Source organism: Pyrus communis, chromosome 7 (genome assembly GCF_041283825.1).
Source record: "Pyrus communis isolate YQ-2024b chromosome 7, ASM4128382v1, whole genome shotgun sequence".
NCBI classification, from domain to species: Eukaryota; Viridiplantae; Streptophyta; class Magnoliopsida; order Rosales; family Rosaceae; genus Pyrus; species Pyrus communis.
The window spans coordinates 26,020,041-26,074,724 of NC_142571.1; the positions used below are offsets into that span (position 1 = coordinate 26,020,041).

General features: G+C 36.4%; 6 protein-coding genes across 6 annotated transcripts in view; 3 read left to right on the plus strand and 3 right to left on the minus strand.

Moving 5' to 3' along the window:
- Nucleotides 1-7,540: 7,540 nt before the first annotated feature.
- Nucleotides 7,541-9,428, minus strand: LOC137734862 (alcohol acyltransferase 9-like). Its single transcript, XM_068474171.2, has one exon. It carries the CDS (start codon nucleotides 9,141-9,143, stop codon nucleotides 7,776-7,778), a length of 1,368 nt encoding a protein of 455 aa, XP_068330272.2. The 5' UTR covers nucleotides 9,144-9,428; the 3' UTR covers nucleotides 7,541-7,775.
- A 14,081-nt stretch (nucleotides 9,429-23,509) lies between these two features.
- LOC148695962 (protein ILITYHIA-like) lies at nucleotides 23,510-28,971 on the plus strand. The gene is made up of 9 exons (XM_088696925.1): nucleotides 23,510-23,680; nucleotides 23,889-24,056; nucleotides 24,145-24,321; nucleotides 24,452-24,574; nucleotides 24,720-24,890; nucleotides 27,489-27,812; nucleotides 27,926-28,043; nucleotides 28,451-28,520; nucleotides 28,624-28,971. Exons 2-5 carry the CDS (start codon nucleotides 23,985-23,987, stop codon nucleotides 24,753-24,755), a joined length of 408 nt encoding a protein of 135 aa, XP_088553051.1. The 5' UTR covers nucleotides 23,510-23,680; nucleotides 23,889-23,984; the 3' UTR covers nucleotides 24,756-24,890; nucleotides 27,489-27,812; nucleotides 27,926-28,043; nucleotides 28,451-28,520; nucleotides 28,624-28,971.
- Nucleotides 28,972-32,580: 3,609 nt separating this feature from the next.
- LOC137735436 (trihelix transcription factor ENAP2) lies at nucleotides 32,581-33,568 on the plus strand. The gene is given in 1 exon segment (XM_068474860.2): nucleotides 32,581-33,568. A coding segment is annotated over 1 exon segment (726 nt). The 5' UTR covers nucleotides 32,581-32,780; the 3' UTR covers nucleotides 33,507-33,568.
- Nucleotides 33,569-33,808: 240 nt separating this feature from the next.
- On the minus strand, nucleotides 33,809-34,564 carry LOC137735437 (LOB domain-containing protein 21-like). Its single transcript, XM_068474861.2, has one exon. The coding sequence runs from the start codon at nucleotides 34,511-34,513 to the stop codon at nucleotides 33,980-33,982; it is 534 nt and encodes a 177-aa protein (XP_068330962.2). The 5' UTR covers nucleotides 34,514-34,564; the 3' UTR covers nucleotides 33,809-33,979.
- An 11,910-nt stretch (nucleotides 34,565-46,474) lies between these two features.
- On the plus strand, nucleotides 46,475-48,538 carry LOC137733539 (U-box domain-containing protein 1-like). The gene has a single exon (XM_068472681.2). The coding sequence runs from the start codon at nucleotides 46,475-46,477 to the stop codon at nucleotides 48,536-48,538; it is 2,064 nt and encodes a 687-aa protein (XP_068328782.2).
- A 268-nt stretch (nucleotides 48,539-48,806) lies between these two features.
- LOC137734725 (UTP--glucose-1-phosphate uridylyltransferase 3, chloroplastic) overlaps nucleotides 48,807-54,684 on the minus strand; it is a 6,475-nt gene continuing 597 nt past the window's right edge. The window contains exons 1-17 of the mRNA XM_068473994.2: nucleotides 54,342-54,684; nucleotides 53,871-54,051; nucleotides 53,637-53,786; nucleotides 53,360-53,521; nucleotides 53,072-53,244; nucleotides 52,896-52,962; nucleotides 52,493-52,659; nucleotides 52,044-52,202; nucleotides 51,719-51,810; nucleotides 51,529-51,623; nucleotides 51,321-51,398; nucleotides 50,901-50,996; nucleotides 50,378-50,452; nucleotides 50,213-50,304; nucleotides 49,956-50,118; nucleotides 49,610-49,670; nucleotides 48,807-49,250 (exon numbers count right to left, since the gene is read on the minus strand). The exon at nucleotides 54,342-54,684 is cut by the window's right edge and continues 597 nt beyond it. Of these exons, the coding sequence (XP_068330095.2) occupies nucleotides 49,138-49,250; nucleotides 49,610-49,670; nucleotides 49,956-50,118; nucleotides 50,213-50,304; nucleotides 50,378-50,452; nucleotides 50,901-50,996; nucleotides 51,321-51,398; nucleotides 51,529-51,623; nucleotides 51,719-51,810; nucleotides 52,044-52,202; nucleotides 52,493-52,659; nucleotides 52,896-52,962; nucleotides 53,072-53,244; nucleotides 53,360-53,521; nucleotides 53,637-53,786; nucleotides 53,871-54,051; nucleotides 54,342-54,684 (2,267 nt within the window). The 3' untranslated portion in view covers nucleotides 48,807-49,137. The remainder of the gene's footprint in view (nucleotides 49,251-49,609; nucleotides 49,671-49,955; nucleotides 50,119-50,212; nucleotides 50,305-50,377; nucleotides 50,453-50,900; nucleotides 50,997-51,320; nucleotides 51,399-51,528; nucleotides 51,624-51,718; nucleotides 51,811-52,043; nucleotides 52,203-52,492; nucleotides 52,660-52,895; nucleotides 52,963-53,071; nucleotides 53,245-53,359; nucleotides 53,522-53,636; nucleotides 53,787-53,870; nucleotides 54,052-54,341) is intronic.

Sequence of the window (54,684 nt, forward strand, 5' to 3'; positions counted from 1 at the left end):
CAGCCTTGTCTTCAGGCTCTAGAATCTGAAAGCCGAGACGTGTTCCTTCCTTAGCGGCAATCACAAGATTAAGAAGCCAGCAACGCTCTTAACGCAACATCAACACATTTTACTCCCTGGACGAGCTCGGCCGTCGAGTTGGCATGCCCCGCACATAACCGAATGACGTAGTTAGCTCATTAGTTACTCGACCTGCACGCCACATTTGACTAAATAGTTTTTAGAGTCAACATGTACTAAAAAAAATAAAAAATTAATTCATAGATAAAGTTTCTCACCAAAAATGTAATGCGTCCACAATGTATAGTACAATGTTAGGTAAACAAACCAGAAAACCATTCAAACCAAACCACTTGATTTATAAACCCAAACAAAATCAAACGAAAGATTCTTTTGGTATGAAGTTTTTATTTTATTTACAGGGGTTTAACCCAACAAAATTGCTTACAATAAGATAGCATATGGTGTTTTTTTGTTTTTGTTTTTGAAATTGAAGGAGAGAGGAAGAGAGTAATAGAGAATGTGAGAGTGTAAAGTTTTTTTTTATTATTATTTTTTTAATTAGAGACATGTTAGGATTACACGTAGGTGAGACTTTGAAAAAAAAAAGCAAATTTTGGTTGTGTGAAATTACATTTCTGCCTCATATTTTTTATTCATGTTCTGTTTTAATTAGAAGGTTAAACTGATAATTTCATAGAATTTTGGTTGACAATGAGTGTTTTATTAATTAGTAGAGATAAAATAATACATAATACTAGTGGTATTATTTGAAAAATATTATGTATCTTACTATCTTATTAAACGTCTTGAAATTATGGGATTGAAAATTTGAGATTTGAGTTGAGTTATCAGATAAGTATTTGTGAAATTACGAGACTATAAATTGAAGTTATGAGCCATTTAATACTACAATCTGGTGATATTCTTTTTCACTTGTAAATAAGAGGTCTTAAATTTGATTCTCACTAAAAGTGAAGTTGAATCACCTTATCATGGCAAGCCATTGTAAAACTTAACCCCACTCCCCCACCCCGTAGTGTAGATACTATTGTCCAAAGAAAAAAAAGTTATGAAGTTGACAATTCGATTATGGTTTTTTTATATATGTTATTGTTTTTAATTTTTGCTGATATTCCTGACGGAGTAATCTCTTATCTCGGATCGGAGATGCTAACGAGGCGGGAATCGAAGTGGGAGACGCTGAAACTTACATTGGTAACGAGTGCACGTCAATAGCAAACCTATAGTGTTGGAGAGCATGTATAATTAGTTCTAAGGCATTATGGTTCGATTATAATTTGGGATTAAAAGAAATGGAAGTGACGCACGATTTATACTTAACGCAACCAACTGAACCACATCCATCCCTTATGCTATATCTTCGCTTGCAATGACTGCAAGATCAATACGTTTACTTTGATGACACAATTATCGAAAATGATCACTTCTTGATGTTAATTTAATGTGTGTTATTATTAGATGATTGTTGTGTTATCGTCGTCTCGTTATTTCTATCATATAATATAGGGTTATTTAGATATAGGCCCTTGAAATTCTTTTTTTTCAAATAAAAACCCACCTAAATTTAAATATTCAAATAAAACTCAAATTTTGAATAGACTGTCATGTAGACAAATATATGACCAACTATTACAATACATTTACAACTTATGCCACAAAATCCTAATTTGGTCAATAAATGTTATTACTCATCCTAATTATGATGTGCAATTAAATCCATATGAATATTTTACCTTTCTTGTATCATAAATATTGGCAACATATATAAATTAATTTACCAAATTTAAAAAAAAAAAAAACATATCTTGTATGCAAAAAAATAATATTGTTTGAATCATGTAATTACCTACGTACAAATTAATTTACCTACTTATAAAATATTATACTAATTTACCTGCATTTTGAATCATGTAATTGCCTAATACAAATATTATACTAATTTACCTACTTATTAATATTATACTAATTTACACATTTAAATTAATTTACCTATTCCAAAAAAAACAATTAGTGATATTAGATAATGTTCGAATGTTGTGGGTTTGTGCTTGTTGGCAATTAAATAAACTTTTAATCTAATGCACATAAATTATGTAGGTAAATTAGACCATTTTGGAAGTAAATTAGACCCTTTAAATTTTGGTTTGATGGAATAGGTAAATTAGACTATTTTGTAGGTAAAAACTGAGCGGAACATATAGCTTTTGTTTTATGTATTAGGAATTGGAGTATTAATCGAAGCTGTTTTATGTTTATTGTTGTGTTTGTAGGTAAATTAACTTATATATTTAATGCACAAAATTATGAAATTAGTACTATTATTTTTCAATCGGCACGTTATAACAATTTGAGAGTTAGTACATTGAACATACAATGAATGGCATGAATTATTTTGTAAAATATATAAAATTAATTAAATGGATATATGTGACAGCCCGTCCCAGACTTTTCGTACCGTAGAAGTGAAATGACGGTTTTGCCCCTAATGGATAATTGTTGTTTGTGTGGTTGTTTTGGGTTTTTGGTTGGTTGCATCCCAGCCACACATCCATCATCATCATCACCCCTCTCCCCTATTCCCTCTGCCCTGTCCCGAGCTCTCTCTCTCTTCCTTCCTATTCTTTTTGTACGGACGACACCCAAAACCATTGAAACCTTCACAGATCGAGGAAACAAATTACATATTCGTGCTCGTGAGGTCCTTAGGAGTTCAACCATACCCATTTCAGGTAAGGATACCTTCGTTTTCACGTCGAACTCGGGATCCCCCGATTTGGTCACTGTCCATGCACACGTTAATTCTTGTGTTTTTGGGAATTTCAAGCTTGTAGGAAGCTTGGTGAGGTCCTTAGGAGGCTCGGGGTGGTTCGTTTAAAGGTTTTGGACGTCGGGATCGTGAGTTACAAGTTTGGCCGGAGTTAGTGGTGTTTTCCCGGCGAGATTCCGTGGGTTTTAGTGCTTGAAAGTGGTATGGATTTGTTCCTCTTGTTGTAAGCTTTATTTTGGTACCAATTTTGTGAAATTTGGTTGAAAAACGAAGAAGATACAAAGTTTTAAAAATTTCCCGGTTTTACGGCGCCAGAGTTTGGCCGGAGAAGATGACGTAATATACCGTCAGTTTGGATGTAATATTCCTAACGGCGTTAACGGCATTAGTTAGATTTAACGGAATATTCCTGACGGCGTTAACTAACGCCGTCAGTGTGCCAGGCATGTGTCTGCGCGTGGGCGGCACGTGTGGCCGTGCCTTGGCCGACTCGTGGGGGCGCGTGCGGCGTCGGAAAATTTTTCTAAAAATATGGGGATGTTCATGAGGTTGAGTAGATCACGTTGGTGTATTCATACACCTCATTTGAGCTTTGTATGAGAAGTTATTTCGTAAGGTTGGTTATGTGCTTTAAAATTAATGTTTTTATAGTTGTTTCGCATATAGGTGAGACCTATCCCGAGGACGAGCGCGGTCACTCGAGGCAAGGGGTTACGACCTTTCTACATACCAGTGAGTGGGCTTTTGGTTTTCCGTATATACCTATATACTTATGTTTTTCCCAGAAAGTGAGATGAAACGTTTATACGTTTATATGTCATGCATTATGTTCGCTCATTTAATTATGCATTATTAGTCGCATATGTATATATGTTTGGTGCTGCGGACGCACAGGTAAGTGCCAGGTGAGTTGATTTATGTTTATGTTCAGTAGTGATTTGAGATGCATGGAGAGCTCATAACCTGCACCCCCGGTGTTAGTGCTCCCGCCCAGAGTTAGACACAGTCCTTCACGTGATGTTCACCTCCCGCACCACACGCTCATCTTGGATCCAAGTTAGGTGCACAGTCCTGTCGTACAGACCACTTTAGGTGGTTCCGACTCGTAGGTGACCCGCGATTATTCTCCCAGCCTTTACGTGATCGTAGCACTTGAGTGTACTTATTATACACCCAGTCCTGTCGTACAGACCACTTTAGGTGGTTCTGACTCGTGTGCAGGTATAGTTAGTGAGATGGAGATTTAAGCTCTATATTCAGCCGTACAGGTCACGTTAGGTGACTCCGGCTGACAGATTACATGACATTGTTTTGGCGTTACCTGAGTACTTGCATTTTATTTCGAGACATTTGGCATGACATATTTCTGAGCATGACTTATAACTATATATATATATATATATATGTATATTCTATTTTCTGGGAAGTATACAGGTTTTACGGCGAGGGGTTAGAACTTTGTTTATGAAATGGTTTTTGAAAAGCTTTGTTTTTGCCCACTCACGCTTTCTGTTTTGCGCCCCTCCAGGTTCTAGTTGGCTAGCACTTGTGGTGGCTCCCTAGAGGATTTTCCCGGCATATCTGACAGATTATCACCAGTGTAGGACCACCTTTGGGTGTGTTTATGTAGTGTTGTTTCTCCCGGACTGCATTAGGTCTTCGTGCTCTGAACTTTATTTTCACACTTACGCTTGCACATGTATGTTCTTACTTTGTGTAGAGCTGGTTTTTATTTATTCGTACTTTTATTATTATTTATTAGCTTCCGCACTGTGCACATGGTTACGTCACTTCTACATGACGGCCAGCATGCCCCGATCTCGGTCGGGGTGTGTCAATATACAAGTAATTGATCCAAAAATCTTATTCAAGTATTAATAGGGGTGGTTTAGGCATTCGAAAAATAGACAATTTGAAAAGTCAAACTTAATTAAAGAATTTGTTTAGTTAGAGGTTGGTCAATGAGATTTACTCAAGAAAACAAAAGGAAATAGGTTTTAGTATAGGAAAATATAGTTTCAAGGGGTAATATCAAATTTTCAGTATAATATAAATCTTATTATGAAAAATTATTTGTGTAACTAAAAGTGTTGTACGTCTGCTGGTATAAAGAAAGTGTGGAGAGAAATGTTGGTGAATGCTCACTTCTAGATGTTAATTTAAGGTGTGTTATTATTGGGTAATTTGTTACGTTATCATTGTCTCGTCATTTATATTATATAATGTAAATCTTAGTATAAAAAATTATTTGTGTAACTGGAAGTGGTGCACGTCTACTGGTATAAAGAAAGTGTGAAGAGAATTGTTGGTAAATACTCGATGAGGAAGATGACGATGATGACGTGGGAGACGGATTTGCATGCAGGAGTGACGTGTCTGAAGACCAGAGGAAGTGCAGAAAATGTTAGCAGCAGTAAGCATGTGGTGGCCAACTAACGCCTTGGAACTCCAAAAGGCAGTGGCAGCAGCAATTTCTGTCTTCTGATACGATGCCCTATCTCTCCGCAAAAACAACATATAATCAATATTTTATATAAATATTAGGTGACTTTTTTACCTTTGCTTGTTCTCCACTTCAGTCTGGACAACTCTTGGAATATTTGATCAGCATTTTTGTAAAGATGTGATATTCACACATCTTTTTTTTTTATTTCTCACATATCTTTCTAATTTTCAGTCGTCGGATTGAATGAATTAAAAAGGATTAATGGACAGAAATTAACAAAGAATATGTGAGAAGTAAAATAAGATATTTGGATAACACATTCTTTTTGTTGCTGTAAGCAACGCACGGAGGGGAGCTGTTCAAAATCCGAGCCACAACCTCTATCGCTCAACGCGATTTCTTATATTAATTTCAAAATTTTATCTTTTCCTTGTTGCAAGACAAATATGTACAAACAAAACAGGTAATCCATCGTCCATGAGATCTCACAGCAGCCATTGTGATCGTAGTTTAGTTTACCTAGTAAACAAACAGTTTATCATTTACGTACAAAGATTGAGTTATTCACACTGTATTTTATTGGTAAAAAAAAAAGGAAAGACACTGAACCTTGTACTTTTCTTTGATCATACTCATTGTAAAGGGATTGGAATTTTTGAACCAATTCAACACGATGCATTCAACACACATCCCAGGCCACGTACACTGAAACATGATCTAAAAGGCATCCATCCAAACAGATGAAATAAGCATTTTCTATAAGGTGTTGTCATTGTTTATAAAGATATATATAGGTATCATTTCTTAAAAATAAAATATGAAGTATAGAGGCACTTAAAAACCTTTTGCTTGTTTCAGCTTCACGGTTTGCACCTCTAGATAGAATGTTCGGAATCCAAAGTGTTAATTTTTGCTCCGACTGGAGGAGCTTATTGGGGTTTATATCTCATCTCTACCAACCAGCCTCAAAGTACACCCATGAGTATTTGGCATTCTCAGTCAGTGTCACAAATGTTGGTTACAGAATAATGGGAGAGAATGGGACTTATATGCCCTTTTACAGTCACGCTTAACTCCTAAGCTACGCTTAACTAACAAACACATGCTAATATACTTCTGACGTGGCATCTAAATATATGCTAAATAATGAGCCATTAGCCTTTTGTAATATTAGAAAGGGAAATGATGTTCTCGCACCCATTTTAGCCTCTCACTCATTCTTCTTTGTTTATACTATCGGGTTGAATAAATCAAATGAAAATAACCACCATAATTAAACAAATATGTGTAAAAGGCTAAAAAGGATGCGTGTTTATCATTTCTATGTTAGAAACCATCAACCCCATTTGAACGCACACAGAAAAAGACATCAACTCCAATCAGTTTTTCTCCTCCTGCGTGGATTATATGCGCATGAACTGACGCGATGAAATCTCGGCCTTCCACTTTCGGTTTTTTCAATCTTTGTTGCAATTTTTTTTTCCCAAACCACATCACAGCCACTCATTTTCATTTACAAGAGTGGAAGGCCAAAATTTTATCGCATCAGCTCATGCGCAGGAGAGAAAAACTGCTACTCCCATACTCTTAAGAACTGTGAAAAAGTTCAAATATGGGCTTTATTGCTAAAAAGAGTAGTAGTGAGCTGAGTTCTCATACTCATGCAAGGACAAGGCATTGGGCCTTGGAATTTAGAAGGATTGGAACGCAGAATTCGAATCAAACAAAAGCCCAAATAGGTTAAAGCTCACTCAATTCTATTTGTACTCTTGAGAAACGTTATAACACTGCCACTTCATCTGAGATAACAGATTGTGTTTGCTGCTTCTCATCCAACTTTGAATCGCATTTTTTTAATTAGAGTAGTTTAAAATAAAACATCTAACATGTTTCTCTTTTCTACATCTTTTAGCCTTTCGGTCTTTGCAAAAGCACCTTGCCTGACAAATTATTTAGGTGCCAATTTGATGAAAGAAGAAAACGCATTTAATTATTGTCGGTTTGATAACTATTTATTTTTTATTTTTTATGATATTTGATGTTCGTGATATAGGGGGAAGAAACAGAAGAAAACGAGGGATGAAGAAGTGCGAATGCATAATGGTAGAGAGATATATTGCAAGATTCAAAAAATGAAAACTAAAAACAAAAATCTATGTTCAATTCTTTTCACTTTCAAGATTTTGTTTTCATTCCTTCATCTTTATTTTAAGTTGTTTTCCTTATATACTTCCCACATGATCTCAAACACTAAAATAAAATGGAAATTATTATCAAAAAAGTCCTCCTCTATGTAGTCCAAATTCATACAACCATCTAAGCGAGTAATCTTTTATTTAAATATGTTGTTCAAAACTTCAACGTGTATGTTAATACCTTTAGCATCGACATGGATTGGATCCAACGGTTCTCATCGCAGATTACAATTTACCACTTTGATTGCATGCATTTCGGATTATACAAGTAAAAAAAAACTATACAAAGTCAACGGCAGTGAGGTGAGCAAAAGAAAGAGAGGGAATCGAGTTCTACTGGTCCTCATGAGTAAGGACTCTTGACCAGCATCTCGTACTTTTCAACTGCACTTGTGGGGACCGCCACCATCACCTTCACAGATTCCCCCCGATCATCATCACCACCGTCAGAATGTCCAGCTGGCAGAAACAGGCAGTACCTATCGCTGCATATGGGACCAACGTGCACCGGCTTCCCCATCCCAAAGTCAACCCTCTCCAGGCCCAGCCTCGACCACTGCGACACGATCAGCACCCCCACCGAGTCCGGACAAGCCCTTCCCCCCTCCCCGCTTACCGACTCCACCACCCTCCGCACGTGCTCCTCCCCCACCCTCTCCTTTGCGCGCTTCACCAGCTCCGCCGCGTGCCACAGACCCTTCTCCGCCAGTTCCCTCGCGCTGCATTGCGCGCACCCCAGCACGAACGCGTTCCCGTAGTATCCGTCGGGTAGACTCGGCCTGACTCGGTCACGTACGTTCACGCTGAATAAAATCTTTAGGGTTTGGTTTGGTGGGAGATTCAATGCTCGAGCCCAACTCCGCCATACGTGACCGGATAGGACCTCAAAGGATGTGTACGACGATGATGACTCGATACTGAGTCGACTCGTTGACGCAGCGAGTTTTTTAAGCTCAATTAAATATTTTTTATGGAATGTGATCGAGGTGGGGGTGAGTCTTTCGTTGGCGAACCGAGTCACGAAGCCGGAAACGTCCGGGACCTTGCTGTACTCGGGATGACTCGCCGCGTTGGTTACTCGATGATGACGTGGATTTAATGCAGGTTGTGGGTCCAGAAGGTGGCGATCCCATATGGGCTTGGGTTTGAACTCACTAGTGAACCCGCGCTTCCCGGTTGCCAGCTCGGCAAACGAGTTGAGAAATTCCGCGCTTCCGATCCCGTCGCAGACGCAGTGGTTGAATCCAACGCCAAGTGCCGCCGCTCCATCTTTAAGCCACGTTAGTTGGACAACGAGCGGCGGGGCCCCTTTAAGTACGTCGGCGACTTGGAGCGACAATAGCTTCCTCCACTCGGCGACGTAGCGCGGAGCACGCTCAAAATCAGAGACTGCGACATTGTAGGAGACAGCTTCGATGAAAACTGCACCCTGAGCCCGACAGACCACTTGAAGACTGGAGCCATCGGGCTTGGGGCGCACTCTGCCTGCTAGAGGGTAGTAAGGCACCAAAGCGTGAGCCAGTGCAGCCTTGACTCGCGACGCGGTCGAGGCCTGATTCAGTCCCGGGCAAGGAGTGTAGACCAAGAGGTACTCAATGGTGAAGCGGAGGAAGAGCTGCGAGTCGACGGCGGAGAGGTTGAGAACGCAAGTCGGGGTGGGATCGGAGGGCGTGACGACCACGGCCTCCTTTACACGGAGAGAGCTTCCCATATCCTCAAGTATAACAATCAAATAAATGAAGAATTTAATTAAACCGTGAGTTTTGTTTATTTTTGGTAATGTGAGGGGTAGAGGATTTAGGGCTTGTGGATTTGCTTTTTTCAGATGAGCAATGTATGAATATATAAGAGACAGAAAGGAATTTGGTGAATGTTTAAGCAACCCAGGGCCATGTGTGTGTTTGCTGTTTTGTTACTGTGAAAGATTTGCGCAAGATTCTCTGGGTATGCTTTACAAAAAAAAATGAATATAAAAACAAAAAACTATTGTTCCCTCAGACTGATAGCTCTCTCTCCTACTGAGGGACTGATAAAGATGACATTTTCCAACTAATCACTTAATCAAATACTTTAACAAGTGTAGTCAATGATTGAGAGACTTAAGTTTTTAAATTAAAATTTGTAAATTAAATAATCTGATTAGATTGTTATTTAAATATTAATTAACATATTTATTTTTTTATTGATGACATATTATTGAGTTTTAAAATTTGGTCTATTTAGAATTATCCCAATTTGTGTGATGGTATTATGAGAAATACTAAGAATACTCTTTTAAAAGTGGAACTCTTCATGGAATTCTATGTCACCTCATATTTTTTGTGTTTGTATGAAAATTAGCTTTAAATATGAGGTGATAGAGAATTTATAAAAAGTCTCACTTTAAAAGAATTTATTTAACCTTTCTCTAATATTATTAAACCCGTACAGATCGAATTGCAGAAGTATATCTCACCAATAGTACCAGACAGAAGTAGGTACAATAACAGTTGCGTCCGTGAACGACGTTACAAATGCTTTATTGGAAAATAGAGTTTTATGAGCTTTTTTTTGTGAAGAATCTCTAATTAAACTAATATACTTGAATTTGGTATTATTAGATTATTACTTGACTTAATATACATAAATCCTAACTAAAATCTTAATTATGATTAGGTTTAGATGAATTATGCGCACGTTTAGACATGTATTAGTTTGTGTGGTGTTCCGATTATTCGCTAATGTATGTTAGAATTTAGTTATAACAACTAGGTGTTTTAAATAATATTTTGGGAGGTGGAGGGAACTGATGGACGTGGAGACTGATATCTGTCTACTTCATGTCTGCGTTATCTTATGCAAAAAGATATTGATACAATCATATACCAATATTACGTAAAACCTGCTTTGTGTGGTTGGACATCAAGATGAAATCTGGCCTTTTGGGGACTTTTGGCTTTTGGGGTGGGGTCTATAATTATAAGGCAATTTTAGGATTATTTCTCTCATTCTCTTTATCATTTTATGGTGGATATGATTTCCAAAAGACAAAGTATTGTATCGAACATATTTTAGTGCGGGTGAAAACCATGCGAGACGGGCAAACTTGGCTAATACTTTAAGGATTGTATTCGAAAATAGATTAGTCGCGTAATACAATAATTTTATGTGTTAAATATAGTGAATTATTCAGTTATAACACATATTATGTCCCAAACTACACATTGTCAACTTTATCTATTATAATTATAATTATTTATTTTCCACATAAAAAAAAAAAATATATATATATATATATATATATATATTTGAATTTATTAACTTATCTGCCAACTAAAAGTGAGACAATGAGAAAGGTGCACATATTCTTTGTTCACTATGTATTAGTGTTTGTAGAATGAAAATGATTTGTTATTTATTCAGCCTTCAGGGTGTATTTTGGCTCATTTACCTCAAGTTTATAGTAATGCTCATCACTTTACTTATTATTATTGGGATGTGTTTAAACTTTGAGATTGTGAATCATTCATGGGGCATTTTTGCTGATTACCCTGAAGTGGTGGTATTACTCATTAGTCACCACTCTTAACTGGTGGTAATGCTCACCATTCTTAAGTGATGGTAATTATTATTATTGAATGAGTTTAAATTTTGAGATTTGTGTTTATCTACTACATAGGTCTCAAAATTTAAATGCATTCAGTAATAAATAGAATGATGAGCATCACACTCACATGAGGATTCCCATTTCAGTTTTAATTGGTTAGTAAATTGCTCAATTAAGTTGGAAAACAATACGGACGCTGCACATGCACAGGAATAATGTGTTTGTGTAGCTATCATTTCGTTCTTCAATTGTTTATGTAAAGCAAAGCTACTACATTTCAATATATATATATATATATATATATATATTTTTTTTTTTATAATACATTTCAATATATTTTAAACCTGGGATTTAAGTACTATTAAATGTAAACTAAGCATTAATTTAGAGGGCATCAATAGAAAGCATTGTGCCTATCACATATATAATTGACTTTCTTACCAGATTATAAGCATTCTAATTGACCAAAGTACTAAAAGTTCACATATATAATTGACTTTCTTACTAGATTACATCGAGTCTATTCTTACTCAACAGTCTACACATTATTACCGCAGATTTTCTTTTCTTTGTTTAGTTGGAGTAAATTTGAAACAAGATCACGGACTACTCTATGGAAAACAAATTGAAACGAAAAATGTGCCTTGAATTATTCTCTTGAAAAGCTAAATGAAGCTCACTGGCTAGAGCCTAGAATCTTATTTAGATACAATTCAAATATGTACTTAAGCTTTTTCTGTGTCATATATCTTCTGACATAGGCTTGCTTTAGAGGATGTTCTCCAAGTTTGATGAACCTTAAAGAAAGCGCCCTAATTCCTCGGGTTTCCCTTTTAGAAATTCGTCCTCAGATATGGACTACATGAAAAAAAGTTGATGAAGTCAGCTGTAGATTTGGCATTGATGCCAATGCATCTTATGTGGAGGATGCCGTTAGTTTTGTGCTCGTCTCCTCCGTTGGTCGATTGTCACTCTCCTTTTGGTTTAAATTGGTCATGCAGAACATATACTTGCTTGGATATGCACATAAAGTTGGAGACAGAAAGTTTATTTAGTCTCCCTTTAGAAACAGTCACCTACAAGCTAAATAGGGCTTAATTCATCGAGTATACGAACTCGAAACTTCATTTATTTAAATAGAAATAATTAAATGATCTCCTATTTTATGTATTATAAAAATACGATAAGATAAGAAAAAAAATCATAATTGAGTTGACAAGGAAATGAACATTATATGGTCACAAGTATTTTCCTTTTACAATATTATGAATTAGTACGGGCAGTGTGCTTATCCCATTGATGAGAGATGCCATGAGATGTCCACGGAAAGTCATATAGATTGAATAGGGAAATTTTAGGGGGACTATATTTCTGTACCAAGTTTATGTACTATCTGATGTGACAAGTGATATGTATATGCTATAATAATTAATAAATTTATCTCATTGAATGTTGATTTTATGCATCACTTATAGCATGTGATGTTCCCTAGCATTACTCATTAAAATTAAAATAAATTTCGAAGTTTAGGAAACTAAAGGAAGGAGGTAATGCATGCCTACCCCAGTAATTATTAGGATTCTATTTATAGGGACCAGAAGTTTATTTCTTTGAAAGTTAATTATGCTTCTATTATTGATTTCTTGCATTCTCTAAAATTGGTGCCTTGGCAGTTGATCAGGTGAAGTGGAAGAATTATTTGAATCGAATTTTCCAAGTTTATTTTCAGTCTTCTCATATTTATATGAAAGATAATCAAATTGTCGATGCCCTAGCAAATAATGACACCTCTTCTATTTCTCCTGATGTTATATGCCGAATTATCATCGACTTTATGTGGGTCTTTCAAGCTACAGTTTTTTTTATAGGTTTTTTATTTTTATTTTTTATAATTGTTATTTAGTTTGTTTGTTTTTATGGCTTTCTTTCGTTGTCATAATTAGGCTCGTGCTCTTTTTGATATATTGTATTTTTCTTTTTATTAATGAAATTATCACTTAATCACTTCCCATGATAGCAATGTTGGAGTGATACTTACTTTGTGATCTTAATTTTTTTTTAAAAAAAAGAGAAAAAGATTCCATATCTACAATTTGATTATTATGAACAGATGGTGGATGATCGGATCTTGTTTAAACAAATTCGTAATCTATTTCTGCCTTTTATTAGTGAATCCAATCTTATAAACAATTTGTGGAAATGCATCTAGCCATGTGGTCCATGTCATCTTGTTCAATAAAGTCATCAATATCATCCCTTCATGTGTTGATAAGAAGTGTCACATCCCGGCCCAGGGCGGATCACTTCCCGAGCCCGCTCCACCACCGTAGCACAATATTGTCTGCTTACCATTCCTTCACGGTTTTGTTTTTGGGAACTCACGAGCAACTTCCCAGTGGGTCACCCATCATGGGATTGCTCAAGCCCCCTTCTCGCTTAACTTCGGAGTTCCTACGGAACCCGAAGCCAGTGAGCTCCCAAAAGGCCTCGTGTTAGGTAGGGATGTGAATATACATTTAAGGATCACTCCCCTGGACGATGTGGGATGTCACAATCCACCCCCCTTAGGGGCCCGACGTCCTCGTCGGCACACCACGGCCAGGGTTAGGCTCTGATACCAAATTGTCACATCCCGGCCCGGGGCGGATCACTTCCCGGGCCGCTCCACCATCGTAGCACGATATTGTCCGCTTTGGGCTTACCGTTCCCTCACGGTTTTGTTTTTGGGAACTCACGAGCAACTTCCCAGTGGGTCACCCATCATGAGATTGCTCAAGCCCCCTTCTCGCTTAACTTCGAAGTTCCTACGGAACCCGAAGCCAGTGAGCTCCCAAAAGGCCTCGTGCTAGGTAGAGATGGGAATATACATTTAAGGATCACTCCCCTGGACGATGTGGGATGTCACAAGAAGGCCATCTACTTGAATCATATTTTGTTAATCACATGATATGATAATTAATGGTTCGATTTATTGTTTAAAACATTAAAGGTAGATCTATCCATCAATCGTAACACCATATAATTCACAAAATATAGTCTAAAAATATGACCTCCTAGCATTTCTCTATTACATAATGTGATTTCCATCTTATTTTTTAAGAATTGTATTATTGTTTGTGACCTGCCCTCTGACTTTCTTTTTTTCCCTGGTTCTATAAATATGTTTCCCATATGCTTTGACTTAAAAAAAAAATAATAATTATAATTTAACAACAAAATAAGTCTGCCCCCAAAGGATAATACTTGTGTTTTTTTTTTTTAATAAACTCATTCCCCACTTGCAAATAACTTATATTCACTGTAGAAATTTTATAATAAGAATAGTTTAATTTCTTAATTTTCATTTGAAGATCATCCATTCGAATCGGAGTTCGATTAGTCATCCAAATGTATTAATAAATGGATGGTTCATCATGAATATGTTACTCGATACTTACACTGTTGATTTTTTTATATATATACATTTGAATGACTAACAAACACCGATTCAAATTATTTTTTGTAGGAATGATCTTCAAATGAATCTTAAGAAATTGAACGGTTCCAATTATGAAATTTCTACGAGGAAGTTACATTATTCGCTAGTAGGAGAATGAGACCATCTCAAAAGGGATGCAAGTGTGACCCTTGAACAATAATTAAGGGTATTGAACCTAGCTAACTACTATAATTATATGTAGCAGTGAGATAATTGCTTACATAAACGAAAGGATAGGATCGTATGGATAGGTATATGAGTATAATTATAATTTTATAAAGACTTGTTGGCATGAACCCTTAATTATTTGTATGAATAATGATTCTTAAACATGATAAAAAATATATATATATATATATATATATATATATATTCATAAAGCAAGTATGAGATTGTGCGTATGTTTACCTTTTTATAAGACCAACTTTGCAATTAGAACTTATTCGTGAAAGTTAATCTTGTTTTGTTGCAATTGCATAACTACACGTATTCATAGATAGACAAATTTTCATAGTTTTGATTAAAACAACAAATTTTCATAGTTGAATGAGAATAGATCTCCTCGCACTTTATTGTTTCAAACCTAAAGATAAAATAAGTCAATGAAAATAATGGCCATAAATAAACATAATTTAGAATGCATCAGAACAGAAAAAAAGACAATGAGAATCATTTTCCTAGTTGGATTATATGTTTTGGCCTGGCTTTTAGCTAGTTCATTGAAGGACAAATTAATTTCTCATTCCGATGGTAAGAAAACAAAATTAGAAATATGCGGTATCGGGTCAGCTGTAAAATTGTTGGGTAGCTGGGTGTACTGTGTGTACAAGAAGTCATGCATGGCTGTGCTTGATACGATGATGACCATGACATTACCAAAGGAGCAAATGCGCCATGGTCAAATCATGACCTACCACCGACCTATTAATTTCTTCCTGAAAGATGCTCTGTGATCGCTTCGTGCCGTACTCTCTCAGACTGAAAGAGATGGGAGATGGGAGATGGGAGAGATGATAGGGAGAGAGAGGAATACGAATCCCTTCAGCTTAACTTTTATTTTACTTATTAGGTAAATTACACAAGTATAGGATAAAAGAACAGTGACAATATAAGAAAATTACATTCTTATTCGAATGAGTGGTTTAAAGTTGTTGTAACGCAAGGAGAGAGGAATTCTCAGGGCGAGTTTGAGCCTCAAAAGTGAGGAGGTGGGAGCGAAGATCAGGAAATTCCGGCAATGGGGAAAATTGAAAACAGCAATGACAAACATTGAATAATCAAACCCCAACATAATCCTAACCGGATTCGCCTATACTAACACATATATTAGCTAAAATATACAAGTATGAGGACTAGTAAAAGATAGTAGAGAAGAATTCTCTTTGACAATAGAAGACGATTGGATTCTTATTTGAATAACAGTTCAAATTTGTAGTACTGTTACATGCGTACCCAAATTAGGGTTTGGTTCTTTTTTTTCTTCAAAGGTTTGAAGTTTAGGATGTCCAAATTTACAAATCAATTCCAGTCATTAATGGCTACTCTTGCATTATTGAGCGGCTTAGTTTCATGATCTTTTCTTTTCTAACACAGTGAAACAGACTAGGAGCTTCAAGAATAAATTAAAGTGAAAAGATTAAGTTAGAAAAATAGGTCAAACTTTGTCCCTACGGGAAACAAAAAGATGCTGTCTGATATCTCCTCATATCCCTGTAAAAAGGGGAAAGGTTTAGACCGAGATAATAACTCCAACGCAAGTTCTCTACTTTTTGTTAGCTTCAATGGATATGCATGGATCTGCATGCAATGCATGCTTTTCACACGCATCGGAGAATTTCCTATAGGCATCGATCCTTTGTCCAGCTGGTTTGTGATTTAACCCTTCACTTCTTTTCACAAAAAAAGCCAGGCCAAGACAATCTGCTTAAAGGCGATTTTATTAGTTTGCATTAAGATTCTTTCTTTTTAGGGTTTCGTCGTGATACGGAACGTTTATTTTGGTTTGATTTAACTTGTGATTAAAGGCGCAGGTCAGTCATCATTTTCCACAGCAGTACCCTAAGAGCTGCGACTGGAAAATTGGAAATATATGTTGAGTCGGCATGGTCATAAATTAGTCGGCACTGACGGCAAAATCTTTGTCCATAGCTACGCTTGTGGTCATAAATCATAATGGTGGTGGGATATGGGTACTCTTTTGAAGTCAGTGCTCTGGATGACTTTTGTTTTGGCATGGAAAATTGTTGAAACAGTTTAATATTCGTTCGAAATAATATTAAACATCAGAGATCTCAATCACCATTTAACAAAGTTCGATCACAACGTTTTTCTGAATTTCTGTCTCACAATGTCAATGAGGTGAGTGGCTATAGACCGCACACATTAATTGCATGTTTGCTACCAACTAGCAATTTTGTTTCGGGAGTTTGTTAAGGTACGTCAATTCTCCAAGTGGGGCAATTTCAGACCACAACATGCAAGAGTCACAAACCATCATTAAGTGTTGTCGACGTTATGAATACTAGAATGTTACTGCATTTAATTTTGTATTAAGTATTCTATTAGCTCTAAGTAAATTATGTTTTCTCTAACTCTTTATAGGATTTTTTCTACGCTTTTGCCTTGAGCCTCTGTCTCATAATCGCATTTTCTAACCGGAGCATATATACACTAGTACAAAAACATGTTTGCACGACGCAGCAAATTTCGTCGCGTAAAGTATGTTTGCGTGACGCTAAACAGAAAATGTCGCGCAAACATACTTTGCACAACGACACTTTGCGCGACGAAGACTGGCGTTGCGCAAAATAGTTTTGCGCGACAAAGGTGCACCTACGTCGTGCAAAACAGCTTTGAGCGACACCAGTCTTCGTCGAGCAAGATTTTGGCACCAAACCAAGATGCTTTACGGCTTTTTTGCCAACTTTGTGCGACGCAGGTGCACCTACGTCGCGCAAAGTTATTTTGTGTGACGCAGGCATACCTACGTCGCGCAAAGTGTGTGTGTTTTTTTTTTATTTTTTTATTTTTACCCTTTTGCTTTTCTTTTGGGGTTCTTGCATTGCCTTTTTCTTTTGTGGTATCTACTTGTGTAAATGTTTTAAATTGACGATCGAATTAGTTCATTGTATTCATATTGGGTTAAAGAGTGTAGATGTAAAAAATCATCAAAATCAGAGTTAAAATAACCGTTAAATCGTGATTTTTCGTTTATAACTGTCGAAAAGGTTTGTCTCGTTACTTGATATCTAAATGTTTGTTTTTTGCGATTTTTAGCGTATGCGATCTCGAAACATATATAAACAAGTTTGACGGTTTGATTGTTGAAACTAGTTTTGTACAATGCATATCGCATCAAAACAATATATTCACTAACACTTGGAGTTTATTTATACTTTCATTAAATATAACATAAGATTTTGTGGTATCCAATAGTGTAAATATTGTAAATTGAAGATCGAATTAGTTCATTGTATTCATATAGGATCAAGGAGTGTAGCTGTAAAAAATCATCAAAATCGAAGTTAAAATTACCGGTAAATTGTGATTTTTCATTTATAACCATCGAAAAAGTTTGTCCCGTTACATAATCTCTGAATGTTTATTTTTTGCGATTTTTGGTGTATGCGATCTCGAAGCATATATAAACAAGTTTGACGGTCGGATCGTTGAAACTAGTTTTGTATAATGTGTATCGCATCAAAACAATAGATTCACTAAGACTTGGAGTTTACATATACTTTCATTAAGTATAACATAAGATTTTGTAGTATCCAATAGTGTAAATTGACGATCGAATTAGTTCATTGTATTCAAATAGGATCAAGGAGTGTAGCTGTAAAAAAACCATCAGAATTGGAGTTAAAACTACCGTTAAATCGTGATTTTTTGTTTATAATAGTCGAAAAGTTTTGTTCCGTTACTTGATCTTTGAATGTTTGTTTGTTGCAATTTTTGGTGTATGCGATCTCGAATTATGTACAAACAAGTTTGACAGTTGGATCGTCTAAACTAGTTTTGTACAATGCATATCCCATCAAAACAATAGATTCACTAACACTTGAAGTTTATTTATATCATTAAGTATAACATAAGATTTTGTGGTATCCACCAGTGTAAATGTTTTAAATCGATGATCGAATTAGTTCATAAGCAAAAAATAAAATAAAATAAACTTTGCACGACGTAGGTATTCATCACACAAAGCTGTTTTGCGCGACGCAGTTATACCTACATCGCGCAAAGTGTTTTTGTTTTGCTTTTTTTGTTTTTTTTTTTTTTTACTCTTTTGCTTTTCTTTTGGGGTTCTTGCATTGCCTTTTTCTTTTGTGGTATCCACTTGTGTAAATGTTTTAAATTGACAATCGAATTAGTTCATTGTATTCATATTGCATTAAGGACTGTAGCTGTAAAAAATCATCAAAATCGAAGTTTATTTATACTTTCATTAAGTATAACATAAGATTTTGGGGTATCCACTTGTGTAAATGTTTTAAATCGATGATCGAATTAGTTCATAAGCAAAAGGGTTAAAAAAAAAAATAATAAAATTTATCATAAATTAAAAAAAAAAAATTTACTTTTCTTTTGGGGTTTTTGCATTGCCTTTTTCTTTTGTGGTATCCACTTGTGTAAATGTTTTAAATTGACGATCGAATTAGTTCATTGTATTCATATAGGATCAAGGAGTGTAGTGGTAAAAAATCATCAAAATCAGAGTTAAAATAACCGTTAAATCGTGATTTTTCGTTTATAGCCGTTAGAAAGGTTTGTCCCGTTACTTGATATCTGAATGTTTATTTTTTGCGATTTTTGGCGTATGCGATCTCAAAGCATATACAAACAAGTTTGACGGTTAGATTGTTGAAACTAGTTTCGTGCAATGCGTTTCCCATCAAAACGATAAATTCATTAACACTTCGAGTTTATTTATACTTTCATTACGTATAACATAAGATTTTGTGGTATCCACTTGTGTAAATATTTTAAATTGATGATCGAATTAGTTCATTGTATTCAAATAGGATCAAGGAGTGTAGCTATAAAAAATCATCAAAATCAGAGTTAAAACTACTGTTAAATCATGATTTTTCGTTTATAACCGTCGAAAAGTTTTGTCCCGTTACTTGATCTCTGAATGTTTGTTTGTTGCAATTTTTGGCATATGCGATCTTGAATTATGTACAAACAAGTTTGACGGTTGGATCGTCTAAACTAGTTTCGTACAATGCATATCCCATCAAAACAATAGATTTACTAACACTAGGAGTTTATTTATACTTTCATTAAGTATAACATAAGATTTTGTGGTATCCACTTGTGTAAATTTTTTAAATCGATGGTCGAATTAGTTCATAAGCAAAAGGGTTTCAAAAAAAAAAAATAATAATAAATAAACACTTTGCACGACGTAGGTCTTCATCGCGCAAAGCTGTTTTGCGCGACACAGGCATACCTACGTCGTGCAAAGTGTTTTTCATTTTTTTTTGACCCTTTTGCTTTTCTTTTGGGGTTCGTATTGCCTTTTTCTTTTGGGTATCCACTTGTGTAAATGTTTTAAATTGACAATCAAATTAGTTCATGTTATTCATATTGGGTTAAGGAGTGTAGCTGTAAAAAATCATCAAAATCGGAGTTAAAATAACCGTTAAATCGTGATTTTTCGTTTATAACTGTCGAAAAGGTTTGTCCTGTTACTTGATATCTAAATGTTTGTTTTGCGATTTTTGGCGTATGCAATCTCGAAGCATATACAAACAAGTTTGACGGTTGGATCGTTGAAATTAGTTCTGTACAATGCGTATCCCATCAAAATAATAGATTCACTAAGACTTTGAGTTTATTTATACTTTCATTAAGTATAACATAAGATTTTGTAATATCCACTTGTGTAAATATTTTAAATTGACGATTGAATTAGTTCATTGTATTCATATAGGATAAAAAAGTGTAGCTGTAAAAAATCATCAAAATCGGAGTTAAAATAACCGCTAAATCGTGATTTTTCGTTTATTGCCATCGAAAATTTTTGTCCCGTTACTTGATATCTGAATTTTTATTTTTGGCGTATGCGATCTCGAAGCATATACAAACAAGTTTGATGGTTGGATCGTTGAAACTAGTTTCGTACAATGCGTATCCCATCAAAACTATAGATTCACTAAGACTTTGAGTTTATTTATACTTTCATTAAGTATAACATAAGATTTTGTGATATCCACCAAATGCAAAATATTTTAAATTGACGATCGAATTAGTTCATTGTATTCATATAGGATCAATGAGTGTAGCTGTAAAAAATCATCAAAATCGGAGTTAAAATAACCGTTAAATCGTGATTTTTCGTTTATTGCCGTCGAAAAGTTTTGTCCCGTTACTTGATATCTGAATGTTTATTTTTGGCGTATGCGATCTCCAAGCATATACAAACAAGTTTGACGGTTAAATTGTTGAAACTAGTTTCGTACCACAACATGCAACAATGACAAACAAGTTTGATGGTTGGATCGTTGAAATTAGGATCAACGAGTGTAGCTGTATCATCAAAATCGGAGTTAAAATAACCGTTAAATCGTGATTTTTCGTTTATTGCCGTCGAAAATGTTTGTCTCGTTACTTGATATCTGAATATTGTTTTTTGCGATTTTTGGCGTATGCGATCTCGAAGCATATACAAACAAGTTTGACGGTTGGATCATTAAATTAGTTCTGTACAATGCGTATCCCATCAAAACAATAGATTCACTACGACTTTGAGTTTATTTATACTTTCATTAAGAATAACATAAGATTTTGTGATATCCACTTGTGTAAATATTTTAAATTGACGTTCAAATTAGTTCATTGTATTCATATAGAATCAATGAGTGTAGCTATAAAAAATCATCAAAATCGGAGTTAAAATAACCGTTAAATCTTGATTTTTTGTTTGTTGCAGTCGAAAAGTTTTGTCTTGTTACTTGATATCTGAATGTTTGTTTTTTGAGATTTTTGGTGTATGCGATCTCGAAGCATATACAAACAAGTTTGACGGTTGGATCGTTGAAACTAGTTTCGTACAATGCGTATCCCATCAAAACAATAGATTCACTAAGACTTTGAGTTTATTTATACTTTCATTAAGTATAACATAAGATTTTGTGATATCCACTAGTGTAAATATTTTAAATTGACGATCGAATTAGTTCATTGTATTCATATAGGATCAAGGAGTGTAACTGTAAAAAATCAACAAAATCGGAGTTAAAATAACCGTTAAATCGTGATTTTTCGTTTATAGCCATAAAAAAGGTTTGTCCCATTACTTGATATCTGAATGTTTCTTTTTTGCGATTTTTGGCGTATGCGATCTCGAAATATATACAAACAAGTTTGACGGTTGGATCGCTGAAACTAGTTTCGTACAATGCGTATCCCATCAAAACGATAGATTCACTAACACTTAAGAGTTTATTTATACTTTCATTAAGTATAACATAAGATTTTGTGGTATCCACTTGTGCAACTATTTTAAATTGACGATTGAATTAGTTCATTGTATTGATATAAGATCCAGGAGCGTAGCTGTAAAAAAACCATAAAAATCGGAGTTAATACTACCGTTAAATCGTGCTTTTTCGTTTATAACTGTCGAAAAGTTTTATCTCGTTACTTGATCTCTGCATGTTTGTTTTTTGCGATTTCTGGCATATGCGATCTCGAAACATATACAAACAAGTTTGACGGTTGGATCTTTGACACTAGTTTGGTACAATGCTTTTCCCATCAAATTCAATGGTATATGTATTTACTAAGTAAATTTTAATTTATTTATTTTGTACTTATAACACTTAAGAAATTGAATGATATATATGTAAAAAAAAAATTATTGTGGGTTTTTGTTAGAAAATAAATTATTGTGGGGTTTATGTAAAAAAAATTTGAAATTGAAAGGAGTAAAGTTACATTTTCAATAATTTTTATAATAATTTAAAAAAAAAAAAATACCTTGCGCGATGACCACCTTAAGGCGTCGCACAAAACCACTTTGCGCGACGTCAAATTGTATACCTACGTTGTGGTAGTTGTGATAATTTTGGCGGTACAATAGTGAAAAATAGGCCTTTTTTTTTTCAATTTTCCGAGTTTGGCAACCTTGAACCCCATAGATCTCTCTCTTCCCTCTCGCTCTTTCTTTCCCGTAGACCTCTCTCTCCTTTTCGCAACCTTGAAACCCAAATCTTGAACCCATACCTGTCTTTCGTCTTCACAATCTCGAATCCAACCACCACCACTACTTAGTCGGTTGTTTCTCTCCCTCTCATTCTAAACGACGGGCAACCACGCGAATCTCGAAGCTGACGCGAATCAAGTCCCAAAATCAAGGTAAGGGTTTCTGATTTTCGATGGGTTTTTGTTATTTAGGGTTTAAGGTCAAATTGCATGTTGATTTCAGAGTACTTTATCGAAATCTCCAGATAAAATTAGATGTTGGTTCTGATTTGATAGGGTTTCGGATTAGTGAGGGTTTGAGGTTATGTGGGTTTCGAATTAGGGTGGGTGCAACCATGTTGGTTTCTGTTTGTTCCCAAAGTAGTATACAGTTGCAACATGGTGTGCTATGGTGTTAGTTTGATACACTTAAATCTGATAATAGTAATGTTGAGCGCTCTGGAGTAGCTCAAGGGTTGAGCAAGGTCAGGTTTAGTCTTGAAAATAAGAAATTATTTATTTATTTTTAAACTTCTATTGCATCTCATATTAATTGTTAATTTGTAGGGGTATGATATCCACACACCCAATTTTACTTCTCACGCACCCTTCTAATTTTTGACCGTCAGATCAGATGAATTAAAGAAGATCAACGTACAGAAATTAACAAGGGGTGTGTGAGAAGTAATTTGAGGTGTGTGGATAGCATACCCCAATTTGTAAACGGAAATTGAATTGCATGCTTGAAAAGCTGGGAACATGGTCATATGCATATCTGGTAACTTAAATGTATCTTTTTGTATATTGTACTTGGTAACTTAAATATACATTGATTTCCTTTCACTCCATTCCCACTAAGTTTAGATCAGCTTTCATTGATAATGTTAATAATTACAAGCCAATTATTTATGCTGTGAATTATAATGTCATAAGTTTAGATCAGAATGTTGAAGTCGCTACAGGCATTTGGATTGCCTTACATGACCCGGAAAAGGTTTGGTGTACCAATTATTTTTCTGAAGTGTAGTGTCTATACTTTGACTAATGGATAAGGGTCCCATCTTATGGTTTAAGATGGAGATTTATCTGTGTTTTAGACTTAGTTTACAGTTATAAACTTTTGTCCGTTGCTAATGTAATATATTCTATTGCCATGCAAATATGTTTCTAGTCTCATGTGTTTTCTTTATGCTTTTGTTCAGTCCGTTGCAGAAGCAGCAGAGGATTTATGGGATCGGTATGTGACTTTGGGACAGACTATTCAGGCCTTTTCCAAGCACTTTTGCATCTCAATTATAATGTCCTTTTTGCTGCTGCGGAGTGCGGAGGCATTGGCTGCTGCTTTGGATGAATGTCCCGATTCTATACAGGTTTGTCTGACTTTAACTATCAAACCTGCATTGACCTTGTTAAACCCGTCTCACAAGTAGTAATGTTACAATAATTATTGTTATGCAGGAGTCTCTTTCTACTTTATTTTCTCTGTATATCCGTGATGCTGGTTTGACTAAGGAGAATGTTGATACTGGTTGGCTGGGTCGACAAGGGGTAGCCTTGGCATTACATTCTTCTGCTGATGTACTCGGAACAAAAGACCTTCCTGTTGTTATGACATTTCTTATTTCAAAAGCACTGGTAAGATTTACATCCCCTTTGTTTCGAAAGCATGAAGTGTGCATTCAATTGGAAAGAGATATTGTATAGTCCTTGTCAGAAAGGAGAAGTGTTGACTTTAACCACGTTGTCAATGTTTCTCTATATGCAGGCTGATCCTAATGCCGATGTTAGGGGAAGAATGATCAATGCTGGTATTATGATTATTGATAAGCATGGCAGGGATAATGTTTCCTTGCTATTTCCCATCTTTGAGAACTACTTGAACAAAAAGGTAATCCTATTCTTTTCTCTGTACAAGGATGATGAACCAGCCTTGTTTTTTCCCATCAAGAAATTGTCTTATGACATTGTTTATGTTGATAGATACAATATTGACGTTAAGAGGAAAGCTAATCCTATTCTTTTCTCTGTACAAGGATGATGAACCAGCTCGTCTCGAGGCTTTTGGATAAACTGATGAAGAGTGACAAATATGGGGAACACCGTGGAGCTGCTTTCGGGCTTGCTGGAGTGGTCAAGGGATTCGGTATTTCTTGCTTGAAGAAATATGGGATTGTAGCTCAACTACAAGAAGGACTTGTAGATAGGTTGGATTTCTAACCCGGTTTAAGAAGTTGACGGGAATTTCTGTATATGTTGTTGGCAATTATATTTTGTGAGATTTATTATGTTTCTAAACGTAAGAATTCCAGAAAATACAGGTCAGGACTGATTAGTCATTAAATGATTGATCATTGTGTTGTTGGACTACACTTAAGCTAGTATAGTCTGTGGGGACAAATAATTGTTAATTCTGAGGTTGTGGAGTTTTCTTTCCTCTTCTCATTGGTTATAAATCTTATGTTGCAACTTGTTAAATTTTAGGTAGACGGGCCATGGGCCCACTCTAACAACACCGATACTGTCCCCACTTAACCACTTGTTCAATCCATCCGGTGTGGGGTTTTAATACAAAAGGTCTCGATATTAATTAGAGTGGGGTAATTCTATTTAAAGGGCTTGTTCTCAAGCCTTCTAGTCGATGTGGGACAGAGGAATTCTAACACTCCCCCGCACGTGAGACCCTATTTTATGGGTCACATGTGAAGTTCCATACATCAGCAACCACATGGAGCCAAGCCGGGGCTCACCCGTTCACGCGGGGCCAATGGGGACCCACCCATTCATGTGGCATCTTTTGGCCTACATGGAGCTAAATCGGGGCTCACCCGTTCACACGGGGTCAAGGGGGACTCACATGTTCACATGGATGTATGGTCATACCCAAGAGACAAGCATGAATAGGAAACATACCGATGTAGTGGATATCTCGTGCTAGACATGGCTTGTCAGAATCCCCACTGGGTTGCAGCAATGCAAGTTGAACTCACAGCTCTCGAAGACAACAAAACGTGGAGTTTTGTTCTTCTACTGCCCGGGCAACGACCCATTGGCTGCAAATGGGTTTTCAAGCTCAAGTACCACTCCGACAGAACTCTTGAACGCTACAAAGCGCGTCTCTTGGCCAAAGGCTTCACCCAACGTGAAGGTATCAACTACAAGGAGACCTTCGCACCAGTGGCCAAACTCATTACCATGCGTTGCTTATTGACTGTGGCTGCTGTCCGCAATTGGCCCTTACATCAAATGGACGTCCAAAATGCCTTTCTTCATGGCGAACTTCAAGAAGAGGTATACATGTTGCCCCCTCCGGGTTGTTGTCGACAGGGGGAGAATGTTGTGTGTCGACTCCACAAATCTTTGTATGGTCTTAAACAGGCGTCCAGAAGTTGGTTTCGAGAATTTTCTTCGGCAATCTGTGACATTGGTTTCTGCCAATCTAAGGTAGATTACTCTCTGTTCACTCAAGTCAAGGGTACTTCGCTCACTATTGTATTGTTATATGTTGATGATATGGTGATTACAGGCAACAACGAGACAGAAATCAAGAACCTAAAGGCTTTTCTTAGCAGTCGATTTCGAATTAAAGATCTTGGACTTTTGAAATATTTCCTTGGAGTTGAGGTCGCACGTTCGAAAGCTGGAGTCACAATATGCCAACGGAAATATACACTGGACATATTGGAGGAGGCTAGGTTACTTGGTGCTAAACCTATGAAAGTTCCAATGGAGGCCGATTTAATGCTTACACATGCAGGAAGCACTTCACTTCATGAACCTGCGAGGTATAGGCGCTTAATTGGAAAATTGATTTATTTGACCATCACAAGACCGGAAATAGCATACACTGTCAACACATTGAGTTAGTTTATGCAAGATCCACAACGACACCATCTTGATGCAACGTATCGACTTCTTCGATACCTTAAAGGAGCTCCTGGGCAAGGTTTGATGTTTTCTTCCCAAAGTGAATTACATTTAACTGGTTACTGTGACGCAGATTGGGCTCGTTGCCCCATTACACGTTGATCAGTGACTGGTTACTGTATTTTTCTTGGAAAGTCACTAGTGTCTTGGAAAAGCAAGAAACAAGTTACAGTAGCCTGTTCATCCGCGGAAGCGGAGTATCGGTCCATAGCTGTAGCCACTTGTGAATTAAGTTGGCTGAGATATTTATTGGAAGATTTGCATGTTAACCATCCTCAGCCGACAAGATTATTTTGTGACAACCAAGCCACCTTACACATAGCCGCAAATCCGGTGTATCTGAATGTACAAAGCATATTGAGATCGATTGCCACACAGTCCGAGAGCGAGTTCAAAAAGGAGAAATCAAAACTTCCTATGTTAGGATAGGGGAGCAGGTTGCAGACTTGTTTACCAAGCCATTACGTGCGCCTATTTTCCATGCACATCTAGGCAAGTTGGGTGTGATTGACATTCACACTCCAACTTGAGGGGGAGTGTTAAAGGAAAGAAAATCATGTGATCTGATTGAGAGTGATTATAGCTTCTGGAATTGTCAACTCTTGTGACAGAGTGATTGTAGGATGTAAATGTAATTAGCTTGATTATAGGTTCTGTTTACTTAGAATAGCTTCTCAGCTTTGTATAAAGGTCCTACCTTGTGTACCAATATGATTATCAATGCAATATACAAGTTCACAAATTAATGCAACTTCTAGAATAGAAGTGTCTTGCGACTCGAGTCATTTATTGTTGCAAGATCACTTGATCACTCAATGCTTCTGTTTCTTATGCATTTTATTGTTGCTATTCATTTTTGTATTTCCTTTCCATTACAGGAATTCAGCAAAATGTCGTGAAAGTGCTTTACTCGGATTTGAGTGTCTCTGTGAATCACTCGGAAGACTATTTGAGCCGAAAGTGATCGGTTATGTACAAAGAAGTTCTCTATATGGACTTAATATTCACCTGAACTCTCACTCTTACCGTCCTCCTATCATCTTTTTTGATGCAGGTATGTAATTAAAATGTTGCCACTACTGTTGGTTTCATTCTTTGATCAAGTTGTTGCAGTTCGTGAAGGTGCCGAGTGTGCAGCTCGTGCAATGATGTGTCAACTTAGTGCTCAAGGAATTAAACTGGTTCTTCCATCTCTTTTGAAGGTAATTACCTTATACCTTACCCATTTATTTATAAACTTGTTTGGAAGTTCCTTAATCATCAAGTTTGTCATTTTAGTCTCAGATAATGATGTATAAATACATTATTTTGATAGGGTCTTGAAGATAAAGCTTGGCGAACAAAGCAGTGTCCAACTGCTTGGGGCTATGGCCTATTGTGATCCTCAACAGCTGTCTCAGTGTCTCCCTAAGATTGTTCCAAAATTGACTGAGGTTTGACTTTATATGGAGTCATGGACATGAGTTTATGTAGCACTTTTAAAATATGCATATTGTTGTCTTATGCTTTAACAGACACACATCCTAAAGTACTTTGAGCTTGCACTTCCTGATATTATCCGAAACTGTTAAAAGGATGGTGCTATCTACACACCAATTTTTACTTTTCACACACCCTTCTTAATTTCCAATCGTCGGATAGAATGAATTAAAGAAGATCAATGGACAAAAATTTAACAAGGGTGTGTGAGAGGTAAAATAGGATTTGTGAATAGCACTACCCCTCATAAAAAAGCATCTGTCCGTGATGGATATTTAACATTATTTAAGGTGAAGCTACTACAAGTATTTGTTTTACCTGCTCTGTTTAATGGTCCCCTTTGTTTGGAAATTGGTTGTAGTATTTACCAAGGTCATTGGGCGTCCAATTCCAGAACTATTTACAGCAGGTGCTGCCTGCTATTTTAGATGGTAAGTACAGTTTGTGGATGGTAGTCTGTAAAATATGGTATCATGTATCACTGTAGGACTTTGGTGCACTATTTAAATTTAATGGGAGCTTATACTCTTACAGGTCTTGCTGATGAAAATGAGTCTAAGTGAGGCAGCTCTAGGTGCAGGGCATATTCTGGTTAAGCATTACGCAACAACGTAAGCACTGCCCTGGTTGATCATTGTGATGTCTCTCGAATGAATTGTTTGTTGGAGCTGGAGCTACTGATCACCTCGTCCTCCAAAGTCGAGCACATTAGGGCCCAGGACGAGAAGATGAGTATGATTGTACGGGCCTTAGCAATGTTCGGCTTCCAAATCCCGATGCCAACACCTGATCTTGCTCCACCTTTGACTTCCTAGCCACTTCGTCCAGCCGATACCCACTAGCATGATGTATTAAACCTAGAAGACTTGTAGTTTTTTCTTTTTTGTTCGGACATCTTGTATGTTTTCATATATTTTATAATTAAATACTTTTTCTTGGTTTATTAATTATTGTTTAGAATTTAATTACAATATTTATTAATTAGGGTTTGCGCGACGAAGAGTGACCTACATTGCGCAAAGTGGTTTTGCGCAATGTAGGACCTACGTCGCGCGAAGTGGTACTTTGCTCGACGTAGGTCAATTCTTCGTCGGGCAAACCCTATTGTCACTGCCTTGACGGTGGATGCGCGATGAAAGTTCGTTGGGCTAATTTTTGCGCAATGTTTTTTTTACTTTACGCGACAAAGGACTTGCGTTGCGCAAAGTCTTTTTTGTACTAGTGGTAGGTCTTTATTCACATATCCAAACCACCTTAATAGATTTTCTTTCATCTTATCTTCAATTGCGGCCACTCTTACTTTACCTCGGATATTCTCATTGTTAATCTTGTCCTTTCTCGTTCACACATCCAACAAAGCATTCTCATCTCTGCTACAATCATTTTTCTATGTGTTGAAGCTTGACCGCCTAATATTCTGTGTCGTAAAGAATTGCTGACCTTATTGTCGTCCTATAAAATTTTCCCTAGTATTAGTGGCATATGACAGTCGCATAACATACTGGATGCACTCTTCGACTTCATCCATCTACCTTGTATTCTATGATTAAGATATTCATCCAATTCTCCGTTCTTTTCAGACATTGATAAAATTTGAGTTTTAACAATTGTACATATAAACCACTTCTCATTCGTAGGCGTCCACATGAACTAATTTTGTGGCATTAATAAAATGTGTGTGGTAGTGATCTACAATGAAAAATCAACTATCATGTGTGTGTGACGAAGTTAAATAACAAGCAAAATTAATAACTCATCGTATGTTTGTTGTAAACAGGGATGTAATTGACCACTTTAGCTGGAGCAAATATGTTCCTAAATGCACTTGAGTTTTGAATCCACTCATTGTTGTTTAAATTGGTTGAAAGCAGAATATCACTTTTGAAATCTTAAAGTAACCTATAAATCATTTAAGAGCATCTCTAAAGGATATGTTAAATGTAAAACATCAAAATGATATTTGATGACTTTATGTAGCAATTTGACATTTTGCATAAAAATTTTCTCCACCCGATATGTTAAATAAAAATGTAATTCTATAATTCCTTTATCTATTTGTGGGATCCAATTATTGAGACAACCAATCAAATACTTGGAACACACAACATCATTTATTATGAATTTCATCCTATCTATTAAACAATTATTAAATAAATTTGATAGCAGCTATCAAATTTGACAGCAGAAGGCTTTGCCTTCAATTGCCTCAGCTCAAAGTAAGAAAGTGAAGGCACGGCTAGAGAAAGTCTGTCATTTTTTATCATCTTATGTCTATGTGGCAATTTTGACATCTCTTTTAACAATGCTCTAATTTTTGTTAACTCCCGATATTTTGATCAACTATAACGTTAACGGACAATAAGACTATATACATTTGACTAGGGACCTTCAAAGTTTCAAAGAACTTATGATTCAAATGTTAAAAATACATGCCTATGCAACCATAGTGTATTACCATGGCAATTGTAGCAATCAAATTCAATCATATAAACTCAAGTAAATACCATTTGCCTTTCACATGTACATTAAGCTGAATCAATTAAGATCAATTAGAACTTATTGACACGAAATAATATGGAGCACATGTACTCCCCTTATGCACCAAACTCTTAATTCTCTCCTCGCGGTTTAGATTAATTGACAATAGAATATCGTTTTTGAAGAACATGACAAAGAAAACACTCAATTTATGTTTGCTACAAGCCTTCAACATGTATTACTTGGGCCATGAAGACTCCTTTTGTTCAATCCAATGGGCAATATCCAGCTTACAAATCAATCCAGAAAACCCAACCCCAACCCAAATTCCAGCCCAATGGGCTTAAGCCCAAGAAGCCCATTTCTCAACTGGGGATTCTAAAGTTGTGATCTTCATACAGGTGCTTAAACCCCATCCCCTCCGAACCAGCTAGTCACGTGTCTCGTTTTAACGTTCTCATGTCGTGGGACATTATGCATAACGCAATTGGCTCATTCGCTTATCGTTTTAGCATATATAAAAACCCAAACTCGTTAACGAGTTCGTACATGTACTTTACTAGCATCTCTAAATTTTTCCCGTCAATCCAACATCAAAATATAAAGCATTAACAACAAATAGAACATCTTAGTTGTATTTAACTAGCATTTCTAAATTGTTCTGTGGGGTTGCCCATAAATTAGCCGAGTTTGCCGTTTTTATTGACTATGAGTTTGTATGGTTAGAGGACCCTCCTGAGTTTATTTAGAACCTCCTCTACGAAAATTTGTCGTAATTTCATTTGAAGTTAATAAAATATCCAGCTTCCATCAAATAAAACAAAACAATAAATAGAACATTGAGAAAGGAGATTGAAAATTAAAGCATTAAAAAAAATATAAAGCATTAATAAATAATTATTATGTATTAATTTTCACGAACATTTTCGCGTAGGGGTGAAATTTATTGCCAAATTATCGTGTCAACTGTATTATATTGATTTTGTATCAGTTGGTAATGGCACGGTATTATACCAAACTGAATTTTTTTGGTATGGCATTGCTATTCGATGTCATTACTAATGGTTACCATACCGTACCGAAAAATATAAATATATATTGTACAATTTATATATATATATATATATATATATATATATATATATATAAATAACTATATAATATTTCAATAATTTTAGTAAAAACCCATCATTGCCTCTCATTCCTTCGACACTTTCTCTCTTCGACACTCTCTCATACTCTATAGGGATTGGTGTTGGTGTGCTTGCTACCTATGGTTTCTTACGGCAGGAATTCTATTTGGGTTCTCTAAATTTGGCAACAATATATGAGATAAAGTCATAAAAATAGAAAAAGCAAACGTTTGGACCTTGGCTTGGGTTGAAAAAAATAAAATTAAAAAAATCATATTTTGGCCCAAAACAAAGTAATAATAATTATTATTATACGGTATACTATGTCAACCGAACTATTTAACATAACGACATTGGATACACCGAAAGTTTAGCACGATAATAGTACTAAATTTTGCTATAACAAAAATTTGGTATGGTAATTGGTACATAGGTTTTGGTAGAGTAACCGTAACTGAAACCACCCCTATTTCCGAGGTAAGCCAGAGAGTGAAAATTGAACAATACTTGGCTGCTACTCAAAGATAAGTAGAAACTCCTACTCAAAATTTGTGCTTATGATCATAACCGTTCATACTATAAATCACACTGTAAAGATCACCTTTACAAAAAATAAATTAAAACCAATGTCATTTAGTCAATCTATTGTAGCAAATGCATAAATGGTTCATAATGCTTTTACCAATACCATTCATTTATTTTTAAAAAGTTTAATGACTAAACGACCTTAATTTTAATTAATTTTTTGTAGAGACGATCTTTATAGGGTTATTTATAATATGAATAGTTCTGATTATAAACAAGAAGTTCTATAAATTGATAGTGAACAATTTTGAGAAATTTTAAGTAAGAGTTCCAATTCATCTTTGAGTACCAAGTCTTGTTGTGAAAATTAAAGCGGATAGTAGTCCGTCCAACGACAATTGGGTAGCTGACGTCACTGCCGGCAGATTGAACGGCCAGATTTCCATATCCTTCTCACTCCGATCTTTTCCATCGTCTGTCGATCATTACCTACCCGCATCGACAGCTCCTACTTCCAATCTCTCTCCACCACCTCCGGACCCGAACCCGTCCCTCATGAACCGCCGAACCCGTACCCACGCCCCGGCTGGCCGCGAGGACTGTTGGAACGAAGCTGACACGGAGGCACTAATAACGGCCTGGGGCGACCGTTACCTCCATTTAAACCACGGCATCCTCCGTCAGAAAGAGTGGAAGGAGGTGGCTGACGCCGTTAATTCCACTCAAAATGGCGGCGTCAAGCCGTCCAAGACAGACGTCCAGTGCAGGAACCGCATCGACACGTTGAAGAAAAAGTACAAGCTGTAGAAGTCGAAGCCCGGCCCGTCCAAGTGGCCCTTCTACCGCCGCCTCCACTCCCTTATCTGCTCAACTCCCTCAAACGCCGCCGTATCTACCGAATCAAAACCCCCAATCCTCGCTCTCACTGGCAAATCCCCCGACCCAAGTCCGTATCCCCTCGAAGGGTCTCGCCGCGACGACGGTGGTGATGAGGCGGCGGGGTTATCGGTTGGAGCGGTGTGCAGGGAATTGGCGAGGGCAATTTCCAGATTTGGGGAAATGTACGAGAGGATTGAGAATTCGAAGCGGAAGCAGATGATGGAGCTGGAGAAGCAGAGAATGGAGTTCGACAAGGAGCTCGAGTTGCAGAGGTTGAATATGTTCATGGATGTTCAGGTGGAGCTCGGGAAGAAGATGAAGCTCCCCACGTACTCACATTCTTCAGGTCCCGCCATTGCTGAGAGCTTCATGAGTAGTTTCTTGGTTATATTTGACCGTTAAGAATTACTGCAATGTAAACAATTATAATACCTTTTGATCACTATTCCGTCTTTCGAATTTTAGATTCTCGATTTCTTCTATTTGCTTGATAATTATTTTGTTTTTCGAATTTTAGATTCTCGGTTTCTTCTAGTTTGCTTGATAGGCCTCTGGTTATGTTCTAATGAGATTCTCGGTTTCTTCTAGTTGCTTGACATGCAACTGAGACGTCAAAGCGGCGGTGTCCCAAAATAATGTGTGATTATTTGTACATGAGTAGTTGTTTTGCTTGACATTGTGTTTCTGACTTCAGTAGAGTAATATTATTTGTCAATAATCACATAATCCCTCCTTCCCAATTTTTTATTTTGATCAGAAATTAAGTCCACACATTTCAAATTACCAACAAAGAGAGAGAAAGAGAGAGAAATTTAGGGAGAGAAAGAGAGAGAAAGAGAGAGAAATTTAGGGAGAGAGAGAGAGAGAGCATGAATTCACAGTATATATGAAGAATAGCTAAAATCACTAGCTTGTCCATGCTGGCTGATCAAATCAGATGAATTCTGGCTGAAATTGTTACTATTTAATCCACTCCAAGCAGGAAATCCACTGAAAGTAGCCTCATCTAACATGGCACAACAAGAAGAAGAGCACGACGACAACGAGGGCGAATTCTTCGGAGCATAGCAAGCGAGACGAGCTCGAGCAACAGCCAGATCATGCTGCAACTGAATCATCTTCCTTTGCAACATCGATATGGCGCCAATGCAGCCGTAAACGGGGTCTCTCAGCCTCGCTTCTGCCTCGTAGGCCAGCGAATTCACCGTGTCCTCGCGCTGATCCTCGGGGACTTCGGTTAGGATCTTGCTCACATTGCTCGCCCCGAACACTTTGTGAACTTGGGCGAATTTTTTGGCATCGTCGGAGTGGAAATAGGGTGCGAAAATGCAGGTGGGACTGCATCTTCTCTTCAGTGTCTTGCAAGCTGCGCAAGAGGAGCTTGAACGGGGCTCATGACTTCCTTTCATGGCTTCACCAATTAAAAATTCAACTTTAATTCCTCTAATGAGTTATCTCCTTTCCATCACATGCATATATATAGCCTTATACATATATAATAAAATATAAATGGTTAGTTTTTACCAAAAAAAAAATAATTATAAATGGTTAGTTCAGGAAATGTTGAACAAAATTTAGTGACATGTTATTTATATATTTTTAACAAGGGGCATATCTCATGTATGGTGAATTCGATACCAAATTAGGCTGCCTATTATGTGGTTTAGCCGAACTCACCCTTCCCCTAGTGTAAAAATATTGATGTACTAAAAAAAACAAAAAACAAAACAAAACAAACAAACAAACAAGGAGTGGATTTGTGACACTATGTTTTTTTACATATGTTTTTGTGGAGCCCATTCTGCAATTATTTTAACGATCCAAATTATCTATCATTTAGAACATCATTCGTAGATTATCCTTCCAAAAAATTAGACAAATTCAAATCATTAAGACATTCATTTGTAATAAAGAAAATAAACGAATATGGTTCTATAAAGAAACTCTAAACTCTTAATCAAACGATCATATGATTTCAGATTTTGATGATTTTTGGTAGACATGATATTGCGGCAAGATCGAAAACATAGACGGTTCGGATCGTTGAAATACATTACAGAATGAGTCCCAAATAAAACGTATATCAAATATTGTGTAAAAAATATTGTCACGAGTCAATCCCTTTTTAACAATACTAATCCATGTCCGTATTTTATAAATAATGGACGTCGAGCACAAAGAATCTACGTTTAGATGATATTCAAAATTCAAAATTATGTTTTAGTTGATTGGAGTGTGATGCAAGTTGCAGGGTCCTAAATTTGCATGAGCTATTTTGTGGTTTAAAATGAAGTTTTTCAATTCCATAATTCAATATTTATTCATTTAATTGAATGAAATAAAAAAAAGAAATCGAAAATAATTGAAGATGGGGCACCATCATGATTCTGCGCCATTGGTGGCTATAATGGGAAATGATGGTTCATCAAAAGAGGATGGGATATCTCACTTGACAGAGTGACCAAATTTCAATTGAAAAGTAGATTAATCACATATCAAGAAAGTTGGATTCGTCCACAAGATGGAAAAAGGGAACGGTGCAAAAGATAATGGATTTGTAAGAAATTAACTTGGCTCTTTAGTGGATAAGGATCCTCAATTCACTACGTGGTAGAATTGTAGATTTATGGAATTTTATTTTTATGATCAGAATCGTTCATACTATAAAAAATTTTGTAAAGATTATTGGATTTGTCCACAAGATTTAAAAAGGGAACGGTGCAAAAGATAATGGATTCGTAAGAAATTAACTTGGCTCCTCGGTAGATGAGGATCCTCAATTTGCTACGTGGTCGAATTGCCGATTACATAACTTCAGGCTTATGATTGAAATTGCATATTATAAAGATCTTTGTAAAGATTATATCTGCAACAAAATGAAATTGTTTAGCTATCGAACTGTATAAAAATAGATGGACGGATTTAGTACAATTATTAAGAACTGCCTATTTATTTGCTATAATTGATTGACTAAATAACATTAGTTTTAATTAAATTTGTATAGAATTGATCTTTATATCGAGATTTATAATATAAACGGTTTCGATTGTACATATGAAGTTCTGTGAATCGACTACCAAATAAATTGAGGAGAAATTCGTCCTCAATCTTGGAGAGCCAAACATTGCTCAATTCGAAATTAGGAAAGCATCGCCCTAACATCATTTTCATTTGTGATTAACTCCTTGGACATAAAAACTTATCATTACCCATCATAATATTCTCATACCCGAACTTTTAAAGCTTACCAACTAAAAGGTCCGCTTGATATAAGGGGAATGTATATGTGAAAAAAATGAGGAATAAAGATGAGTGGACAAGGGTGGAGTGAGCAACAAAAATAGAAAAGAAAACCTACTAAAAAATTGTTCTCGGTTTTTCTCCTGTGTACCATTTCACGTTCAACTCCATTTCCGTCACTCCTTGTTCATCTCTACGTACTATTAACACACACAAAATTAGTATAGGACATTAGACTGCAATGTTGATTATGTGAGTAATATTAGCAAGAAAAAAAAACTGTAATATAAGACTGTAGACGAAGCCCTCTTAACACTCGAACTACAAACCCTTTTGCCTAAACCCTTAATTTAGGTTGACGCCTGCCAAACTCTCCAATTTAGTCCTCTTCGCTTTTATTTTCGGCTAATTAATTTTTGACCCCATTATTTTTGAGCAAACGAGGGAATAAGTTGTCACTTCGAACATTTTTGTGGTAGAGAGACGACATCAATGGTCAATAGTGCTCCTCCCTCCGAGAGCCCACTTGATGAAATGCAAGTCGTTTTCCCAAAACACACAAAGAGAACCGCACCATGGAAAGTGTCCATCACGCCTTGGTTTTGGTTGGAAACCCAATCCGGTTATTGGTCGACACGCTCGGGAAGCAAGCGTGGGGCCAAATGTGCATAGAGAAAGGAATATGGGCCGGCCCAAAATTGAATGATTAGGGTTTATTTTTATTTTTTGAAACACATCAATCTTCTCCTTTGAAAAGAAAGAGATACTCCACTTGGAGGAACAGAAAATTGTGTTAAGTCATACAACAAGCTAATTATAATTAGATATCGAAATCAATATGTACCATACGTTTTTACAATTCAAGTGAGTGAATCTGGATATCTCTCACTTACAAACATCACTAACTCGTAATATTAGTAATAATTGTCGTTGTTGGTGCGCATAAAAAGCAGTGTCTTATTTAACATTAGCCTCTGTCATACGCATTTGCGTGTGACAAGTTGCTTTTTTGTATTGTTTTATTTTTTTGTTCTAAATATACTGATTTTAGATATTATTGTTTTTTGTTAAAATATATTTTAATAAAAAATAATGAACATAACCACCCATAATCCTAATACGTGGGTTTTTTTAATGATTTTTTTTAATTTTTTGAAATCCTAATTGGAGAAGAATAATTTAGGTATTATGAAAGTTTCATCATTTTTACCTGTTTCCTTCGCATATAGATAAAAAAAAAATGGTGTCTTAGACTGTAGCAATATTTTTGTGGCTTGACTTTGGGAAAAAACTCCACTCACCCAACCATTCCCACTTATTAATGTTGATAAATGAAACTATTCATGTGTTCCTAGATTTGACGTTGTAGGCCACAACCCGAGATCTTCTTATATAATAAGAGATTGCTAAAATGCTTGTTAAAGAAAGAAAAGGATATGCTAAAATTAATCGTGCGTTGATAAAAATTTGCATGTAACAATAGTACCTAATGGAATACTCAAATTATTTTTAATTGTACAATGCAATGACATAGATTTATGTGAATCCCACTATTATCATCAATTACCGTTGCATTATAAACATTCTCACGCGTTACTGATGCTAGCACAATTTAAATGAGCGAGACCGAAACATGGGCTAATAGTGGGCTTTTGATAAGAGAGACTACCACGGCAGCCCAATATCGTGTAGACCACATGGGGATTTGGACATAAAGTATGTGCATATGATGGGGGTTTTATTCTTTTGTCGTTGACAAATGTTAAGGAGACTCTTTTAGAAGTGTGACTCTTTTTCACCAGTGGCAAATTCACTAAGAGACCAGAATGGTCTCTGACCCATCCTGCATTTTCTTCTTCTTGCTACCATAAAATTCAAATGTGTTCTCAGTCCAAACTCATTTTTTTGTTCCATGCTAGGCCTCATTTTTCTCTCCATCTTGCAGCCTTCACTTCTCCTCCTTATTCTATCAATTTTTCTTTAACTTATATTTTAAGAAATTTCTTGCTTACTCTTTACCTCACATTCGGGTTTCTAGGTTTGTGCAATATTTTTAGTTATCTCTATTTATTTTGGGGTCTTTCAATTTTTTATGCAAATTATTCCAATATCTCATGTTCTCAGTTCAAATACCTATGTAAAGCTCTCCACACAAGAAATCGGGCTCCACCACTGTTTGGCACATCATATTTTTAGCATAATATTTTATAATGTTGATATGAGAATCGACATTAAAATGTCAAGTGACATAATCTAAAAAAAAAAAAATCATTTTAAAAGTCTCTTTAGCATTTCTCTTTGTTGTTAGCAAGAAAGGCAGTGGCTTTATAGTCTTACATGTTTATTACTATTATAATTAATGGAGAGGATTGATATTATATACGAGAAGTCAACTAAGAGCAAATAATCCAAACAAAAAGGTTATTTCAGAGGTTAGCCAACAGCCAAGTCAAACAAGCTCTTTCACAAAAAAAAAATAAAAAAAAATAAAAAAATAAAAAAATTGCAGTTTAGTTATAATTCTTTCTAATTGATTGGAGAATATCACATGTTTGACGCGTATAAATGTCAAATCCACAGCTTTTTGTTCTGTGTTTGATCTCTAAATTTCTTCAGCATATTATAGTGGTGCTTTATTGTGAATGCAATTTGCATTTTCGATCATTATAAATATTGTATCGTTTTCAAAAGAAAGAAAAAAACAATGTTTTAAGTAAATTAGCTCGAAATCCTTGATCATGTTAAAGGTTTAGGGGGACGAATTGTTAAGACTGTAGAGAAATCTTAAGGAAGAAGACTTAGAATTCTGAAGAAGCTTAGTGAAGAAGAAAGAGAGAAAGTGAGAGAGGGAGAGAAAGAGAGAGAATCAAGCTTAGAGAGAAGAAAAGTTTGTTGTATTTATTGACAATGAAGTAACAAATTTACAAAGTCTGTTGTATAGTTTTTACAAAGCTTTATCACTAAGCTAAAGACTAACTACCTTATAACAACCTATGTTATCTCTTGACAAGCGTCACTCAATTTAACCATTGATTCATCTTCCACATGGATATTGGTTTTCTTCACTTCACTATTCTTACATCCCCCCTCAATATCATGCTTGAGTAAGCTGATCATGAGATTGCCACAATGCAACTAAAATAATGGTGCAGACAATCCTTATCCAAGCAAGCTCAGTAGCAGTGATGGCAAGAGCTTTATACTCAGCCTCTATTGGAAGATCTGGAAATAGTGTGGTGTTTCTTTGAAGCCCACGAAATCAGATTTGAACCACGAAAGACAATGAAACTAGTGGCAGACCTTCTGTCATTTGGATATCCAGCCTAAGCTAAGTCACTATATGATTGCAGATAAATAGGTCCTAATTGAAATTGAATTCCATACTCTAAAGTGCCTTTGAGATACCTGATTATTCTCTTTACTGCAATAACATGTGACTCCATGGGATTGTACATAAATTGATAAGCTTGATTGATTGAGAAAGCTATGTCAGATCTAGTGAAACTGAGATATTGCAATGCTCAAACAATGCTTATGTATTGCTCAGGGCTATGATAAAGTTTGTTATCATCTTTGAGCAACCTATGATAAGGAAGACATAGAGTGGCACAAGGTTTGCAGTTTTGAAGATCAACTTTGTCCACTAACTCGTTTATGTACTTTGATTGGGAGACAAACAAACCATCAGAGGTGTAGTGTATCTGTAGCCCTAAGAAATAGTTCAAGATTCCCAAGTCCTTCATGTCAAACTCCTTGGTGAGATCTTCTATGGCATTTGAAACCAACTAAGGATCATTGCCTGTGAGGATCACATCATCAACATAGAGCAAGAGAACAAATGTGCTTAGTGATCTGTGTTTAACAAACAAAGATGGATTTGCTTGAGACATTTGAAACCCCAATCCTGGTAGAAAACTTGTAAACCTTTCATTCAAAGCTCTAGGAGCTTGTTTTAAACCATAAAGTGATTTTTGAAGCTTGTAGACATAGTTTAAGGGATGATTGGAAGTTTGAAAACTTGGAGGTTGTTCCATATATACCTCTTCTTGAAGTATACCATGCAAAAATGCATTTTTGACATTCAATTGTCTTAGAGTCCATTTAAACCGAGCTGTCAATGCTAGAATCAATCGAATTGTTGTTGGTTTAACCACTGGACTGAATGTCTCACCATAGTTTATGCCTTCTTCTTTACTATACCTTTTTGCAACAAGCCTTGCTTTGTATTTGGATATTGACCTATATGCATTCCTTTTTATTCTGTACACCCACTTACAACCAACAAGGTTTTTATGTTTAGGAAGAGGAACAATGGACCATCTGTTTTGAGAATAGAGAGCATCAATTTCCTTTTGCATTGCAGATTGCCACTATATTATTTTTGCAGCTGCTTTGAATGTTCTTGGTCCTGTTGATGTGAGATTTGCAGCCACTGAAGCAGAATAGGCCTTTCTTTTGATAATTCTACTTTTTGACCTTGTCTGCATTGGATGCAGATTCATGTGGATTGGTAGAACAACAATGAGTTGTTCTTGTTAGAAATCAGGATCAACAGGGATAGAGAATTGTGTAATTTCAGGAAGGTTTTGTGATTTGTGAATTTGAATTTGTATCTGAAGTATGTAATATAGATGTTTAAATAGAATCTGAGGTACTACATGATTGTGTTTCCAAGAACTCTGAGGTTGTAGATGCAGTTAAGGATTATGTGGCACTAGATGATGTTTGATTCAAGAGTTCTGAAGCTCGAGATGAGGATGAATGTATATGAGATACGGGTAATGTGATCTGATTATGTAGAGAAACAGATGGTATTGATGACGTAGACAAATGCAATGATGACATGGATGTTGGTTTTGAGATTTGATGTGTAATAGATGGCCGTTTTGAATATGGGAATTGTGTTTCATAAAAAAAAAAACACATGTCTAGAGATATAAATCTTATTTGTACTCCCATCTAGACATATAAAACCTTTGTAGTTTTCTGCATACCCAAAAAAGATATAAGTTGTTGGTTTTTGTTGTAGTTTAGAATTGATATATGGCTTCAGTAAAGGGTAGCATGCACATCCAAAGACTTTCAGATGTGTAAGAACTAGAAGTTTTCCCATTAACAACTTGTAAGGAGATTGCATCTTTAATGTAACACAGGGCATTCTATTGATCAAGTATATGGTTGTAGAATAAGCAAAGAACCAGAACTTGGATGGAAGTTTAGCTGTTTGCATTAATGTTATAACAATTTCTAAAATGTACCTATATTTCCTTTCAACTAAGCCATTTTGTTCTGGGGTATATGGGCAAGATTTCCGATGAAAATTTCCTTTTGATGCTAGGAAATTTTGAAACTAGTGAATGGTATATTCTACACCACCATCACTTTGAAATGTTTTAACAGTTGCAGAAAATTGAGTACTGAGAAATGTATGAAACTTAACAAATGTTGCAAAAACTTCAGCTTTATTATTCATTGGAAAAATCCAGGTGTATCTGGTGCATTCATCAATGAAACTAACATAGTACCTAGACCCTTCAAATGACAACATAGGGGCAGGTCCCCATACATCACTATGAATCACTTCTAATGGGTTTACAGATTTACTTGCAGAAAAAGGGAAAGACAATTTTGTAAATTTGCCTTCCAAACAAGGTGTACAAATAGTTTGAGAAGTGTCTGTGGATGCAGCAACCTTAGTGTGTTGTAGCATTGCAGAAGTAATTGCATTTGATGGATGCCCTAATCTTTGATGCCATAAGCTTGTATTAACAGGTTTGGTTAGGTAGCATGCATATACATGTAATGTCTTATGTGGAAAATGAAATGGAATGTGGTAATAACTAGCTTTACATAGTCCATTGAGAAGTATTATCCCTGTGATTTTGTCATGAACCCAAAAAGAAATATCATCACATATGAATCTACATTTGTTATCTTTGCAAAGTTGATATATAGATAATAGGTGTTGTGAGAGTTTAGGAACATGCAACACATTTTTCAATGTAAAAGTGTGACTAGAAGCTTGCAGTATTGATATACCAATACTAGAAATTGTCAAACCTGCACCACTGGCAGTGGTTATGGTATCAATGCCTTGATATGGAGTAGCCAAATCCATATTTGCAAGTTCTGAGGTCATGTGAGATGTGGCACCAGTATCTGCAACCTAAAACTGTTCAGGTAGTGCATAAAGATTGTAACTTGCTTGCATTGCAGTAAGATTGACTGATGGTGGTCTCCATTGGTATGCAAAATTGTTCATATGGTAGCACTGAGTAGCTGAATGCCCAAACTTCCAACAGATTTGACATTGTATAATTACACCATTTCAGGTAAATGGTGTATTGTGCATTTGAAAACAATTTGCAGCCACATTACCCTTTTTGTTGCAGATTTGACAAGTAGGAATCTCATTTGGATGATCAGGACATGTATGTTGGAATGGTTTTAGAGCACTAAGAATTCCAAGGCCTGAGTTGTATAATAGAGAATGAAATATGAGGCCATTATTGTACTGAAACCTGCCTCTTCCTTTTCCTCTATAGTTAGATCCTTTATATCTATTAGAATGAAATGAATTACCATTGAAATTTCCAGCGCCATATTGAGAAGATGATCATTGACTAGAATTAAACCCATTAGAACTAGACCCTCTATTGGGATTGTAGCCTTGGCTTAAGGAACCTATATCAAAGCCCTAAGATGGAGATGAAATTTGTTTAAGATTAATAGCTTTTCCTTTTGCTGACTGAGTACTTGCAACCATTGCAGATCCAAAATTCACAGAAGACTCACAAGACTGTCCAATTATGGCTTCCTCAACAAGAAGCTGTGATTTAAACTCTTTCAATGAAATCCCATTTTCTCTTCCTCAAACAACACATCGAAATGTATTATAATCAGCAGATAATCCTTTAAGAGCAAGAATGATTATGTCCTCATCTTCAAATAAGACACCAGTTGCAGCAAGATGATCTCTTACATCTTTGATTTTTTTGTAGATAAACAGATATGGAATCATACCATTTCTGAATATTTTGTAGCTCTGTCTTCATTTGAAAGATTGTGGCTTTTGTGACTGTGGAAAATCGTTCTTTGAGACTTGTCCACATTACATGAGAACTGGTACTTCCAAGAATGCAGGAAATCGCAGTGGATGACAGCGTAGCTATGAGAAGTTGCATAAGAGCACGATCATGCATTTTCCATACTTAATAGGCATCTGATTCAATTCCTTCAAGATTTACCTCATCAAGAAACCTCTGTGAACATTTCTTAGACCCATCAACAAAACCAAGAATGCCATGACTCTCTAGCAAAAGACTGATCTGAAAACTCCATGCAAGATAGTTGGAGTCATCCAATTTCACTATAACCGAAGATGATACAATAGTAATAAGATTTGTAATGGGTGATTGCACAATTTACAATTGTGCTGCAGTGACCATTGTTGAAACAACAAGAGATTTCATCACTTCGAACTTTTATCAAACAGGTAACATGCATTGTTCTATCAATCGAGTATCTTCAAGTCTGGGAATTTGATAAACCCAGAAAAAAAAAACACAAAATCAGCAGATCAGAGGGTTGAGAAGAGAAATATATGTTGTAGAGAGTATGTGGAAGCGTTGGATCCATCTATGGCGAGAATACCATGTTAAGACTGCAAAGAAATCTTGAGGAAAAAGACTTAGAATTCTGAATAAGCTCAGCGAAGAAGAGAGAGAGAGAGAGAGAGAGAGAAAAAGAATCAAGCTTACAGAGAATAAAAGTTTGTTGTATTTCTTGACAATGAAGTAACAGATTTACAAAGTCTGTTATATAGGTTTTACAAAGCTTTATCACTAAGCTAAAGACTAACTACCTTATAACAACCTATGTTATCTCTTGACAAGTGTCACTCAATATAACCATTGATTCATCTTCCATATGGATATTGGTTTTCTTCACTTCACTTTTCTTACACGAATGGCGCATTCAAGCCCTTTTATTTTTGGAAGTTAATATATTATTGTCCTTATCATCATGTATTTTCTTTAGTAATATAATATATGGGCAAAAAAGTTGTCACCATCTTCTTCATCATAATTAATAACATTATGTAATGAATAATATGAAATCAGAACGACTAAGAATCTCCAATTAAAAGAGAGGTGTGAGATGTTTGGAGAATTAGAACTATTGTAGAAGACATAAAATGGTTGGCTTCCTCTTTTAATTTAGTGGAATAGAACAATTTGTATATTTGGGATGGTTGTATTCCCTATCAAGCTAGGAGTGCCCTGTTGTATGACTCTAGAGGACTAGAGTGTTCCAGAGGCTTCTCCCTTAATTAATTTCTTCTTTTTTTTTTCGAAAAAAAAAATCCATATTCAAAAGATAGTAAACTTTGTTCATTGTACAATAAATTTAAAAAGACGATACTATTTGTTTACATCATGTGATTTACAAAATATAATCTAAAAAACTAATTTCTCTAGCATTTTCCTAAATTTAAATCTTGATGGTGGACTTGTTTAGACATAAACGAGTGAACATTGAACAATAGAGGTTTTTTGTTTGAGAGTAAGTATTGACCATTGCTTGAAACTTAGAGGCAATTAAGTGTGTCCAAAAATGATGAACGAGCAAACAAACTGCAGAAGTAAGAGAAAAGAAAAGTGGAAATATTATATTTTCAATCATCTTAATTTCATTCTTTTGTTCATTCTCCTCTTTCTTTCTTTCGTTCTTTCTTACATTGTCCTCCAAAACCATAAGTCGCATCTTTTTGTCCTTTTCAATTGTGGCCAAAATTTTTTTGTTTATTTTATGTAAATATGTAATTAATTAATAGTATACACGTAATGTCCATACGTAAGGAGTTGTAATACGTGTAAATATATTTCTTTGTCTTCAGTTAGTTATATTGAGCAAGAGTTTTCAATATAAATAGTATATTATAAACGGTGTCTCTCCAATATTGTATTGTGGTCGAAGTATTCATGCATGGTGCATTCACAATTAAAAAGATCGAAATATCAACAATATTAATACTAATGGTTATTCACACTTTTAAACATTGCAGTTAAAGAGATGGATGCATGGCACTTACTTTTTTATACGATTTTTCATTCACGTTCTATCTTTTAGAACATCATTCATAGATCATTCTTGCAAAAAATTATATAAGTCTAAAACTATTAAGATATTTATTTGTAATGAAGAAAATGGACGAATAAGGTTCTACAAAAAAAATCATAAACCCTTAACAATCATATGGTTTCGCATTTGGATAATTTTTGGTAGATATGATATTTGAAGGAAGATCTAAAAGATAGACTGTTCATATTTTTGAAATACATACGAAGCAGACCGCAGAATAATGTGTGCCAAAAATTGTGAAAAAAAATGATGCCACGGATAAATCCGTCTATAAAAAAAATGACTACAAAATATTCGTATAACCAATGTAGTTATATACAGTTATGCACAATGACATGATATGTTTGCAAGCACATTTTTAATAGAATCAAATTTTATGGTTGTAAGCAATATCATTTGTATTACAGTGTGTCAACGTTATGATTTTTAAGTAGCATTAGACTACTAGCTAGTAGTTATAAGATCAATTAATTTCCTATATTTAAGGTATTTCCGCGCCAAACGCTCAATGCTTCCTAGTAAGACATTCCGTATACGGACATGAGAAACCTGCAAGTTTGAAATGGCTTCAATTAACATTCGACGTCCCCAAACTTTTTTTAATGCAAAATTTGGCGGGGGAATTATAGAACCCTAGAAGGCCTGACGTGCCTCCAAGTGGCAGCAACCCACGTATCCCTCCCTCAGTCCTTCACTTGCCATCATCTTTTCTTTTGTCTTCTAATGTCAAGTTTCCAAACAGAAATTTCCAAGAGTTCATGCAATTACGTTGTTCTTTTCTTTCTTTCCCCATCATTTTAGTTTATAACACTAAAAAAATTATGAAACGTTCTTCTTGTTCCAGATTTCAACGAAAAGGTCCTCGAAAGTGTTTTGTTTGCTCTTTGACCTGAACCTGAATCCTAAACCCTAAACTCTAAATTGCAACGGCGGAACCGAGCAGTTTCTCCCGTTTGTACCAACAATTGCCATTAGTGACATAACAAATGGATGTAGCCCTTGTTCCTCCTCTAATGGTTTCCACGGGATTTTTGCCGACTGGATCGTTGTTACAATCATTGGTTCACATATGCAACGAAGTTTGCTCCATGGAAAAGCTTCCGGTTCTGCAGGGCCGGAACATCTCCACCATGATAAGGAGGATCAGGCTCCTGGCTTCTCTGTTCGAAGAGATACAAGAATCAAACGGCCCGCTTCCTCCCTCTTCGATCCTTTGCCTCACGGAGCTTTTCTCGGTGATTCGAAGAGTCAAGTTTCTGATCCAAGATAGTAAAGACGGGAGCTCTCTGTGGGGGCTTATGCAGACTGAGTTGGTTTCGAATCAGTTTTACGTGCTGGTGAAGGAATTGGGGAGGGCTCTTGATATTCTGCCACTGAGTTTGCTTAAGGTGACGGCAGATATCAGAGAGCAGGTCGAGCTTCTTCACCGGCAAGCTAAAAGAGTGGAGCTTTTTATCGATCTCAAAGAGCTGCAGAGAAGAGAAGAGCTTTTGGTTTTGATGGGAAGCAATAGTGAGAAGAACAAAGGGTTCATAGATTTGGTCAAAGTGAGAGATGTTCTGAGCAGCATTGGCCTGAGAAACACCGTGAATTACGAAGAAGAAACCTCGAAGCTCGAGGCAGAAGCTCGCAAGCAAGCAGGCAGCGGAGGGCTGATTGTGGTGTCAAACATAAACAATCTCATTTCCCTTGTTTCGTATTGCAAGACCATCATTTTTACTGATGATGAATTCAAAAAACTGAGTAAAGAGGATATGAAACTGCACTGTGTCCCCTCGGGTAGATATTATGATCATTCTTCATCATCTAAATCGTTGATTCCCAACGTTCCGCATGAATTTCGCTGCCCGATTTCATTGGATTTGATAAGAGACCCTGTTATTGTAGCATCCGGGCACACTTATGACCGAAATTCGATTGCACAATGGATCAATTCAGGGCACCAGACGTGCCCCAAAAGCGGGCAGAAGCTGATTCACATGGCGCTTATTCCAAACTATGCACTCAAGAGTCTAATGCAACAATGGTACGAGGAGAACAATGTTCCCACACCTAAATCTTCCCAGTCTTCTTCCTCCGATTTGGAGAGGAGCAACAGTAAAAGGGAGATGTATGCGGACGCTGTCGATCACATTTCAGTTGCAAAAGCTGCTGCTGATGCTGTGAAATTGACAGCTGAGTTTCTGGTGGGAAAACTAGCAACTGGCTCACCGGATATCCAAGGGCAAGCGGCGTACGAGCTCAGATTACTCGCTAAAACCGGCATGGATAATAGAAGGATCATAGCTGAGGCGGGAGCTATTCCGTTTTTGGTGACGTTGCTGAAATCCCATGAACCGAGAATTCAGGAAAACGCGGTTACTGCACTGCTCAACCTCTCCATCTACAACAACAACAAGATTCTGATCATGGCGGCAGGAGCAATTGACAACATAGTAAACGTCTTGGAATCAGGGAACACAATGGAAGCCAGAGAGAATGCAGCAGCAGCAATTTTCAGCTTGTCCATGATAGATGACTGCAAGGTAACGATTGGAAAGCACCCTAGAGCGATTCCGGCCTTGGTGGGGCTTTTGAAAGAAGGCACTCCGGCTGGTAAAAAAGATGCTGCCATAGCACTCTTCAATCTTGCAGTCTACAATGCCAACAAGGTGAGCGTTGTCTTTGCCGGGGCGGTTCCTCTCCTCATCGAGCTGTTGATGGATGACAAGGCAGGCATTACGGATGATGCCTTGGTATTGCTTGCTCAGCTTTTGGGTTGCTCTGAAGGGATGGAAGAGATTGGGAAAAGCAGGATTTTAGTGCCTATTCTTATCGATCTCTTAAGATTTGGTTCTCCAAAGGGGAAGGAAAACTCAATCACTCTTCTGCTGGGGCTGTGCAAAGACGGAGGAGAGGAGGTTGCAAGACGTCTGTTAATGAACCCACGGAGTATTCCTTCTCTTCAGAGCTTGGCTGCAGACGGATCCTTGAAAGCTCGAAGAAAAGCCGATGCACTGCTTAGATTACTGAATAGGTGCTGCTTTCAATCTCGCAATCAGATTGGATGACAGTGTTGAGAGTGTTTGGATAGATACAATTCAGGTGTATATTTGTGAAAATTAAGCACAGAAATGACAGTATTGTTCATTTGTTACTGCAAATTGATCCCAAAGCTAGAAGTGTTGTTTGTCTCCAGAACTGTATATTTTCCCGTCTTTTGTTTTTTGAGTCCATATGATTCATACCTTTCCGAAGAGAGCGAAAATGGTTCAAACCCAAGATTTATGCACAGAAACTATATTTCTTGCCAGATCTACCAAAGAGCTAGATCGAAAATGAAGTAATTGAATACATTTTATTGCTTCATCAATTTTACATCAGTTTCTCGAGAAGGCAACAACCTGTTGCCCCTCGCCGATGATAAAAGAAATAAGTAGATACAATGAGCAGCTGGAGTGACCCTAAGGGTATGACGCTCTTAATTTAACATACTATTGCTTAAAAAAGGGGAAGGAGAAGAAGCAATTCCAAAGACGAAATAGGTTTAACTATGTTAAACCAGTCAGACCAGAGCATGCCGGCTTTGATGCTGTTATGAGGGTGAGTTCCAAATCCTTTGGTGAACCACGATTCACCTATGACGAGGATGAGTATTTCGTATAGCGTTTTACAACTCTACCAATTCCAACTGAATGTGTGTGCCCTTTATCCTGTACTCCCAGAACCAGGTTCCACTATCCATCATGTTCTGTTCAATGGGATCTAATCGGGTGGCTAAACCTGCAAAATCAATGAAATGGTGCATCAATTGATGATTGCCTAGCACTGATTTAAGGATGTGACAATACATTCAGGTATGTGAGCGTGTAAGAGAGGAAGGGATTCAGTTCTAACTCTCAATGTTAGGCTCAACTCTACCGTCTCAGATATAAATTTCCATGTTTCATCAAACAATTTCCCATCAGTCTTTAGTGACATAGCAGGAGACCAGAGTACTACTATTCACATACTCGCATTGCCAGGTATAATAAGTAATACATTATGCTGATTATCTGTAAGAGTGCTTTTACGAAAAGTCAATTCTAGTCGGAGTTAGATATCTGAAGTCAACAGCCAAGTTAACATTACAGTTTACATACCTGAATCTCCCGCTGTGATCTTCATTTTGTAGCCATTTGGAACTTCAAATGTATGATTTCCCTGCATCCGGTTGTAAGCAGCAAAATAAGCTTCATAGATTTTACTTGTAAAATAAATTCATGATTTCTGAATATACGCGGCAAAGGTGACCTCCTAACAATTAGATGTAACTTCCGTTTTCCAAAGTCATCGGAGGAAATACCCCTAATGGAATGAAGAGAAGCTTATGACTGGAGGTCATATCCCTAATGGAACGATAAATAAAAAATCTATGAAATTCAGTGATTTCTGAAAAACTTTGTCTATCCTCCGTGCATATCTCCACTAATTGGTTGTCAATCTAACCTGTAAGATAACATCAGTTGCCTCAAATTCAGCATTTCCATGCAGTACAACCTTGCAAGCCTCGAGGCGTTGAACATCATGCTTCCAGTACACATTGTCTTCAAAGTTCCAGTCAATTCCATCATTTAGTACTTTTAAATTTTGCAATTTACATCTTCCACACCTGTGGGATGAATGTAGTATGAGTCCAATTTTAAAATGGGCTTACCATTTCTGAACAGTCTTAAAATGTAGTAAGGATTAACTCAGCATACTACCTGTGCCCATATTGTAAAATGGGTTCACCATTTTGATCAATCCTAGTTGAGCCCATAACGTTATCAGCCTCTACGATCAGGCTTCCATCAAGCTGGACAGTAGAAAACAGATTAGCTAAGGAAACAATAATATTCCTTAATGTGTTGTATGTGAACAGTATGAACCTGAACATTCCTCCACAGAAACTCTGCAACTTCTACTTGTAACTCAGAGCCCTCGGATACTGAGCCTCCATAGAACTGGTAGACAGAGACAATTTTCTGCTTAACTATTGAGCTCAATGTTTTGAATGAGGAAAGGAAATAAAATAGGGAAGTGACTTGCCCACACCCCTTTTAGCTTCTCAAATGCCCCTCTTTATTTGTGGCCATCAGATTGAATAAATTAAACGAAACCAACGGCAAGGATTAAATAGGGGTGTGCAAGAGGCCAAAAAGGGTGAGTGAAAATCACTTCTTATAAAACAAACACAGCAACATAGTCTTGGTTGCTACGTGAATTTCTAAATGACCACTTGATTATTATAGCATGCGAAAATGGAGGCATTAAACAATGCAGATAGAATCTCAATATGGTAACTCGTGATAAAAGAATTCAGAAATACAATACAAACTAAATGCACATTCCAAGAGTAAAAGGAGAAAATGAGATAAACTTGAAATCGCGCATTAGCTCACATTGACTTACTTTTTGTCTGGTGACCTCCCAAAGCGGGCCAAGAGCAGGGTGCAGAAGAATAAGAAATGGTGGTCCCGAACTTTGATATTTTTCATTACTTCCAATCTGCAGCATATCAGAAGCAAAATACCATAACTGAGCATCAAAAAGAAAAATCATAAAAAACAAAAAACTTTATGGGTTGCTACAAGAAATGAATTTGCATTGAGCAAATACTTATGGGCTGTTTGGTATCCTTCTTGGATCCTTTTTTTTTTGTTTTTGAAACTAATTGAGTACTAAGTAACTTAGCTACATTCATCATTTTTTCTTAAACTTGTACAATTGTTTTCAAATTGATGACCAAACAACCCATTAGTATCTAATGATAGCTCACGCCATATGGAAGTAAGTTATTAACATTATTACAACAGAATTAAGAGGATGTACCTCAGGAAGTTCAATATCACATTGTGAAAGAAGATCATGGGCATTCCGTAGGATATCCAACAGTGAACCATCAGGAGTCTACACGTGAAATCAACTTAAACATATTAAACTTCGGGAGAAAAATTACATCTGTTCTGTGCAAAGAAAGTGTAAACTTAATTCAGTCCAAGCTCTACTCCCAAACTGGAGACAGAGAACACATACATACTTGGTGTAAAGATTTCTCCGCATGTCTTCTTTTCCTCTTAGCAGATGATGTGACCCTTCTTCGTTCATTATAAACAATGAAGGTATCAAGCTTATCTGCCAACAGTTATTGCCACTAAAGTTATTGACAAGCATAAACATAACGCGGATTGGTGTGCCACAATAATCCACCATATAGACTGAAATAATACCTTCAATACCCTTATAACATCGAGATGGACAAGTATTAAGAAAGCTGTCAGCAATATTTTGCATCGTGCATTCAAGCCTTCCACCAGAGACACTATGATAAATGAAAAGTGATTAGAGACTGGCTAATAATTATTCGTGTGTGCTACATGTTCTGACTCTTCTTATAGTGCACATTGTAATGATTTGCATACCATGCAGAGTAATTACTAGTTCGTTGGTGAAAGAAGGTAATTTGAGGTTATCTTTGCACATCTGCTGTCAAGTATTACTGACGACAACAAAATAGTCACTTGCAAAAAGAGCACTTAAGTTTTAAGAAAGTACCTGTGTTGTTTTCCAAATTGGTCCACAAATGTTATAGGCTTTTTAACATTCAGCACCATGCCTGGTAAGCTGTTTCCACTGTTACTTGACCCGACCAACTCTGCTGAAGGTAAATCTACATACAAGATGTTCGTATTGGCGGGAAACTCTGCCTGCAACCTTGAACATAGAATGGTTAATTAGTATAAAATGGAATTCATTAATAAGAAATCATATTGAATTTTCAACTTCTTCACACTTAAAAAGCATATTCGACAAGACAGGAAAAGTAGAATGACGATATCACCGAATAGCAACAATGGAAATCTTTAACAGAGAAAAAAATATATATTGTATAAGCTAATATGAGAGTAAGCATGTTGATCACATGCCAACAAGCATCAAGGTAACAAATCATATAATATCATATAAACCAGATTAGAGATTTGGATTCACAGAAAAATGTATACCTATTTCGAGAATGAGGTCTATCTGCTATGCCAAACTTGTCGAACTCTGTATACTCAATGCACGACAAACCATATGCCCACCTTCCATCAAGATTTTTTTTCTCAGTTAGGACATTAATTCCTTCTGTAGCCCCCAAGTTCCTCTTACAGGATGCAAACCCCAGTTTCTGTTGCAAGGCAAGAAGTCAAAACAGTAAACCAGAAGAACTTCCAAGTCTGTAAGGACTCTCTAGTAACATAGGTACTGTTGTGTAAACTCAAGCGAACTCCATAGCAATGAAAATTAGATAAGGAGTAGAGTGTATGATCTAAACAAACTTCCTGCTCTTTGGCAACTAAGGGTTAACTATTTAGCAGGTTCCAGAAAAGAGGGGGATCTCAAATAACTTTTTAACAAGCATACCTTGCCGTGATGTAAACCAATCCCTGCCAGTGCCAAGAGAGTCAAATCTGTAGCGGCCACAACATTGCTGGAAGGTCACCATTATTTAGGTCAATACAGAGTTTGGCATCCAAATTAACAAAATTCTCCAAATGAAGGAGAATAATGGACATATGTTAATAAATTTAACGGCTCACCTAACTTGACGTACAGTTGCACCCTTCCGTCCATGATCATAAAACCATTTGAAAATGCCTTTATCATAAGCAAGTTTCCATATTACACCATGACCACCAGGCTTGCATACGGGTGCAAAAGGTTTTGTGATTATCCATTGCCCATTTTCTGCACCAATGGCTGGAACAAGGGGCTGAAAATGCACAAGTAATTAACTCAGCAATGACATTCATTGCTCAAACCAGATAGACTATTACACTGTGGACAACTAATAATAGAAAATAATCTCGTAGTTTCGCATGTTAAACCTGTTCAAAAAGTTGGAAACTTGATCGACCTCTTCTAAACCATTCAAGCTTTTCACAAAGAGAAGTTATGTGTTCATGGTTGTTCTTTGCAGAGCTTGTCATAATTGCAACAGGGGTGATGCATTGTTTCCCGTACATCTTGAAGTACAAGAACTCTCTAGCCTTGAAATAGAAACACACAAAATGTAAGATGCATATAACTTCACCATCTACAAAATAGTCTTAATGTCAGCTTGTCCTTGTCAAGTACTAAGCTTGACAAACAGAGAACTTATACCTGAAGATCTCTTATAAGACCTTCCAATAAAGTCCGTCCACAATAAGGAAGCATTGCAGCAGGGAGACATTCACCTGTCTCGGGATCAACCAAACCAAGCCTGTCAGCAGAACCTCCCAAAGGATAAATTTCACCTAGGTCTGGCAAACCCTAAAATGAATAAGATCTTTTAGTTCAAGAAAAACCGGCATTACATCCTTCCACGTCTAATGAACAAGATACCCCGGCACTAACCTGAATTCCCCATAATGCAGCTTGAGATGCATATTCTGCATTTTGAGAAAGATCAAGTCCACTGGGAGCATGAATTTCCAAAAACTGGCATTCCATTTGCTCTTGTATGCGCTTGGCCCAATTTGCAGTCTGCATTTCGACTCTCGATTGGGCTAGAATCTCCAATACTGTTATCTGGTATCTGCACCAAATATGTAATTAGATTAATTTCAATTCTCAATTTAAAAGGGCCAAAAGTACTTTCTGCCACCAAAAGCACTTCTATCTATGTTTGGCATAAAAACTTAAAATTGCTTCTGGATCATAGAAGCACTTCCTAAATAAGCATTCTCAACTGCTTCTCCAGTAAGCACTTGAATTTTTAATATGAATCATTTCAAAACTAATATAGAAATTGGTATAAACAATGAAATTACTATAATTAAAGTTTAAAAATTGACAATAAAATTCAGAAGGGAATAGTTAACTGACCCAATAATTCCTCCAATGCAGTTATAAAACTGTTCAATTTCTCCCAAATTCTTCAGGAGCTTCTTCAAGTCCTTAAAATCTTCATCATTCAAAGCCAAACCTCCAATCTTCATCCCGGAACCCTCGTCGTTCACATCCAATTTCTCAATCATTGCGACAAGCGCGTAAAGCGCGGTCTTCACCGAGCTCATCGCCGTCTCCACCTCGCCGTCGTCGAACTGGAGCCCCCAACCGAGCACATGCTCTTGCCCAGCAGCAACCAAGCACTTGAACAAGAAAAGCTCTTCAGAGCACAAATTGAGCGAACCTAAAGCCGCGGAGAAACTGCCGTTGCTGCCGGAAT

Excerpts from the sequence above, each read along its gene's own strand:
- LOC137734862 (XM_068474171.2), bottom strand. The coding sequence starts at position 9,143 with ATGGGAAGCTCTCTCCGTGTAAAGGAGGCCGTGGTCGTCACGCCCTCC.
- LOC148695962 (XM_088696925.1), top strand. The coding sequence starts at position 23,985 with ATGTCCTTTTTGCTGCTGCGGAGTGCGGAGGCATTGGCTGCTGCTTTG. Across the intron at positions 24,057-24,144 it reads AATGTCCCGATTCTATACAG|GAGTCTCTTTCTACTTTATT; the intron begins GTTTGTCTGACT and ends ATTGTTATGCAG. Across the intron at positions 24,575-24,719 it reads AGAACTACTTGAACAAAAAG|GATGATGAACCAGCTCGTCT; the intron begins GTAATCCTATTC and ends TCTCTGTACAAG.
- LOC137735437 (XM_068474861.2), bottom strand. The coding sequence starts at position 34,513 with ATGAAAGGAAGTCATGAGCCCCGTTCAAGCTCCTCTTGCGCAGCTTGC.
- LOC137733539 (XM_068472681.2), top strand. The coding sequence starts at position 46,475 with ATGGATGTAGCCCTTGTTCCTCCTCTAATGGTTTCCACGGGATTTTTG.